We start from the raw sequence: 63,819 nt of genomic DNA on the forward strand, positions 1-63,819 counted from the left end.
GACATGTATGACGTAAATATTTATCATTGTTTTTTTTAGCAACATTGATGTTTTTGTTATTTAAAGTATTTCAGATGAAAGTACTTTAGTCTGTTTTTGTGTTTCTCTCTCTCTCCTCTCTGTTGCACACTGAGCAGGAAGCAGACTGCGGCTAATACCCACTTGGCAGGCTCCTTGGTCTTGAGGTTGAAGGTCCAGATGGTGGGGCCCCTCATACAGGTCTTGTTGATGGGACACTTGTTGTACACGTTCTTGGTCTCCTGATGGTCCACCGGTACTGCCTTGATGAAGATCACAGGCATGTTGGGGGTCAGCTCCTTCAGACGAGCGTCCGCTATCATCCCCGTCTGGGTGTCCCAGCATGCCCCTGCACACACACACACCATATAAAGGGTTGAACTCTAAACATAGAAACATTTGTCATCACTCCAACCCCTGTGACTGACTCTTCATCGCCACATTGTGTGTTTATGTATCTACAGTGCTGTACAAACGGACCCCTTAGTTACCAATGCTTGAGATATTGTACTGTTTTTACTGCTTTGTGTTTTCATTGAAATACAAACATTTACCACATATAGACTAGCAGGAGGAACTGTAGCACAGGATGTTTTGTACATTCAATAAACTCTCATTAGTTCTGTATTGACATATTGGAAACTGGTACATGATGAGTGAAGAGTCTGTGTGCAGGTAAATAGCCAGGTGTGTGTCTGAGGGGGAATACGCTTGTGTGTGTGTGTGTGTGTGTGTGTGTGTGTGTGTGTGTGTGTGTGTGTGTGTGTGTGTGTGTGTGTGTGTGTGTGTGTGTGTGTGTGTGTGTGTGTGAAGGTGACTAGACAAACAGGTGTGTATGGAGTATTTGCATCATCATGATGATTTGGCCGGTGAAACTTTGCTTATTGAAAGTCCAATATCTTGAAAACTTGACTGCTGACATGCAAAACATTTTGGGACTGTATCAACAGTGGACTAATAATTTTTTTTTTTAAAGATGGAGTTTGTGATGCATTGTCACACACATACACACTCTGTCTCATACCTTGAGTCCGAGGCTGAGCTCTTTCAGAGAGTGCGTGATCTCCTTGGTGAGGAAGTTCTTCTCACACTCCTGGAAGGCCACAATGATGTAGGGAGTTCTCTCCTCTACCTTACCCATGACCTCTATCATGTTGAAACCATCTGGTAGTTTCTCCAAGATCTCATCCAAGATGCCCTTCACCTGTTGGGGAAAACACACACACAATGTCAGGAATTTAGTGGGGGGGGGGGGTCAATAAAGGCTTTGAGGTGGAGTGACAGTGTCTGTCTCTCATACCTTCTCTCTGGACACCCTTCCTCCCCCCAGCAGCGTCTGACTCTTTGGGCTGCACAGTGCAGAACAGCTTCTCTGAGATGATGGTGAGGAAGCCTATCTCAGCATTTGGGTGGAGGTACGGTAGGGGATCTCTGGAGGCAGCACCTCATCTATATACATATAGTAGCCCTCGACACACACATTGGGGGTTCCTGAGTGTGTGTTCTTAACCTTAGTCAGAGTGGTACAGGGAATCTGAGAGCGAGGTACATCTCTCCCTCCAGCATCAGGTCTGACGTACTCCTCCAGGTATGTATGACACAACTTGACGTTCTACCTGCTACACAGAAAACAACCAAAATCAACTTATTTCTCATTATTTCAATTCGCAAGATAAAATGAACTTCATCAGGAATTGAACCTTGGTGATTCTTGGCTTGGATGCTGCCATTGGACACGACGCAACTCAATCAGTATAGCAGCTTTCATTGATTTCATGAATGCGATTGAGATTGCGTCATCTGTGGATCTGTTGGGGCAGTAGGCGAATTGGAGTGGGTCTAGGGTGTCCGGTATGATGCTGTTGATGTGAGCCATGAACAGCCTTTCAAAGCACTTCATGGCTACCGACGTGAGTGCTACGGGTACTAATAATTTAGGCAAGTTACCTTCGCTTCCTTGGGCACAGGGGCTATGGTGGTCTGCTTGAAACATTTAGGTATTACAGACTCGGTCATGGAGAAGTTGAAAATATCAGTGAAGACACTTGCCAGTTGGTCCACTTTGAGTACACGTCCTGGTAATCCGTCTGGCCCTGCAGCTTTGTGAATGTTGACCTGTTTAAAGGTCTTGCTCACATCGGCTACCGAGAGCGTTATCACACAGTCGTCCGGAACAGCTGGTGCTCTCATGCATGCTTCAGTGTTGCTTGCCTCGAAGCGAGCATAAAAGGCATTTAGCTCATCTGATAGGCTCGCGTCACTGGGCAGCTCGTGGCTGGGTTTCCCTTTGCAATCCGTAATAGTTTTCAAGCCGTGCCACATCTGATGAGCATCAGAGCCGGTGTAGTAGGATTCAATCTTAATCCTGTATTGACACTTTGCCTGTTTGATGGTTCATCTGAGGGCGTAGCGGGATTTCTTATAAGTGTCTGGATTGGTGTCCCGCTCCTTGAAAGTGTCAGCTCTAGCCTTTAGCTCGATGCAGATGTTTTCCTGTAATCCATGGCTTCTGGTTGGGATATGTACGTACGGTCACTGTTGGGACGAAGTCGTCGATGCACTTATTGATGAAGCCGATGACTGATGTGGTATACAACATATTCCAGTCTGTGCTAGCAAAACAGTCCTGTAGCGTAGCATCCGCGTCATCTGACCACTTCCGTATTGAGTGAGTCACTGGTAGTTCCTGCTTTAATTTTTGCTTGTAAGCAGGAATCAGGAGGATAGAATTATGGTCAGATTTGCCAAATGGAGGGTAAGGGAGAGCTTTGTATGTATCTCTGTGTGTGGAGTAAAGGTGGTCTAGTTGTTTTTACTTTGGTTGCACATGTGACATGCTGGTAGAAATGAGGTAAAACGTATTTAAGTTTGCCTGCATTAAAGTCCCCGGCCACTAGGAGCGCCGCGTCTGGATGAGCATTTTCTTGTTTGCTTCTGGCCTTATACAACTGGTTGAGTGCGGTCTTAGCATCAGTTTGTGGTGGTAAATAGAGGACTACTAATAATATAGATGAGAACTCTTGGTAGATAGTGTGGTCTACAGCTTATCATAATCTTTAATATTAGACATCACGCACCAGCTGTTCTTGACAATTAGACACACACCCCCGCCCCTCGTCTTACCAGACATAGCTTCTCTGTCCTGCCGATGCATGGAAAATCCCGCCAGCTCTATATTATCCGTGTCGTTGTTCAGCCATGACTCAGTGAAACATAAGATATTACAGTATTCAATGTCCCATTGGTAAGATAGTCTTGATTGTACATTTGTTTTCCGATGATTGCACGTTGGCCAATAGAACAGATGGTAGTGGAGGTTTACTCACTCGCCAACAAATTCTCAGAAGGCAGCCCGACCTCCACCCCCTTTTTCTCCGTATTTTCTTCACGCCCGTTCCCGACAAAGCAGTATATCCTTCGCATCGGACTCGTTAAAGAAAAAAATCTTTGTCCAGTTCGAGGTGAGTAATCTCTGTTCTGATGTCCTGAAGTTATTTTTGGTGATAAGAGACAGTAGCAGCAACATTATGTTCAAAATATGTAAAAAAATAAGTTACAAACCGCGAAAAAACTAACTAAATAGCATAGTTGGTTAGGAGCCTGTAAAACGGCAGCCATCCCCTCTGGCGCCATTCAACCCTGGCGTAGGTGAAGGCTCAGTTGACATATGTACACGGTAGTTGTCATGGCTACCCATGCTGTAGCGCTCCATTAGTTTATCCAGGCTGCCCAGCAACTTGGCCACCAGGTGGATGTTCTACAAAATAGAGGGTTTATTATTTAATACCTGGCAAATTGTCTATACTGTATAGTTAGTATATAATTACTCTATATGAGGTTGCAATTGTAGTTTAATAACAACCAAAGCCATATAAAGCATTAGGCAAAAAATATCCTTCATGTTGGCACAAAATATTCCATGACAATGGTTGCCTCCCAAATGGCACCCCTATTCCCTGTTAAGTGGAATAGGGTGTAATTTGATACGCAGAACGTAACTTGCTGGCTGTTCAAACTCCAGAATATCAGTAGAAAGTAAATGGTTCCCATACAGACAGTGTACCTGCAGTATAACCCGGTGTCCCTCTCTAAACTCTTAGAAAGAAAGGTCCCAGGGCCTATTTGTACTCTAGGAATATCCTGGTTTACAGGCCACATCAGGCCTGCAATTCACATTATGTTGGTTTGCAAAGTGATGTGTAATTCCAGCCGGAGTTAGAACAGCCAACAGGTGTAATTGTTAATCACCTACATTCAGAATGATTGGCAGGGTAGAAAACATTGAATAATGAGACTACCTCAATCATCTAAACTGGAACAACCATCTCAGCTGATGTGTAGCATCAAATGTATTAACCAATACATGTAAATGCAAAAACACAGATATTACAGTAAAACAAACAATTCTGAAAATCTCCCTGCAGTAAAGCATGCTGGGAAATATTATATACCCTTCTTGCCTCCCAAAGAATCATCAAAGAACCGTTTCTTTATATTACAAAGAACCGTTGTCTTCCAAAAACGGTTCTTCTGATCAAAAACGGTTCTTGGTAGAATTCTATCCTGCTGCAAAGTACACTTTTTTCTAAGAGTGTAGCCTCCATGTCTAGAGCAGCCTCAGCCACGACAGACAGGGTTCAAAGTGCTATAGCAAGTAACCGTGTGTGTGTGTGTGTGTGTGTGTGTGTGTGTGTGTGTGTGTGTGTGTGTGTGTGTGTGTGTATGCGTGCAGGTGTACTGGCCTTCCACGTCTTTGAGGGGGGTCGACTCCAGGGGAGAGGATGAAGAACATGGGAGTAGACAAGCTGCTCTCCTCAAACGACTTTGTCAAACAACATGTGCGTTGCTTTCAGAATCATATCTCTACCAGCCATGTGCTTCCATGATCCAATCTTGACTTGTTTCCTAATTTAGTTCTCGTGCAAACGTAGAAAGGCTGTTTGGAGAAATGTCATGACAGCTGCTGTCCATAGAAATGTATTGAGGGCTCACCTCTGATCTTTGCCGTTGATCGCTTCTGTGATAGCAAAGCCCATAGAAGGCTTTCCCATCTAGTGGCAAGTGGGCTCTCTATACATCTCTATGGGTCCGTGTCAGTGGCGACCCGTCATTTTTCTTGTGCCTGTTTTGCATGTTATTTTGGTATTATTAACGTGTCACATATCATTTTGCAAACAATGTAAAAAAAGATATAATTGAGTTAATAAAGCCGCATACAAACATGGTCTCTTTTTTGCTTTCTTGAGTAAGGCTGCTCCAAAATGCAGGTGTTTCATTCTAGCTCAGTGCTTTCTGTGGTGGTGGGGCAGCCAGCGGGAAATACGGAGCGTAGGGGTTGGTAATGTTCTCTAGTTGCACCGTGATTGGCTCAGTGTTCTGTCACTCATGGGGACACTACGTCACCGAAAAAATCTACAGGGAGAGCTCGAAAATTCAAGCCCCTTGGGTGCTGCCATAGAGTTACATTAGAAGTGCCCATCCAAGAAGGCTTAAGGTCATTGGCCACAGATAAAATGACGTCAAATCATGTTATATCTACCGTAGCTTTGATTGGATTAATCATGTCAACATCAAACTTTCAAAATCTTGGCTAGCAAGCTAGCAGTCATCATCTTGAATCAAGTTGACAATCTTTTATATATTTTATTTTTTTATTTCACCTTTATTTAGCCAGGTAGGCTAGTTGAGAACAAGTTCTCATTTGCAACTGCGACCTGGCCAAGATAAAGCATAGCAATTCGACACATACAACAACACAGAGTTACACATGGAATAAACAAAACATACAGTCAATAATACAGTAGAACAAAAGAAAACAAAAAGTCTATATACAGTGAGTGCAAATGAGGTAAGATAAGGGAGTTAAGGCAATAAATAGGCCATGGTGGCGAAGTAATTACAATATAGCAATTAAACACTGGAATGGTAGATGTGCAGAAGAAGAATGTGCAAGTAGAGGTACTGGGGTGCAAAGGAGCAAGATCAATAAATGAATACAGTATGGGGATGAGGTAGGTAGATAGATGGGCTATTTACAGATGGGCTATGTACAGGTGCAGTGATCTGTGAGCTGCTCTGACAGCTGGTGCTTAAAGTTAATGAGGGAGATATGAGTCTCCAGCATCAGAGATTTTTGCAGTTCGTTCTAGTCATTGGCAGCAGAGAGCTGGAAGGAAAGACGACCAAAGGAGGAATTGCGGAGGAATCTACTGGCAAATCCTTTTCATCCTCGTCATATGAAGATAAATAAGAGAAATTATAGATAAAACATATCGGTGCTCATCGGCCATTGGACATAAATATTACACAACAAGTAGGGAATCGCAAATTCAACAATAAGTGGTTTGGAAGGAATCAGTGGCTAACTGCAAGTATAGTAATCACTAGCCTGCTATTCAGTGGAGTGGGTGTGTGGTCCAAGTCTGGGTTTAAGGGTCTCTTTTCCAAGCTTAAAAGGATAAACATTCAACATTGGCCATGCTGTCAATCCAGCATGACTTCTGCCGCTTTCAAAACAACTGGAAACTCGGAACTGGGAAATCTCAGACTTCAATGAGATCAAGACAACTGGGAACTCAGGAAAAAAAATACTTTTTAAATGGTCATCCAACTCGGAATTGCAAGTTGGGAACTCTGCCTAGAGCTTCGACCTGAAGATCACTGACCTCATGATTCAACCAGTTTTTATGTTTTTTTTGTGTTCCCAGTTGTCTTGAAAGCACCATAAATCCAGAGAATGCCAGACTTTGATGACAAAGTTTGGTGACAAAAGTTACCCATGAAGGACCGCCGCACCTCCTTCCTGTTCAAGTGAGCACAACACAAGGTGAGTCCCAAAATGTCTTGTATGCTGCTGCATAAATGATGTAATATGCCAGGTAGATATGTATACGGTAGCTAAGAAAGTAATACTAAGTGTATGTTATGTAGTAGGCTGTTAGTAGCCCATGTGCCTCACCCAAATAATTTGGTCCCTTTTCCCCTCATAACTTCCCCAACTGTTCTGACTGGGTGGTGCACATGTAGCGAATATTGTAAGAGCTTTCATTGTCTGTCGGACAAATTAATTTTAATATATTAACTTGTATCTGCTGCCTATTAAAAATAAACATATTAACGTGTATCTGCTGCCTTTTTTAAGTGCTTTTTTTGTGAATTCTCAGTTTTAAGCAATCAATAATGAAGCATCTGAACATTTTTGCGACCTTAACCCAACACCTAGCGACCTCATCAGGAGGTTCAGACCTCTTGGCGTAACGGTTAGTGTTAGTTTGACAATTGCTAGACCAGGGTTTGAGTCCCGGTCAGGGCAACCCCCTGAATTTGCTACACTGGTGTCAGAACTGGGATGGTGGTCATTGGAGGAGTAAGAAGTTAATGTAGCGCCCTTAACCAAACACCTAGCAACCTTGTCAAGAGGTTCAGGCCTCTTGGCGTTAAGCTGTTGGCTTGACAGTCACTGGACCTGGGTTCGACTCCCAGTCGGGGCTACCCCCTGAATTTGCTACATTGGTGTCATAACTGGGATGGTGGTCATCAGAGGAGGAAGGGGCTAATGTAGCGCCCTTAACCCAACACCTAGCAACCTTGTCAAGAGGTTCAGGCCTCTTGGCGTTAAGCTGTTGGCTTGACAGTCACTGGACCTGGGTTCGACTCCCAGTCGGGGCTACCCCCTGAATTTGCTACATTGGTGTCATAACTGGGATGGTGGTCATCAGAGGAGGAAGGGGCTAATGTAGCGCCCTTAACCCAACACCTAGCAACCTTGTCAAGAGGTTCAGGCCTCTTGGCGTTCAGCTGTTGGCTTGACAGTCACTGGACCTGCATTCAACTCCCAATTGGGGCTACCCCCTGAATTCACTACAATAATAAAGTTGTATTGTGTATGTTGTAATATATATTCATTGTCTCAGTAATATTATCTAGTATAATGAGCAAAAATATAAATGGAACATACAACAATTTCAAAGATTTTACTGAGCTACAATTCATAGAAGGAAATCAATCAATTGGAAAAAAAATCATTAGGCCCTAATCTATGGATTTCACATGAATGGGCAGGGGTGCAGCCATAGGTGGGCCATGGAGGGCATAGGCCCACCCACTGGGGAGCCAGGCTCAGCCAATCAGAATTAGTTTTTCCCCACAAAAGGGCTTTATTACAGACAAAAATACCCTTCAGCACCACCTCAGATGATCCTGCAGGTGAAGAAGCCAGATGTGGAGGTCCTGGGCTAGCATGGTTACACGAGGTCTGCGGTTGTAAGGCCGGTTGGATGTACTGCTAAATACTCTAAAACGGCATTGGAGGCAGCTAATGATAGAGAAATGAACATTAAATTATCTGGCAACAGCTCTGTTGGACATTCCTGTAGCCAGCATGCCAATTGCACGCTCCCTCAAAACTTGAGGCATCTGTTGCATTGTGTTGTGTGACAAACTGCACATGTTAAGTGGCCTTTATTGTCCCAAGCACAAGGTGCACCTGTGTAATGATCATGCTGTTTAGTCAGCTTCTTGATATGACACACCTGTCAGGTTGATGGATTATTTTGGTAAAGGAGAAATGCTCACTGACAGGGATGTAAAGAAATTTGAGCACACAATTTGAGAGAAATAAGCTTTTTGTGAATATGAAACATTTCTGGGATTTTCTTTTTCAGCTCATGAAACACTTTACATGTTGCGTTTATATTTTTGTTCAGTTTCAAAACGTTCAATGAATGGTGACAGTTCCAATGATATAAAAACATTCCTATATCAATACATTTTCAAATATATTGTGAATAACACATGTATAATATGGTCACAACACTATATATTACCAAAAATATATCTCAAATATATATTATGCACAATATATTTTAGCATATTGTTACTCTAATATATTGCACAATACATTTAACAAAATGTAAATATATTCAAGATGTACAGTACATTTGGAAAGTATTCAGACCCCTTGACTTTTTCCACATTCTGTTACATTACAGCCTTATTCTAAAATTGATCAAATAAAAAAAATCCTCCTCAATCAACATACAATGACCAATAATGACAAAACAAAAACAGAAATACCTTATTTACATAAGTATTCAGACACTTTGCTATGAGACTCGAAATTGAGCTCAGGTGCATCCGGTTTCCATTGATCATCCTTGAGATGTTTCTACAACTTCATTGGATTCAATTCAATTGATTGGACATGATTTGGAAAGGCACACACCTGTCTATATAGAGTAAGTTCCCACAGTAAAAACCAAGCCGTGAGGTCGAAGGAATTGTCCGTAGAGCTCCGAGACCGGATTGTGTGGAGGCACAGATCTGGGGAAGGGTACCAAAACATTTCTGCAGCATTGCAGGTCTCCAAGAACATTATTCTTAAATGGAAGAAGTTTGGAGCCAGTAAGGCTCTTCCTAGAGCTGGCCGCCCAAACTGAGCAATCAGGGGAGAATGGTCTTGGTCAGGGGAAGAACCCGATGGTCACTCTGATAGAGCTCCAGTGTTCCTTTGTAGAGATGGGAGAACCTTCCAGAAGGACAACCATCTCTGCAGTACTCCACCAATAAAGCCTTTATGATTGAGAGGCCAGACGGAAGCTACTCCTCAAAAGGCACATGAAATCTCGCTTGGAGTTTGCCTAAAGGACTCTCAGACCATGAGAAACAAGATTGTCTGGTCTGATGAAACCAAGATTGAACTCTTTGGCCTGAATGCCAAGCGTCACGTCTGGAGGAAACTTGGCACCATCACTACTGTGAAGCATGGTAGTGGCAGCATCATACTGTGGGGATGTTTTCCAGCGGCAGGGACTGAGGGACTAGTCAGGATCAAGGGAAAGATTAACGGAGCAAAGTACAGAGAGATCCTTGATGAAAACCTGGTCCAGAGCGCTCAAGACCTCAGACTGGGGCGATGGTTCACCTTCCAACAGGTCAACAACTTAAGCACAAAGCTAAGACAACGCAGGAGTTGCTTCAGGACAAGTCTCAATGTCCCTGAGTGGCCCAGCGAGAGCCCGGACTTGAACATCTCTGGAGAGAACTGAAAATGGCTGTGCAGCAATCCTCCCCATCCAACCTGACAGAGCTTGACAGGATCTGCAGAGAAGAATGGGACAAACTCCCCAAATACATGTGCCAAACTTATAGCGTCATACCCAACAAGACAAGGCTGTACTCACTAACAAAGGTGCTTCAACAAAGTACTGAGTAAAGGGTCTGAATACTTATGTAAATGTGATATTGCCATTTTTTCTTTGAAATACATTTGCAAAAATGTAAATACATTTTTTTGGGGGGGGGTATTATGTGTAGATTGATGAGGGAAAAAACGATTTTATCCATTTTAGAATAAGGCTGTAACGTAACATGTGGAAAAGGTGAAGGGGTCTGAATGCTTTCCGAATGCACTGTAATATTTAACATTTCTGTATGGTCTCCCCCGCAATACATTTCTGCCATTTGTCCGGCTTCAATTTTAGTGCCTTTAATGTGACATTCTGTTAAAACTCAACCCTCTCAACCTTCCATGTCCTCCTAGTTTTCTGACAGCCACTGTCAGCTGTTTGCTAGCTAGCTAGCCCCGCATTTTCAGTAGACATCAATCTTACTAGCTAGTTAGACAAAACTTCTGACAAAACGTTGTCCTAAAAACTCACCCATTCCAAACACTTTTTGTTCTGCCTGTCAATCAGCTCAAAAGGCTTGTGCTATGAAACGTGGCCCATATATCACCGTGTCTCTGTGTCTAGTGTGGTTATGTCCAATGTCAAAATAAAGTTTTTACTGAGTTTAACCTCACTTGCCAAGTCAAATCTTAAACAAAGAAAGGAAAAATTAGACTAGCATTGGAGATTTATTTTTGGTAATCTGAAATCAAATGAACAAAAACATGATGGCATAATAAGGGTATAAACAGCACAAACCTTCATGATACAAAAACAAATTATGTGCATTATAGGTAAATAAACTTATATTATTCAATCTTGACTTGCATTTCATAATCAGTACATTGAGAACAAAACAATTGTCGATTAATTTATTTGCCATTATAAAAACTTCGTCACAGCCCTCCAAAGAGCACTTTGATATCATAAGAGATGCATCTCTATCATAACACATTTGTAACAGACAGCACATAACTGTATAACACTGTAATAAGGTCTTAGACCTTAGGTCTTTTATTTATTCACCAAATCCTTTCTCTGCAAACATATTGCTGCTTCTACAAAAGTACTTTTAAATTGTCACAATATCAGAATAAAAGACTGAATAGTTCAACCCGAAACAAAGTGATGTTATGATCCTTTGTCTACCTCTCACCTTGACTTCTTTCTCCCCCTTCTGCCATTCCTCCTCCTTCCACGTGACTGTGCAGTTGCAGTAAAAGAGGTATCAACACAAAAAAACTAAATGAAGAGCAGAACTAATACAGTGATGGCAAAGAAAGGCTTTGGGTAGACAGTTTTTTGCAACTATTCTGCCGACCCAGCTCCCATATCTCAAACCCTGGCTCACTGACACAGCCCAATTACTAGGGATGCGGGAATAAAATCGGTACGGTTACATATCGGGATATTATTTTTGATGATGCATCATATCGTTTTGACAATATGGCAATATTATTGTTGCGCTAGTTGGCTTTACCTGCACCAAAACTCATTTATAGCTTGTTCTCCATCTTCGTTTGAAATAGGGAGCCATTTTGTTTTCAGCAATTTCATTTCCATGACTGATCAAAACTCGTTATCTCATGGCTCTCTTGTCCCTCTGCAGCAGACATATCCTGAGAAATATGTTTGGAATATCGAATCTCAATACATATCGTATCGGCACCTAAGTAGCGTGATATTGCATCGTGAGGTCAGTCCCTGGCAATTCCTACCAATTACCTGGACACATTTAAACAAACATGGAACCAAAGAAAGAGAGAAGCAGAGACAGAGAGAGACACACACAGAGAGACACAGAGAGACACAGAGAGAGACAGAGAGAGACAGAGAGAGAGGAGAAACAGTGGTGGTTTGTTATGAGAACCATTCAGAAAGAAATGTTCTGTAGTTACACCAGCACTATGACAAGAACCCTCAGAAAAAGAGGTTTGTGTAAAAATAGGTTCATGTTGCCCTCCTCTGTTCATTTTTATCAAAGCATAATATTGCACTATGTAACTTCCTGTAGAGGGCACTGAAAAAGGACATCTAATCCTCCCTGCATTCCTGTCCCAACCCTGTGCCCCTTCATAATCTTTCCCCTCGAGTGTTTGTGAATCTGAAGAACGCAAGATCAATATGATGACAGCGTCCACCTAGACTTTCAACAGGCTTTGGGGATCTTCTGCTTTCTTGTGTATACAGTTCCATGGTTCCTTTAGTTCAGGTCCATGGGCACAAACACGGGGCTGTAGAATAGAGTGAGGCCTGCTCCTCCTGCTGAAGTGCTGGAGCATGGGTCCTTCCTACAGACTTGTCAGGGCAGACACCTTCTTCTTCCGGGCTGCCAGCATTTCGTAGAAGGGGTCCCTGCTGATGCCTTTTCTACATTAAGAGAGGGGAGAGCAATATGAATTTAACTTTTGGGCATGAGACTAGAGCAGGATCATACAGATGAAGGATAGGACATGACTTGAAACAAATAAGACCCAAAACTCTCTCCTTTCTCCCAAAGTGTGCACTTGTTCACTTCCCGGAATGGATTTGAAAGTAAATGACTGGTACAGTTGAAGTCGGAAGTTTACATACACTTAGGTTGGAGTCATTAAAACTAGTTTTTCAACCACTCCACAAATTTCTTGTTAACAAACTATAGTTTTGGCAAGTCGGTTAGGACATCTACTTTGTGCATGACAAGTAATTTTTCCAACAATTGTTTAGAGACAGATTATTTCACTTCTAATTCACTGTATCACAATTCCAGTGGGTCAGAAGTGTGGCTTTAAACAGCTTGGAAAATTTGAGGAAAATTATGTCATGGCTTTAGAAGCTTCTGATAGGCTAATTGACATAATTTGAGTCAATTGGAGGTGTACCTGTGGATGTATTTCAAGGCCTACCTTCAAACTCAGTGCCTCTTTGCTTGACATCATGGGAAAATCAAAAGAAATCTGTCAAGACCTCAGAATAGTTTTTTAGACCTCCAAAAGTCTGGTTCATCCTTGGGAGCAATTTCCAAACACCTGAAGGTACCACGTTCATCTGTACAAACAATAGTACGCAAGTATAAACACCATGGGACCACGCAGCCATCATACCGCTCAGGAAGGAGACACGTTCTGTCTCCTAGAGATGAACGTAATTTGGTGCGAAAAGTGCAAATCAATCCCAGAACAACAGCAAAGGGCCCTGTGAAGATGCTGGAGGAAACCGGTACAAAAATATCTATATCCTCAGTAATACTAGTCCTATAGAGACATAACCTGAAAGGCCGCTCAGCAAGGAAGAAGCCACTGCTCCAAAACCGCCATAAAAAAGCCAGACTACGGTTTGCAACTGCACATGGGGACAAAGATCATACTTTTTGGAGAAATGTCCTCTGGTCTGATGAAACAAAAATAGAACTGTTTGGCCATAATGACCATCGTCATGTTTGGAGGAAAAAGGGGGATGCTAGCAAGCCGAAGAACACCATCCCAACCATGAAGCACGGGGGTGGCAGCATCATGTTGTGGGGGTGCTTTGCTGCAGGAGGGACTGGTGCACTTCACAAAATAGATGGCATCATGAGGGAGGAAAATTATGTGGATATATTGAAGCAACATCTCAAGACATCAGTCAGGAAGTTAAAGCTTGATCGCAAATGGGTCTTCCAAATGGACAATGACCTCAAGCATACTTCCAAAGTTGTGGCAAAATGGCAACAAAGTCAAGGTATTGGAGTGGCCATCACAAAGCCCTGACCTCAATCCTATAGACAATGTGGGCAGAACTGAAAATGCATGTGCGAGCAAGGAGGCCTACAAACCCGACTCAGTTACAACATCTCTGTCAGGAGGAATGGGCCAAAATTCACCAAACGTATTGTGGGAAGCTTGTGGAAGGCTACCCAAAACGTTTGACCCAAGTTAAACAATTTAAATGCAATGCTACCAAATACTAATTGAGTGCATGTAAACTTCTGACCCACTGGGAATGTGATGAAATAAATAAAAGCTGAAATAAATCCTTCTCTACTATTATTCTGACATTTCACATTCTTAAAATAAAGTGGTGATCCTAACTGACCAAAGACAGGGAATTTTTACTTGGATTAAATGTCAGGAATTGTGAAAAACTGAGTTTAAATGTATTTGGCTAAGGTGTACGTAAACTTCCGACTTCAACTGTATATGGAAAGTCCCTCTAGCGCATGCCTACACAAATCCAATGGTGCTTTTTTTGAATGCATATACACTTCAGGAAGAATGAGAGGTTATTGGGACACCACCAAGAATTCACTTTATGCTGGTGATCCACTCCTCCTTTTCCTCGGCTGTGGGGGCGGAGATTCGATAGAAAGTGTGGTTGCCCTCGACAACACGTCCGTCCGCCTCGGTCTTACATGCCTTGATCACCTGATCCCTGTGGTCCGGGATGAACAGCTCAAAACAGTTCTGAGAGAGAGAGAGAGAAAGCGAGGGAGAGAGATCGATGTGACTCAGAGGCTTTTAAAAGGAAACAGGGAGAAAGAGCACAGGAAAAGAGGGAGAGAGAAAGGAAGTAACTTACTGGTTTCTTGGAGTCGTCCACCTCTCTAATACTCAGATTCTCCAGAGGGATGATACCCCTAGGCTCCTTATCCTGGAGGGAGGGAGGAGTGAGAAACGAGAAGAGAGAAAGCACAGCGAGAGCATTAAAGCTCACAACTGGTACATTGCATGTAATGGCAAAAAAAGCATAACAGAAAAAGAGAGAGGAATAGAAAGAGAGCAACTCACAGTAGTGAACTCAAAGTAGTACAGGCAGTTGTCTGTGAGGATGAACCATCTTCTCTTCCACGTCTTCACACGCCCTCCTGAGGGGGTTAAAGGTCAGAGTTCAATCAGGATCCATAAGATGAATGGGTTAGAACAAGCAAAATCCACAGATTAAAAAAGGTGCCCCTAGACAGTCCAGACAGACAGATGGCAGCACAGACATCAGCCAGGATCAGGCAGGAGGCTATAGACGCATTCCAGGTAGTCTTTAATGAAGTCATGCTTCTCAGAAGACACAGCATGATGGCAACAAAGTCAACCATGAATGCAATGCATTAGTTGAGATCATACAGAATGATAGAGGACTCTTCTTTGTATCTGTCCCATTATGGCATCTATAAGTGCACAGGCAGTGCCATTGAGGCCATCTCCATTTTGAAGTAGTACATTTTCTTCTTCTACTACTACTACATCTGTGAGTTGCTAAAACTGAAAAGGTGCATAATGCCACCTGGAGTGTGTTGTTTGAACAGGTATAAAGGTTGCCGATTTACTGCCACCTGCAGTTATGGAATATTTGCTCACAAGTATAATTCATTAGCTGATCCCTCCTGATGACCCGGATGGAATTGTGATCATTTTTTTAACCCATAGGAAGTCCAACCCAGTTGACTACTTCAAAATGGTAAAAGTCCTCAATTGCCCTGCCCATGCTGCAACGGGCTTTTGAGCACTAGAGTCCTCTATATATCTCTATTGTTGACATACTGATTGGATGGTAGGGTTAGGTTTAAATGTTGTTTGCGTTGAATTCAATGACATCGTGCACAGATTAAAAAGCAGATAAATCACATATTACCAACAATTAAACACCATTTCATTCTTTATAATGAAATCATAGTTAACAGTAGATTTTCATTGGACAAAACCATGGGTTGCATGGCAGAGTATGGGAAGCAGCACCAAGAAGCAAAGCACATACAGGCTGAGGAGGTTAACGCCTTGATCACACCGATAGCGTTATTACGCAAAATAGTAAGCAGCATCATCTGGATATGTATGCAACAATAGTTCAACATTCACCTTCTGCTACCATTTCTGTCAAGCCGTCTACACATACAGTTTGACGCATATGTTCCATTGGAAATGAATGTACTTCTAGTGTACCAAAATGACGCTGTTGGTGTGATCAAGGCGTCAGGCTTCCAATCCATAAATACATATTTACATACCTCCTGGAGACCAAAATCCCCCAAAACAAATGAGGAAGAAAAAAAACAAAGACAAACTACATTGAGCCATAAATACTTATACACATTATATATGTTTATACTCATTATATACGCTATATTCTTGGCATGAATGAGAAGACCAAACAGGAGAGTGTAGTTCTGCATCTGTCCATCTGAGGGAGTGGAAGCATCAATAAAGCTTGCTGTCCTGTGCTCTATAAGACTTTTACAGCAAAGTTGACTCTCTCACCTCGTTTGAGTAGCCAGCCCTCCCGGTCAGGGTTGAAGAAAGTGTGTGTGAGGTCATTCCCATCATCCTCTGGAATTTTAAAGGGTTCGTTCTTTATACCCTCATACAGGTTCTACAGAGAGCGCGAGAGAGAGATGGAGATATATATACACACACAGAGATGATAGATAGATAGATAGATAGATAGATAGAGAGAAATATATAGAGAGCGAGCGAGCGATATATAGAGCGAGCGAGCGATAGAGAGAGCGAGCGATAGAGAGAGCGATATATAGAGAGAGCGATATATAGAGAGAGAGCGATATAGAGAGAGAGCGAGAGAGCGAGAGAGAGAGCGAGAGAGCGAGAGAGAGAGCGAGAGAGCGAGAGAGAGAGCGATATATCGAGAGAGAGCGATATATCGAGAGAGAGCGATATATCGAGAGAGAGCGATATATCGAGAGAGAGCGATATATCGAGAGAGAGCGATATATAGAGAGAGAGCGATATATAGAGAGAGAGCGATATATAGAGAGAGCGATATATAGAGAGAGAGCGAGATATAGAGAGAGAGCGAGAGAGCGAGAGAGCGATATATAGAGAGAGAGCGAGAGAGCGATATATATAGAGAGAGCGAGAGAGCGATATAGAGAGAGAGCGATATATAGAGAGAGAGCGAGAGAGCGATATATAGAGAGAGAGCGAGCGATATATCGAGAGAGAGCGAGAGAGCGATATATCGAGAGAGAGCGATATATCGAGAGAGAGCGATATATATAGAGAGAGCGAGAGAGCGATATATATAGAGAGAGCGAGAGAGCGAGCGAGCGATATATAGAGAGAGAGCGAGAGAGCGATATATAGAGAGAGAGCGAGAGAGCGATATATAGAGAGAGAGCGAGAGAGCGATATATAGAGAGAGCGCGATATATAGAGAGAGAGCGATATATAGAGAGAGAGCGATATAGAGAGAGAGCGATATATAGAGAGAGCGATATATAGAGAGAGAGCGATATATAGAGAGAGAGCGATATATAGAGAGAGAGCGATATATAGAAAGAGAGCGATATATAGAGAGAGAGCGATATATAGAGAGAGAGCGAGAGAGCGATATATAGAGAGAGAGCGAGAGAGAGAGAGCGAGAGAGCGATATATAGAGAGAGAGCGATATATAGAGAGAGAGCGAGAGAGCGAGCGATATATATAGAGAGAGAGCGAGAGAGCGAGCGATATATAGAGAGAGAGCGAGAGAGCGAGCGATATATAGAGAGAGAGCGAGAGAGCGATATATAGAGAGAGCGCGAGAGAGCGATATATAGAGAGAGCGCGAGAGAGCGATATATAGAGAGAGCGCGAGAGAGCGATATATAGAGAGAGAGCGAGAGAGCGATATATAGAGAGAGAGCGAGAGAGCGATATATAGAGAGAGAGCGAGAGAGCGATATATAGAGAGAGAGCGAGAGAGCGATATATAGAGAGCGAGAGAGCGATATATAGAGAGAGAGCGAGCGATATATAGAGAGCGAGAGAGCGATATATAGAGAGAGAGAGAGCGATATATAGAGAGAGAGAGAGCGATATATATAGAGAGAGCGATATATAGAGAGAGCGATATATAGAGAGAGAGCGCGAGAGAGGGATATATAGAGAGAGAGCGAGAGAGCGATATAGAGAGAGCAATATAGAGAGAGCGATATAGAGCGAGAGAGCGATATAGAGTGATATAGAGCGAGAGAGCGATAGAGTGATATAGAGCGAGAGAGCGATATAGAGTGATATAGAGAGAGCGATATATAGCGAGAGAGCGATATAGAGAGCGAGCGATATATAGAGAGAGAGAAAGAGCGAGAGAGCGAGAGATATGGAGAGCGAGAGATATGGAGAGCGAGAGATATGGAGAGAGAGAGATATGGAGGGAGAGAGATATGGAGGGAGAGAGATATGGAGGGAGAGAGATATGGAGGGAGAGAGATATGGAGGGAGAGAGATATGGAGGGAGAGAGATATGGAGGGAGAGAGATATGGAGGGAGAGAGATATGGAGGGAGAGAGATATGGAGAGGGATATATGGAGGGAGAGAGATATGGAGGGAGAGAGATATGGAGGGAGAGAGATTTGGAAAGAGAGATGGAAAGAGATAGAAAGGTATGGAGAGAGAGAGATGGAGAAAGATAAATCTAAACACTTTTAGATAACTTTCTGGAAACCACATCCACTCACAGTAAAGAAGGCATCAATCTGTCAGTAAAAAAAACATCAACAATATAGTCAGGCAAACGGCAAAAGAAGCACAACTGGATTTATAAAAAAACAAACCAAAAAAGACCACAGATGACAACACTATCAAACCAAAAGCACAGAGACCCAAATAATGGTGAATTACTCCTTACGCCTTATTACTGTGAGACTAAAACTCTATAAACATACGCTCAGAACCAAAAAAGCCCAGTACAACAGCAAGCAGCTGACACTAATTGAGTAGTGCATGAACAAACATTTTTGGGCAAAATTGGAAAACGCCCCAAAAAAAAATGAAACTAGAGGAATTAGCAATACAAAAATGGTGACATATGGACAACCCATTTTAAAACACTACAACACCATTCAAACTGATGCAAACACAGAGCAATGCCAAATTCATGAGAAATTGAATGGATTAGAAAAAGCTATAAAGAACAATAAAAATCCATTGGAATCCCCAGTGTCTGACCAGGAGCTCTAAGAAACTTCAGGCCCTTAAATTTAAAAAAAGCATGCAGACCTGATGGCATCCTAAATGAGATGCTCAAATTCACTAGTGCAAAATTTCAATTGGTTATATTAAAACTGTTTAATTTGATCCTGACTGTAGGTTATTTTCCTGACATCTGGAATAAAGGACACATAACCCCAATCTTTAAGAACAGAGACATATTTGACCCTAACAATTACAGACGCATTTGTGTGAACAATAATTTGAGGGAGGTTTTCTGTAGTATTATAAATGCAAGAGTTCTAAACTTCCTTAATAAGCACAATGTCTTGAGTAAAAGCCAAATTCAATTCATACCAAAACATTACATGACCAATCCTATTTACACCCTACACACCCTGATAGATAAACATGTCCACCAAAATAACACCAAAATGTACGCTTGCTTTATCGACTTCCAAAATGCATATGATTCTATTTTGCCTACAGGTCTGTTCTACAAAGTTATTGAAGGTGGTGTAGGGGGTAAAACATATGACATTATTAAAACTGGCAATACGCGCAGCATCAAAATAGGTAAGAAAATAACAATTCTTTAGCCTTTGCCAGGTTTGCAATCTGAGCCCCACGCTCTTCAATATTTACATCAATAGTGGTATTCTAGAAAAATCCTCAGCCCCTGGTGTTAGTCTCCACAATTGAAAGGTTAAACGCCTGCACTTTGCAGATGACCTGTGCCTGCTGTCACCCACAGCACATGGCCTACAGCAGAGTCTGGACCTGCTACAGCAGTACTGCCAGACCTGGGCCCTGGCAGTACACCCAAAAAAGACAAAAATAATTCATTTTCCAGAGAAGATCCAGATCTCAGGGAATTAGACCAAAAACACAAGCACAAATCAGTGCTATCTGGCACCATGGCAAACTATTTGACCATGGTGACTGATTAAAATCTTTACAAAGTACATGCTCGATGAGCACAGCCTTGTCATTGGGAAGGGTGGACACAGGAAACCTGGCTCCGTGTAGAGAAAAGGCTGTGCAACCACTACACCACAGCAGAACCTGAGACAGAGCTGTATTTCCTGACAAAATGTCCAAAATATAAAACAAAGTGTAATTTCCTTATTCAAGGTTTCAAAGACCTCTCTGATGAGAATAGGCTACCCATCCTGTTGGGGGAGGACGCAGAGCGCTGTGGGTTGGCAGCGCACTACATAGCTGCCATAAAATGAGGGACAGTGTCTGACAGACCAACCAACCTGCACATGTCCTCTATGTTATTGTCAATTGTATGGTTATTTTTACGCTTCATTATTGTTGTTACTCATTGTACCGTTGACAATCTTGATTATTATTATCTTAATATTGTAAATGTATCACTTAATCTCCAAAGTACGCTTTGGCAATATGTAAATTGTTACGTCATGCCAATAAAGCAAATTGAATTGAGAGAGACGAGAGAAGAGAGAGAGACATGGAGAGATATTGAGAAAGAGAGACTTCCCACAAAACGAGGTGGAAACTGAGCTGCACTTCCTAACCTCCTGCCAAATGTATGACCTTAGAGACACATACTTCCCTCAGATTACACAGATCCACAAAGAATTCAAAAACAAATCCAATTTTGATAAACTCCCACTCCGCCAGGAAAATAACCTCTCCCTCAACGTCAACAAAACGAAGGAGCTGATCGTGGACTTCAGGAGACAGCAGAGGGAGCACATCGATGGGATGTGCTAAAGAGGAGATTCCTTGCCATGTGTTCTCCAACCTCATTACACATTATAGGAGAAGACTCAGAGCTGTTATCTTGGCAAAGGGAGCTTGCACAAAGTATTGAATGAAGGGTGCCAATAACTGTGGCACACACATTTGAGAAAAATGTGTGTTTTATGATTACATTTTTTGTTTACTTTAATTACATTTTGGATTTATGTGAATATTTTTGAATGAAAGACCAAGAGGATAAACAAGACATTTTTTTTCTCATATTTTGCTCATATTTACCAAGGGTGCCATTATTAGTGGAGGGCGCTGTACTACTGCGATGTTGGAGCTAGGAACAGAAGCATTTCGCTACACCCACAATAACGTCTGCTAAATATGTGTATGTGACCAATAACATTTTATTTTATTTGATGTATGTGTATGTGACCAATAACATTTTATTTTAATTGATGTATGTGTATGTGACCAATAACATTTTATTTTAATTGATGTATTGGGTGAAATACCAGTGTGACATCACAGCAGCAAGATTTGTGACATGTTGCCACAAGAAAAGGACAACCAGTGAAGAACAAACACCATTGTAAACACAACCCATATTTATGTTGGTTCATTTTCTTTTTTCTACTTTCACTATTTGCACATCGTTACGACACTGTATATAGACAGACGTTTGCTGCAAACACAGGATGGTTTCTCATGTGTGACCAGGTCCTCAACCTCTAGTATTGTATGGATAGAGGGTGGAAGAGACAAGAGGTATAGATAAAGGGAGGGGAAGAGAGAGAGCTTTATAAAAGGACAGAGGGATGGAGAAAGTGATAGTTACCCTGAGTAGGTCTTCGGGCAGGTCACCTCCATCGTTGATTCCTCTGTTCATGGCGCTGAATCTCTGGTGGGAGGGTTTGTCCTTCACATTGGGGTTATGGAGACTGGTGTTCAGCATGATCACAGCAAATGACAACACATAACACGTATCTGGAGCACAGAGAGGGACGGGAAGGTTAGTGTGTGTGTGTGTGTGTGTGTGTGTGTGTGTGTGTGTGTGTGTGTGTGTGTGTGTGTGTGTGAGAGAGAGAGAAAATGGTGGCCTTTCTATACCGCTGTGCTGGAAGACCCCAGGGTTACAGTGACAGTATCTCTGGGCAAACGCCTCCATCATCCTGTCGATCTTCTGAGCTTCGCCTGGCAACCGGAAACTCCAAAGGAACTGCCTGGGTGAGAGGACATGCAATCATAAGGGAGTGTGTGTGTGCGTGTGTGCATGCGTGCAAGAGAGATGTGTGTGTGTGTGTGTGTGTTACCTGAGGGCCTGGACCAGGTTGAGGTCTGTGAATTCATGCAGCTCCACAAAGGCATGTAGAACCTCAAGATTGAAGTCATTTCTACAGAAAACGCATACCAACAGACAGTATTCAAGTTTATGGCCATAAAACTGAATAGATCAGGGTCATGTTCAGTAGGGAATACTGTAATTAAACGTTTTAAAAACAAAAATTTGCGTTTCCTGTTCATTCCGTTTCTCCTTTTTTCAAAACGTTTCTGTGAGATTTCTCAGAGAACAGCTCTGCAAACAGAAACCCAAATATAATCTATAATCTCCTAATACTGACCTCCTTTCTGTGGCCAATGTGTGTGTGCGTGTCTGTCTAGGGAGGATGGGCCAAATCAATATCACTGAGTTGAGAATGCATTAACACACTTAAGAGGTCATCCATCAATCTCTCTCTCCCTTTCTCACTCAATATTGCTCACCCCCCCCGCCCACCCACCCGTTTCTCACCTCTCCCCCAGATAGTCTCCGATGGCGGTCTTGTTAAGCCCCTCCCCTTTATAGAGGAACTGGGCAATGTCATCGCTGGTGTTCTTCAGCAGACCGCTGTCAATCAAAAACCGGATCCCCTGATTGATGGTACACACAGCCAATCAAAACACAGAACCCCAACCACAGCACAGAGTGGGGGTTAGGGGCTAGTTTGCCATTGGGTTTCTCCCTCACCTTCTTGGGGTCCATGTTGAACTTCTTACGGCCCATGGACACCTGCTTGTTTCTCTGCATGCTTTTTCTACAGACAAAACCCAGTTAAGAAGTCTGTAGAACACATTCATAGAGCCTACCTAAACACTACATAGGACCTTCAAAACACAATTCCAATTACCTTCACAACAGACAGAAATCTTTGTAAACCATTTATACACACACTTCATACATGTTATTAACACCATCCCTCAATTAACAGCCCCATTAACTCATTTAGGTGTCTATAGCATCGGGGCAACCACTGGCCCAGACCAATCACTCTTCAAGGAGACACACACAGACACCCGATCACTGACATCATTACCAATACCATGGGTTAGTGGGTGGGGAGTCTGGGGACACTTCACTAAGGATGATTCTTCTCCCCCTCCCAATTTTTTTTTTTTTTACATTTGAGTAATTTAGCGGACGCTCTTGTCCAGAGCGACTTACAGTTAGTGCATTCATCTGATGATAGCTAGGTAAGACAGCCACACATATCACAGCCACACATATCTTTTTCCTCAATAAAAAGTTATCAGCAAAGTGCTAGTAGGAAAAGACAAGTGCAACTATTATTTATTTTTCAGGGGGTGGGCTTGGGGTGGGATGGCCCTTGAGACCACAGGTGGCAGAACAGAGTGCTAGGTTGGGGTGTAGAGTTTGAGCATAGCCTGAAGGCAGGGAGGGGCAGTTTTGCTACACCCAAAGCCATCACCACACAAAGGGTAGAACGCACACAGTGTACACACACACAATCCTCAGTTGAGTGATACACAATCACAGACATGGAAACACATACAGATCATACCTCTCTTTGGTAATGCCCAGGTTGTCAATTTCATTCGTCACCTCTTCTATCTCATCCTTCAGCCTCTAGAGAGAGAGAGATGAGTGTATGGTACAGTGAGATCACATTACTCCGTCTGTCTCGTGATGTCTGACCATCCCTCAACCCCACAGAGCAGCTTTGATGCAGCCTCAGCTAATACTCATACCCATGGCACTAAAAGAGAGGGAGGGAGGAAGAGAGAGGAATGAAGGCGGGAGAAAAAAGAGGGAAGTTTGTTGTGTATATGTAATTGGTGTATCGATGGAGTGTGTTTACAAGACGTAAACCAACTGAAATATCTGCCTTTGGACAAGGATTTTGAAGGATTCTGACAGGAGACATACTTTCTGTATTGTTTGGGAGGAGTTAAGTGGAGACAGTCCTATGGGTTGTGTAGGAGGTGGTAAGTGGAGACAGTCCTATGGGTTGTGTAGGAGGTGGTAAGTGGAGACAGTCCTATGGGTTGTGTAGGAGGAGGTAAGTGGAGACAGTCCTATGGTTGTGTAGGAGGAGGTAAGTGGAGACAGTCCTATGGTTGTGTAGGAGGAGGTAAGTGGAGACAGTCCTATGGTTGTGTAGAAGGTGGTAAGTGGAGACAGTCCTATGGGTTGTGTAGGAGGTGGTAAGTGGAGACAGTCCTATGGGTTGTGTAGGAGGAGCTAAGTGGAGACAGTCCTATGGGTTGTGTAGGAGGTGGTAAGTGGAGACAGTCCTATGGGTTGTGTAGGAGGAGGTAAGTGGAGACAGTCCTATGGGTTGTGTAGGAGGTGGTAAGTGGAGACAGTCCTATGGGTTGTGTAGGAGGTGGTAAGTGGAGACAGTCCTATGGGTTGTGTAGGAGGAGCTAAGTGGAGACAGTCCTATGGGTTGTGTAGGAGGAGCTAAGTGGAGACAGTCCTATGGGTTGTGTAGGAGGTGGTAAGTGGAGACAGTCCTATCGGTTGTGTAGGAGGTGGTAAGTGGAGACAGTCCTATGGGTTGTGTAGGAGGTGGTAAATGGAGACAGTCCTATGGGTTGTGTAGGAGGTGGTAAGTGGAGACAGTCCTATGGGTTGTGTAGGAGGAGGTAAGTGGAGACAGTCCTATGGGTTGTGTAGGAGGTGGTAAGTGGGTGAATCTTCTACAGATGGTCTCACTGGGAACTGATGCACCTGCTGCTAGCTAGGGTCAAACCAGACAACCCTCCCCCTCCATACCTCCCCCCACCTGTCACTCATTTTGTGGCATGGAGTCAGTGTGGATTACTCTACACACATCCAGAGACATGCAGCTCCAAACATTGTTTGGCTTATGAAGCCCCCTCCATCTGTGCAGAGAAGACAACCTCTGCAGAATCCCCAAAATACAACAGCCACAGGAGAACTTTGTTTGGATGTCGTAAAGGACCATTCACCAACACTGAAAAGATATGGCTAGCTAACGACGTCCTTTTCTACATGGAAAAGACGGACAGAGACTTACCAGCTATGTTAGCCTCCCGAAAAAAACTTCTCCCAAGTGGGTGTGACACCTACTCCTGTTGCTTGGATTCCAATTGGCGATCTGTTCACCGTCTGGTATAGGTCATTACAGAGACGTGGTTAAGGAAGAGTGTTTTGAACACTGATGTTAACCTTTCTGGTTATAACCTTTTTCGGCAGGACAGATCTTCCAAAGGTGATGGAGTGGCAATCTTTTATGCTTGACTGTCTCCAAGTCTGTCCCAAAACAATTTGATTTGCTGGTTTTACACATTAAACTTTGTTGACTGATGCTGGGTGTTATCGGCCACCATCAGCACTGGCCTGTACCCTAAATACCCTAAGCTCTCTCCTGGCCCTTTACACCAAGTCTGAATTTGTCCTGTTAGGTGACCTAAACAGGGACATGCTTAAACCACCGGACCAAGACCTAACGCAATGGGACTCAAATCAAATCGTTATTAGTCACATGCGAAGAATACAACAGGTGTAGACCTTACAATGAAATGCTTACTTACGAGCCCCTAACCAACAATGCAGTTTAAAAAAAATACAGATAAGAATAAGAAACAAAAGCAACAAGTCATTAAAGAGCAGCAGTAAAATAAGAATAGCGAGACTAAATACAGGGGGGGTACCGGTACGGGGTAATATGTACATGTAGGTAGAGCTATTAAAGTGACTATGCATAGATGATAACAGATAGTAGCAGCGGTGTAAAATAATGGGGGGGGGAGCAATGCAAATAGTCTGGGTAGCCATTTGATTAGATGTTCAGGAGTCTTATGGCTTGGGGGTAGAAGCTGTTTAAAAACCTCTTGGACCTAGACTTGGCGCTCCGGTACCGCTTGCCGTGCGAAAGCAGAGAAAACAGTCTATGAGGGTGGCTGGAGTCATTGACAATATTTGGGGCCTTCCTCTGACACCGCCTGGTATAGAGGTCCTGGATGGCCGGAAGCTTGGCCCCAGTGATGTACTGGGCCGTTCGCACTACCCTCTGTAGTGCCTTGCGGTCAGAGGCCGAGCAGTTACCATACCAGGCAGTGATGCAACCGGTCAGGATGCTGTCGATGATGCAGCTATAAAACCTTTTGAGGATCTGAGGACCCATGCCAAATCTTTTCAGTCTCCGGAGGGGGAATAGGTGTTGTCGTGCCCTCTACACGACTGTCTTGGTGTGCTTGGACCATGTTAGTTTGTTGGTGATGTGGACACCAAGGAACTTGAAGCTCTCAACCTGCTCCACCACAGCCTCGTAAAATGAAAATAGGGGCGTGCTCGGTCCCCTTTTTCATGTAGTCCACAATCATCTCCTTTGTCTTGATCACGTTGAGGGAGAGGTTGTTGTCCTGGCGCCACCCGTCCAGGTCTCTGACCTCCTCCCTATAGGATATCTCATCGTTGTCGGTGATCAGGCCTATCACTGTGGTGTCATCGGCAAACTTAATGATTGTGTTGGAGTGACTGCTGGCCGTGCAGTCATGGGTGAACAGAGGGGACTGAGCACGCACCCCTAAGGCACCCCTGTGTTGAGGATCAACCTGCCTTCTGCTGATTTCATGCTCTTATGACTGCTACAAGGTTCCTATTTTATACCATGTTGTGCTGCAGCCATGTTGCTAGCATGTTGTCATGTGTTGCTACCATGCTGTGTTTTCATGTGTAGCTGCCATGCTAATGTTGTTGTCTTAGGTCTCTCTTTATGTAGTGTTGTGGTGTCTCTCGTCGTGATGTGTTTTGTCCTATATTTGTATTTATTTTTAATCCCTTTTGCCTTCTGGTAGGCCATCATTGTAAATAAGAATTTGTTCTTAACTGACTTGCCTAGTTAAATAAAATCAAGAATATTAACTGTTTTATTTGCTGGCTCACCAGCAACAATTACCAACATAGGCCTACTGATCTTTTGGTATGTAAAAATTGCTTGAAATGTATCATTTAGTTATTTAGTTATGAAGCTTGTACTTGGAATTTGCAGTTAAAATAAATTATTACTGTGGCGAAGACACACCATATGCGAAGCTCTTCACTTGCGCTCGCCACACTCCTGCCAATGGGGGGGCTTTTTTTTCTTGTTGAAATGTTTGCTGTTGCTTTCACACATGTAAATATATAGGCCCTATGTGGTAAATCTATATGACATCCATTACAACAATAATAAGCGTATATAGCTAGTGTTTCATCATTCCTTCCTTGTACATTCGTGGCCAAAAGTTGAGAATGACACAAATATTAATTTCCACAAAGTTTGCTGCTTCAGTGTCTTTAGATATTTTTGTCAGATGTTACTATGGAATACTGAAGTATAATTACAAGCATTTCATAAGTGTCAAAGGCTTTTATTGACAATTACATGAAGTTGATGCAAAGAGTCAATATTTGCAGTGTTGACCCTTCTTTTTCAAGACCTCTGCAATCCACCCTGGCATGCTATCAATTAACTTCTAGGCCACATCCTGACTGATGGCAGCCCATTCTTGCATAATCAATGCTTGGAGTTTGTCAGAATTTGTGGGGTTTTGTTTGTCCACCCGCCTCTTGAGGATTGACCACAAGTTCTCAATGGGATTCAGGTCTGGGGAGCTTCCTGGCCATGGACCCAAAATATCGATGTTTTGTTCCCCGAGCCACTTAGTTACCATTCTTTATTCATGGCTGTATTCTTAGGGAAAATTGTGAGTGAGCCCACTCCCTTGGCTGAGAAGCAACCCCAAACATGAATGGTCTCAGGATGCTTTACTGTTGGCATGACACAGGACTGATGGTAGCGCTCACCTTGTCTTCTCCGGACAAGCTTTTTTCTGGATGCCCCAAACAATCGGAAAGGGGATTCATCAGAGAAAATGACTTTACCCCAGTCCTCAGCAGTCCAATCCCTGTACCTTTTGCAGAATATCAGTCTGTCCCTGATGTTGTTCCTGGAGAGAAGTGGCTTCTTTGCTGCCCTTTCCTCCAAAAGTCTTTGCCTCACTGTGCGTGCAGATGCACTCACACCTGCCTGCTGCCATTCCTGAGCAAGCTCTGTACTGGTGGTGCCCCAATCCCAATCCCGCAGCTGAATCAACTTTAGGAGACGGTCCTGGTGCTTGCTGGACTTTCTTGGGTGCCCTGAAGCATTCTTCACAACAATTGAACCGCTCTCCTTGAAGTTCTTGATGGTTCTTAAATGGTTGATTTAGGTGCAATCTTACTGGCAGCAATATCCTTGCCTGTGAAGCCCTTTTTGTGCAAAGCAATGATGACGGCACATGTTTCCTTGCAAGTAACCATGATTGACAGAGGACTAATGATTCCAAGCACCACCCTCCTTTTGAAGCTTCCAGTCTGTTATTCGAACTCAATCAGCATGACAGTGATCTCCAGCCTTGTCCTCGTCAACACTCACACCTGTGTTAATGAGAGAATCACTGACATGATGTCAGCTGGTCCTTTTGTGGCAGGGCTGAAATGCAGTGGAAATGTTTTTGGGGGATTCAGTTCATTTGCATGGCAAAGAGGGACTTTGCAATTAATTGCAATTCATCTGATCACTCTTCATAACATTCTGGAGTATTTGCAAATTGCCATCATACAAACTGAGGCAGCAGACTTTGTGAAAATTAATATTTGTGTCATTCTCAAAACTTTTGGCCACGACTGTACTGTTAATTTCAACAGTCATTTCTGTTTCATAGGCCTATAATACATTTCCATTTAGCCAACCATTTCATACCCTGCTCTAAGTGGGCCCAATGTTTATAGTGCACATGAATGTTCGCAAGACTAATGAAGGAGAAGTTCTGTTTATTTAATTCATATTTCCTGTGTTATGTCGGAGTTCTGTGTGTCTGTGTCCTATTTTTTTTAAATATTATTTAACAAGGCAAATCAGTTAAGAACAATTCTTATTTACAATGACAGCCTACACCGGCCAAACCCAGACGACGCTGGGCCAATTGTGTACTACCCTATGGGACTCCCAATCACGGCCGGTTGTGATACAGCCCTATGTCTCTGACATTATGGTTGTGCGTAATAGGAGCGAGCATGGTGCTCAGTGTAACAGAAATATGCTACGTGGCCTGCGCTCCACGCTTTGGGGTCAGAACGTTCAATAAGAGAAAATATTGGTCCATGTATGCATGGTGCTGAAATATTAACCATCATTAAGTCTGATTAAGATGAATGTACCAATGTAACAATGGATGTGGAAAATGCTTTTTACATTGTATAACCAGTTTATTGCTTGTAATTGCCAATTGGGTAATTGTATGGTCCTGGGGGCAGACAGACGTTACGTCCAAATGGCTTCCTACTCCCTACATAGTCCATTACTTTTGACCACTACCAGTGCACTTCATAAGGAATAGGGTGCCATTTGGACGCACCCAGAGGGGGTTACAGACCGGTTTCTAACAGATTAGAGGGATAATCGTCGGAGGACAATGTGCATGAGGGTGTCTGCTGACTCTGATGTATCCTTCATCTGTGTTTGGGTTACCAATTCGACAGCCCCGCCTTCTGTCCCCTCACCATGGAAACCACCACGTCACCAGTCTCGGTAACAGGGACATTACACACTCCATTACCACTCCATCAGCCCCCCTGGGACCCTACCATCCTTTACCAATAGACTCAACTCTAGCACAATACTAATACTAATGTTTGCACACACCGACAGGATAAGAGCGCATGCTATATTACCTTTTTTGTTTTTAAAAGTAAAAATGAGCCTTGCTCAGTACAGTCAGCAGATTTTTCACCTAGTCGGTTTAGGGATTCAAACCAGTAACCTTTTGATTACTGGCGCAAAGCTCTAACCGCTATGCTACCTGCCGCTTCTGTGCTGCCAGTAATTTACAGTAACCTACTGGCTACCGTTCCATTTATCATTATCGCATCAAATCTACTGAAACACAAATGCACAGCATATTACTGGAACACTTGTCTACAGTAACATGCTGCATTTCTAGAATTTACAATGCATTACTAGAAACAGTGGTAAGTAAACTGTTGCAGATTTACAGTGCAGGTAGCTGGTGTCAATGGCAGGCAGTAATTCTGCCCCATGTATTTGATATACAGTAATAGTAGGTATTTCAATAACCATTTTGTCATTTGTATTTCACTGGCCTGAACTACAATTCATGTGGCCTATTTTGTAAGTTTAATAAGAATGCATACATTTCCTAATACAAAAATGAACTTGCAAATAGCCCGCTTAACTATAACAACATTCTCGGTAACGGTAACATAACCTTTTTACTTGCTATGACTGTGCTATGTTCTTGCACTGACAGTGTCACTGTGGATCAGTGTCTACTAAGTTACCAAAATGTAAAAATGAACACTTGCAAAGAACACTCCTGGGTATCAGCCCCTGAAATAGGCCTAATTTGATCAAAATACAAGTAGTTTAAGGGTGGAACTCAGAATAATACCCAGCGGTGTGCTTTGCAAGTTCATTTTTACATTTAGGTCATTTAGCAAGTGGTCTTGTCCAGAGCAACTTAGTCAGTGCATTATACTAAGGTTGATAAGAAAACACGTCATAGCAAGTACAACCTTTCTGTAACCGTTACTGAGAATTTGGTTGTAATTAAGGATACGTTGGCCTTCAAGGTATTTTGTATTTGTAACGAGATACTTTGAGGGATCTTTGCCCATCTCTGGCTAGCGGAAAGTACGTTACTGTAATATTCACAGGAACTTGCCACCAGCATCCAGTAAGTTAGACCAGTAGACCAGTAGAGAACAAGTTCTCATTTACAACTGCGACTTGGCCAAGATAAAGCAAAGCAGTGCAACACAAACAGAGTTACTCATGGAATAAACAAACGTTCAGTCAATAACACAATAGAAAAAGTCTATATACAGTGTGTGTAAATGGCGTGAGGCGGTAAGGCAATAAATAGGCCATAGTAGCGAAGTAAATTACAATTTAGCAAATTAACACTGGAGTGAAAGATGTGCAGATGATGTGCAAGTAGAAATACTAGTGAGCAAAAGAGCATAAAAGTAAAATAAAAACAATATTGGGATGAGGTAGGTAGATTGGATGGCCTATTTACAGATGGGCTGTGCACAGCTGCAGCGATCGGTAAGCTGCTCAGATAGCTGATGCTTAAGTAAAGTTAGTGAGGGAGATATAAGTCTCCAACTTCAGCGATTTTTGCAATTCGCTCCAGTCATTGGCAGCAGAGAACTGGAAGGAAAGGCGGCCAAAGCAGGTGTTGTCTTTGGGGATGACCAGTGAGATATACCTGCTGGAGCGCGTGCTATGGGTGGGTGTTGATATGGTGACCAGTGAGCTGCGATAAGGCGGAGCTTTACCTAGCAAAGACTTATAGATGACCTGGAGCAAGTGGGTCAGGCAACGACTATGTAGTGAGGGCGAGCCGACGAGAGCATACAGGTCGCAGTGATGGACTGCATCCAGCTTGCTGAGTAGAGTGTTGGAGGCTATTTTGTAAATGACGTCGCCGAAGTCGAGGATCGGTAGGATGGTCGGTTTTACGAGGGTATGTTCGGCAGCGTGAGCGAAGGAGGCTTTTTTGCGAAATAGGAAGCCGATTCTAGATTTAATTTTGGATTGGAGATGTTGAATATGAGTTTGGAAGAAGAGTTTACAGTCCAGCCAGACACCTAGGTATTTGTAGTTGTCCACATATTCTAGGTCAGAACCATCCAGAGTAGTGATGCTAGTCGGGCGGGTGGGTGCAGGCAGCGATCGATTGAAAAGCATGCATTTAGTTTTACTAGCGTTTAAGAGCAGTTGGAGGCCACGGAGGAGTGTTGTATGGCATTGAAGTTTGTTTGGAGGTTTGTTAACACAGTGTCCAAAGAAGGACCAGATGTGGTGTTGTCTGCGTAGAGGTGGATCAGGGAATCACCCACAGCAAGAGCGACATCGTTGATGTATACAGAGAAAAGAGTCGGCCCGAGAATTAAACCCTGTGGTACCCCCATAGAGACTGCCAGAGGTCCGGACAACAGGCCTTCCGATTTGACACATTGAACTCTGTCTGAGAAGTAGTTGGTGAAACAGGCGAGGCGGTCATTTGAGAAACCAAGGCTGTTGAGTCTGCCGATAAGAATACGGTGATTGACAGAGTCGAAAGCCTTGGCCAGGTCGATGAAGACGGCTGCACAGTACTGTCTTTTATCGATGGCGGTTATGATATCATTTAGTACCTTGAGCGTGGCTGAGGTGCACCCGTGACCAGCTCGGAAACCGGATTGCACATCAGAGAAGGTACGATGGGATTTGAAATGGTCACTGATCTGTTTGTTAACTTGGCTATCGAAGACTTTAGAAAGACAGGGCAGGATGGATATAGGTCTATAACAGTTTGGGTCTAGTGTCACCCCCTTTGAAGAGGGGGATGACCGCGGCAGCTTTCCAATCTTTAGGGATCTCGGGCGATACGAAAGAGAGGTTAAACAGACTGGTAATAGGGGTTGCAACAATGGCGATGTATCATTTTAGAAAGAGAGGGTCCAGATTGTCTAGACCAGCTGATTTGTACAGGTCCAGGAATACAGCAAAGCACAGGCAAAGTCCTAGAGGAAAACCTGGTTCAGGTCTGTTTTCCAACAGACAGAGACAAATTCCTCTGTCAGCAGGATAATAACCTAAAATGCAAGGCCAAATATACACGGAGTGTACAAAACATTAGGAACCGCTTACTTATATTGAGTTGCACCCCCTTTTGCCCTCAGAACAGCCTCAATTCGTTGGGGCATGGACTCTACAAGGTGTCGAAAGCGTTCCACAGAGATGCTGGCCCATGTTGACACCAATGCTTCCCACAGTTGTGTCAAGTTGGATGGATGTCCTTTGGGTGGTGGACCATTCTTGATACATACGGGAAACTGTTGAGCGTGAAAAACCCAGCAGCTTTGCAGTTCTTGGCACCCTGAAACCAGTGTGCCTGGCACCCTGAAACCATGGCACCCTGAAACCATGGCACCCTGAAACCATGGCACCTACCACCATTCAAGGGCACTTAAATCTTTTGTCTTGCCCATTCACCCTCTGAATGGCGCACACACAATCCATGTCTCAAGGATAAAAAAATCCTTATTTAAATCTCTCCTCCCCTTCATCTACATTGATTGAAGTGGATTTAACAGATGACATCAATAAGGGATCATAGCTTTCACCTGGATACACCTGTTCAGTCTGTCAGGGTATTCAACTCTCACCCTATGAGGTCTGGTGCCTGCTGGTTTTCTGTTCTAGCTGATATTTAAATTGCACCCACCTGGTGTCCCATGTCTAAATCAGTCTGTGATTAGAGGGGAACAATTTTAAAAAGCAGTGGAACTGGCTTCATGGTCCAGAATTGAATTGGAAGGGTTCATGTCATGCAAAGAGCAGGTGTTCCTAATGTTTTGTACACTTAGTGTACACTGGAGTTGCTTACCAAGATGATATAAATGTTACCGTGTGGCCTAGTCACAGTTTTGACTTAAAATCAGGTAAAAAAAAAAAAAAAAAAAAAAATCTGTAGGTATTCAGATGTATCCCTTGTTTTTTTTTTATTAAATTGAGGGTTCATATAAATGATCATAATTAAATATATTTGGTCATGGAATAACATCTGGGAAATCGATTCTAGACTTTATTTTCCTTATCCATTATTATTAAATAGCCTGCCTAAAATATATCATGAGTCTTGTAAAACCAGGTAGAATTGCAGAAAATTATCTTAAGAAAAACAAAAAATGCATAGGTCCCTCAAATTAAATTAAATAAAGCTGGTGTTGTATTTAATATAGACTCTCTCAAAAAAATACTACAAAAGTGAATAAGGGTGCTCTGGGGAAAATAGTTAGGAACCCTGAGCTAAAATGTAACGCCCTAGTGGACAAATGTGTTCCTTCAGTACCCCCCCTTCCCCTTCTCCCTTCCCCTTCTCTACCACTTTCATGATTGGCCAGTGAAGAGGGCATACTGTGCGAGTAGAAATCAGGCCCAGCATTGAGGAGGAGGTCCTAATTCTTAGGACATGCTCTTTCAGGTTTAACCAATTAAAACCAGAGAGAGAAAATGTACATTCAATAACAGAATCAGCTGCTTTGCATTTGGCAGTAAAGGTTCGAAGGCTCCAGCGGTCCGCTACTGAAGTGTATGTTACCTGTATGTCCTGCAGTAGTTCTTGTTTCCTGCGGCGTATGCTCTCCAACTCCTGTTTCTCGTTGGGACTCAGATCATGAGGCACTGAGAGGGAGAGGAAGAGAGAGGGCGAGAAATGTAGTGAAAATTAAAAGAGAGAGGGAGAGAGAGCGAGCGAGCGTTAAGTAGAAAGTGAGGATAATAGTGCTCTGGGTCACCATGGCAACAGAGCCTACATCCATCAAATTACACCCCAAACTCCAACCCCCTTCTAGCCAACTACTGAGGTGACATACCCCCACATATACCTTACAAACCAGCCCCCCCCCATGCCAACTAAGCACTCAAGCACCACACCAAGTACTCACAAGACCAAACCAACCCTCCCAGACACAAGCCTGGACAATATCTGCAGTATAAAAATAAGTGAAAGGCAAAACACCACGTGTCCAGCAGAGAGAGAGAGAGAGAGAGAGAGAGAGAGAGAGAGAGAGAGAGAGACAGAGAGACAGAGAGACAGAGAGACAGAGAGACAGAGAGACAGAGAGACAGAGAGACAGAGAGACAGAGAGACAGAGAGACAGAGAGACAGAGAGACAGACAGAGAGACAGAGAGACAGAGAGACAGAGAGACAGACAGAGAGAGAGACAGAGAGAGAGACAGAGAGAGAGACAGAGAGAGAGACAGAGAGAGAGACAGAGAGAGAGACAGAGAGAGACAGAGAGAGAGACAGAGAGAGAGACAGAGAGAGAGACAGAGAGAGAGACAGAGAGAGAGACAGAGAGAGAGACAGAGAGAGAGACAGAGAGAGAGACAGAGAGAGAGACAGAGAGAGAGACAGAGAGACAGACAGAGAGACAGACAGAGAGAGAGACAGAGAGAGAGACAGAGAGAGAGAGAGACAGAGAGAGAGAGAGACAGAGAGAGAGAGAGACAGAGAGAGAGAGACAGAGAGAGAGAGAGACAGAGAGAGAGAGACAGAGAGACAGACAGAGAGAGAGACAGAGAGAGAGACAGAGGGACAAAGGACACCCATCACACCGTAGGCCAGCTAAGCAGAGAAGCTGTAGACCAAAATATCAGCTCCCATTTTGAAACATGAGAATAACATCTCCCTGGTGCGTGCGTGCACGCCCACACACACACACACACACACACTACATGAGTCCCAAATTTCATCAGGGGAAGAGAACAGAATGGATTTACATATCAGCTTATGAAGTAATCTCTCTCATGGCAGCTTCTATCAGGCCAGCGGCATAGTTTAGAGGTCAGTGTGTGTGACAGAACACACTGTCATAGCTCTACTGCCACTGGATGTGTGGTGGCTGCACCTTCAACAACAAACACACACACACACACACACTGTTGGCCTATGCCTGTTTACTGACCTTACACTTACACAAACGAGAAAAATCCACGAAATGTACAGAACCACAAGGAAGTCATTTAGGCTACTAACAACAGTTTAGGTCTTCTCACAACAGACTTCAAGGTCTTCTACAAAATAAAATGAAATTACCTGCTAAAGTTCTCAATTTTATCCATTGAAGACTGTTGTGACGTGTCTGTTGTGACGTGTCTTTTGTACACGTAGGCCTAGTACTCAACTAAGAGGTGTGTATACAGTGCATTCAGAAAGTATTCAGACCCCTTCACTTCTTCCACATTTTGTTACATTACAGCCTTATTCTAAAATCAATCTACACACGATACCTCATAATGTATTGTGAACATCACTGGGGCCAAGCTTCCTGCCATCCAGGACCTCTATACCAAATGGTGTCAGAGGAAGGCCCTAAAAATTGTCAAAGACTCCAGCCACCCTAGTCATAGACTGTTCTCTCTGCTACCGCACAGCAAGCGGTACCGGATCACCAAGTCTAGGTCCAAAAGACTTAACAGCTTCCACCCTCAAACTATAAGACTCCAGAACAGCTAATCAAATGGCTACCCAGAGTATTTGCATTGTGACCCCCCCCCCCTTTTTTACACTACTGCTACTCTGCTTATTATCTATGCATAGTCACTAACAACCTGCATGTACATATTACCTCAATTACCTCGACTAACCGGTGTCGCCGTACAGGTACCCCCTGTATATGGCCTCGCTATTGTTATTTTACTGCTGCTCTTTAATTATTTGTTACTTACATTTTTTACTTAACACTTTTCTTAAAACTGCATTGTTGGTTAAGGAGTTGTAAGTAAGCATTTTACTGTAAGGTCTTCACCTGTTGTATTTGGAACATGTGACAAATAGAATTTGATAATGACACAGCGAAAACATTTTTTTTGTGCAAATTTTTAACAAAAAATGTAATACCTTATTTAAGTATTCAGACCCTTTGCTATGAGACTCGAAATTGAGCTCAGGTGCATCCTGTTTCCATTCATCATCTTTGAGATGTTTCTACAACTAGATTAGAGTCCACCTGTGGTAAATTCAATTAATTGGACATGATTTGGAAAGGCACACACCTGTCTATATAAGATCCCACAGTTGACAGTGCATGTCAGAGAAAAAACAAAGCCATGAGGTCGAAGGAATTGACCGTAGAGCACCAAGACAAGATTGTGTCGAGGCACTGATCTAAGGAAGGGTACCAAACAATTTCTGCAGCATTGAAGGTCCACAAGAACACAGTGGCCTACATCATTCTTAAATGGAAGAAGTTTGGAACCACCAAGACTCTTCCTAGAGCTGGCCGCCCGGACAAACTGAGCAATCAGGGGGAGAAGGGCCTTGGGTCAGGGAGGTGACCAAGAATCCGATGGTCACTGACAGAGCTCCAGAGTTCCTCTGGAATGGGAGAACCTTCCAGAATGACGACCATCTCTGCAGCACTCCGCCAATCAGGCTTTTATGGTAGAGTGGCCAGACGGAAGCCAGTCCTCAGTCAAAAGCATGACAGCCCGCTTGGAGTTGCCAAAAGATACCTAAAGGACTCTCAGACCACGAGAAACAAGATTATCTGATGAAACCTAAATTGAACTCATTGGCCTGAATGCCAAGCGTCAAGTCTGGAGGAAACCTGGCACCATCCCTATGTTGATGGCAGCATCATGCTGTGTGGATGTTTTTCAGAAGCAGGGACTGGGAGACTAGTCAGGATCGAGGGAAAGATGAACGGAGCAAAGTACAGAGAGATCCTTGATGAAGTCCTGATCACTCTGGAGCAGGTTCTCAGACTGGGGTGAAGGATCACCTTCCAACAGGACAACGACCCTAAGCACACAGCCAATACAACGCATGAATGGCTTCGGGACAAGTCTCAATGTCCTTGAGTGGCCGAGCCAGAGCCCGGACTTGAAACCGGTTTCAGACTATCTGGTACCCGTATCATTTATTTAGTGTTGTTTACATTGTTCCAAATGGTCAGAAAACATATTGTAATCGAACAGCACCTGTTTGGCACACATAATATGCATGCAGCGCTTGCTCCTTACCTTCTTTTCCTTGATCTCCAGTATTTTTCACAACTAGTCAAATTTATTCCACATCTGACTTCCCCTTTACTGCCTGAGCAACCAGTAAAAACATTCCCGTTTCGAGTTTGTGACGTTCTCTGCATCCATTTTGCTGTCACGTGTTACGGTGTTCAGAGTTTGTTATAACCAATTTATTGGTGCGATTAGGATATGCTATAGGTCTGGGCCTATTGGTCACATGCATGCGATGCATACGTGTCACGTAGAGAGAGCAAGGGTTGAAGGAATGTTTTTCCTAAACAAATGAGGGATTTCGGTAACAGAACTTTTCAGTCAGAAATGGCTGTAATTATGTTGCGGCTTCAGCAACACGGACAGCGCGATACACACTGTTGATGTTCTGTGGTGGTTGCTGCAGCATAGAGAATAGTTTTTTAACACCGTGCAGCAAGTATAAGCCAGGTCCAGCTAGAGACGAAACGGTACGAAAATTTCATATCCCGATTATAGTGACCAAAATTATCACAGTTATCAGTATTATCGCACTATTGTTCAAAATGTGCTGGAAATTTTCAAAAAGTACTGATAAAACATTTGAAATGATTTCAGTGTGTGTATGTTGAAAACCAACAAATAATATTAGCAGCACTATGCACTTTGTGTGCATAAACATTAAAATAATATCATTAAAGATGGCACCATGTGGCCATGAGGTAAAAGTTTCCCTAGTGCAGATTGTAATGAACACTACCTTAAGTAAGAAAATCAAATGTTCATATAAAAGCAACACAAGTAAAGCAATGTGCATGTAAAAACAATACAACCAGACGTAAACACATCCAATGTGCAGGTGTTGACATTAAAATAACAACATATGTAAACAAATCAAATGAACAGCACTGATTGTATGTCAGTTCTCTCCTTCATAAAGACATAAGGTGCTGCTGGCCTAACATCCTGTAAGTATGCATCTTTGTTCACTTGAGATTGAAATGTAAAAATGTCAGCATATTTTCTTTGTCTGGTTTAAGTAGTGATCTGCGAGGAGAGACAATGTGCCCGCTGGCACTGAACACTCTCTCTGATGGCACGCTGGTTGCTGGGATGCACAAAAGCTTCCTGGCAAGGTGAGGCAGCTCTGATGCATGGCCCCTCCACCACACCAGTGGATCCTCTTCTGCTGGAATGGATGGCAGAGACAGGTAGACCTTGATCTCTTCTTTCCCACTGTCTTCTGGGGTGGTCGGAATCTGACCCTCTTCACCTCTCTGCTGCCTTGAGGTAATTTTTCTCAGCAACCCAGCCAGGCCTTTCCCCTCTGATGCCACTGTCGGGGTGTTGGAGGTGCTGCTGGGGATTGTGGTTCTTCCCTGACTTGTGCAGCTGTCAGCTTCAAGACCTCCTGGACACAGCAGTCAGTGTCAACTTTTGCAGCCTCAGGCTCATCTAAAAAGCTCCTTTTGAAGCAGGGGTCAATGAAACAAGCCATGTGCATGACTCTCTTTGCCTTCTCTGTGTATCTGTTGTTAAGGTCTTCTCTCATTACCCTTTTCATCTCCTTGGTCAGGGATGGCTCCGTATCCTTTTCCACCAGAACATCACGGGTGATGTGGTCCAGTCAGGCTTGATGGCTTGATCTGAGGCAAGTGCATCTGTAAACTTGCTCAGAGGTTCAAGGAGCTGGCACAGTTTCTCCATGACACTTTTGTTGGAATCCTTGGGCATCACATGCCATGTTCCTCTTTCTCCAGCCAGTGTCGCACAGATTGGCTGCTGTTGGCTGAGGAAACGCTCAAGCATCTTGTGTAGATCCTCATTGGGTCACCACATCATGGATCAGAGCTTTCTGTGGCATGTTGAGGGCAGCTTGCTTTTCTCTCAGTTCTCTCCTTCTCTTCCAGCTCTGTGAGAAGCCTTGGACCAGATGACGGCAGGCCTTGACTGCTATGTCAACTCTCTGAATTTTCAGAGCCTTTGAGATGGCCAGGTTCAAATGATGGCCAAAGCACCCAAGCCACAAATCTGGGAACTCTTCAAAAGCCTTCATCATGTTGGTTGCGTTGTCTGTGGCTATGCAGACCAGGTCTTTCTTGTTGATCCCCCACTCTTCCAGCATATTCTCAAAAAACTCTGATGTTGTGAGCCGAGTGATCTTCTGAGAAGAACTGTGTTTCCAGGCAGTTTGATTCCAGTTGCCAGTCTGGGGTGAGGTAATGGATAGTAAAGCAGTAGGGTTAACCACCCCTGCTTTTACTGGTCCAGAGGTCAGTAGTTACAGCAAACCATGTGCCTTGAGAAACGTTTTCCAACGTCAGCTTTAGCCTGGTTGAACAGGTTTGGGATTTCAGTCTTGGAAAATAATGTTCGTGATGGCACTTTGTCGTGAGGGACAGTAACCTTCATCAGCCTCAGAAAGCCAGGCCTCTCAACAATTTGAAATGGCATCATGTCCTTTGCAATGTAACATGAAAGGGCTGCAGTGAGGTCGAGCATTTTTTGATGTGGGTGCATAAGCAGCCTGCCTGTTAAATGCTTGCTCGAGTGTCTGTCACAACTGTAGATGAGGGACCAGTAGCATCACTGGGTTTGCCTGCTGCACGCCCACTCTGTAAACAAAGGAATAGCAAATGTATTATTATTATTGGTGGTGTTACATTATTAACACACACAGTCTATATTCTGTGTTGCATTTGAGTATATGCAATGACCCCATGCACAATTTACATAAATACAAATGAGTCTTTAGAAGACAGTGATAGTAATTGCAATGAGCCCAACAATTGACATAAATACAGAAGTCTTGCATAGGAGTCTATCGCGTTTCTCCTGTTGGAACACTAACAACCAAGTCGATGACTGACGAATTTTAAATGAACAAAATATGTTGGTTGGTTGACTAAACTACATCACGTGTTATTGTGTGCAATGGGAGAATAGAGTCTGCAGACACACGACCGATACAGCAGCAGAACAACGTGTAGTGTTTTTACAGGAGTAGGTAACACTCAAAGCTTCAGTTTACATTATTGACAAGCTATTAGCAAGTTAGACAGACAAACCATGACATCTTCCCCCATTCCGAAGTCCCCACATCATGCATTGAGCTAAAAGTTAACTGACCTTGCATTCGCTATAAAGTAGTGGGTGGTGGTCACGAAGATGACTCAAGAGATTTGAAGTGTTGCGCCCTTTCGCAGCAATTTTTTGTTGTTGCATGTTCTGCAGACAGGGTGACCATCTTCGATTAAGTTTCCCTCAGTACTCTTGTAAAACCCAAAATACAACCACACTTCAGATTTGGTCCTCTTAGAAGGCTGAAAAATCTCCCGAGCGCTGTCACTGCCTTCCGCCATGTTCTCACACAAAACAAACCCCACGTTGCATGCTGCGCCTGCGTCAGACTGTTGCTAACTTTGGTTGATGCTGGAGAGTATTTACTGTGAGTTTTTCAAACCGCGGTAATCAAACACAGTTTTAATGATAACTAAAACTTGAAACTGTAATACTCACCGTCAGGAATTTTACCATGGTTTATCTTGAAACCGATAACCGTTTCATCCCTAGGTCCAGCACAATCAAATCAATTGCGGTCAGACTCCCCTCTAGTCAATTGTGTGTCTTAATTATTTCAGCAAAAAGTTTGCTTAAAGCGTCAGACAAGCTCAGTGGATATAATTGATTTGATTAAAGCACATAGGATGTGTCTATATGGAAAAATACACATTTAAATAATGTTGACCAATCGATTGGTCGAAAGAACAGACAACTCTTGGTTGACCAATACTGTTTTGTTGTTGTCGGGGACAGACCTAGTACACACATTTGAAATTTAGCAGACGCTCTTATCCAGAGTGAGTTACAGTAGTGAGTGCATACATTTCATACTTTTTTCCCCCCCTCTCCATACCGTCCCCTAATGGGAATTGAAACCCACAACCCTGACGTTGCAAGCGCCATTCTCTACCAACTGAGCCACACACACACACACACACACACACACAATTTCTCCTCAGCTTATACTATAGTTTTCCTACCTGAGTGAGTTTGTCTCGCCCAGTCCTCCCACTGTTCCCAGTATAACACCGGTCCAGAAGCAGCTGTCCCCTACTAACCCTTTATTCTGTCTACCAGTATCCAGACCCCACTCTCTAGCCTGGTCTACTGTGCCAGTAGACGTGCAGTTCCAGTAGCAGAGTTGTGCCAGTCCAGCCCAGCTCAGCAAAGCTCACCGGTATTAGCGAGTCTCGCAGTTAAGAGTTATGCCTGAGTCCAGTCCAGTCTAATCAAGTCCAGTCCAGTCCAGTTGAAATATAGTCCAGTCCAGTCTTAGTCCTTGTCTAATCCATTCACACAGTAGCAGCACTCTCTCAATAATATAGTCCAGACTTCTCTCCCAGTACAGCAGACCAGTATTATTAGTTCTTTCCCAGTATAACCCAATTGTATCCCAGTGCAGTCCAGTACCAGCTGTATAACCGACTGTCCCAGTCCCTCTGAGCCCTCCTGCACCCGTCCGGCCCTCCAATCCTGTGGTGCGATACTAAAATAACCAACACGGCCCCCCTCTCCTCAGCAGCCGGGCAGACTGTCTTTAACTCTTAACCTGCCAGGCTTACCGTCTGTCTGTCACTCCACCACACTACAGGCTCCTAATCCAACACAGCGAGAGACACAGAGAGAAAGGAGGATGACAAAGAACAAGGCAAGAGGTTAGCTGCTCCACCACACCAGAGAGAGGGAGAGAGAGCAAGTGTGTGAGTGTGAGCCAGAGGAGTGTTCAGCTCAATCGCTTACCTTTTGTTGAAAGATCACTGACAGGACAGGGGGGAAACCCTCCCTCCCCCCCTTCCTCTCAACTCCTCCCTCTTTCCCTCCAAACATTAGGCCTATACATAGTCTCCACCCTGTGGACACACACACACAGGCCTAGAGATATATATATGTGTGTGTGTGTGTGTGTGTGAGAGAGATTCTTCTCTCTGCTCATGACTGTCAGATTGTACACCAATATCCCCCAGCTCTGAATATGATCTCCGACTTATAAACAGAACCATCATGTAACAAGGGGTCCTCTGTTCCACAAAATTGCATGAATGTGAACACCCACAGCTCATATGAACAGTGGGTGAATTATTTCATTATTATTTTTTCATCATCAGGCAACATGAACAACTTGCCCTCCAAGAGATGCAAAAAATAATAACTAATTAGTGGTGGTCGGCACTGTTTAAGATGAGGATTATTTTTATATGAGCATGACTGTCATTCATATTCCATTTACCCAGCTCAATGTAACATCAATAGGTTTAGGCTACTACATGATACTTTCCCTATACCCATCATGAGGTTGCTACAACCTAGCCTATGAATGAAAGTTCACAACGTAGGTGCACACAGGTCGAGAGAAGTTTGAGTCATCAAGGTGGAAAGACAGTGACACATTCAATACCGCCTTGCACACTCCTGCCTGAATCGAGCTGATCTAGGGTGTAATCATTAGTCCAACAGTCGCAAATTAGCTTCTGTTGGAGAAACTCGGGTATGTTAATCCCCGTTTCGTTCCTTTTAAGAAAAAAGTTATTCAACAGAATCGGTGGAATGAATACACCCCTGATCACACGCAAATCACTTCCATAGCAGCCACATAAAAACAGTATGATCACTTTGCTCGTTGTATATATCTACACACTCTCCTCCTCTCACCTTTTCCCTTCACTTGTGGAAATCAGCGCACAACAAATCAGGAGAAAACAAAAACTTTCCAAATCAAACCTTCATATCACGACTGCTGCTAACGCACAGCCGACATCGTTGTCACGTCAAAGTCAACATAGTTCTAGTAGCTATCGCGTTAGTAAACCCGTAACAATCATGCAGTACAGCGTACAGCCAGAAAGCCTTTTAGCAGTTACACAGGCGGGCCCCAGTGGCAAAACATTAATACAACCAAAAGCGTACCTTGACTTGGAAGAGTTCCAGGGTTGGCTAGTCATTGCCAGCTAGCCAACATAGCATTCCTCTCTGTTTGAGCCGGGTGTTTGAGTAGGCTAAACTAGCTATCTGCATTCACTAGCAGTGAAAGTTTAAAAAAAATACAACCAAATCGCTTTCTCTCCCTCTCTGAAGAAATTAATTTGTTCAAAACTGTTCAACTATTGTTTCTCTCTCTTTGAGTCAACTAACATTACTCACCACATTGTATGGACTGCAGTGCTAGCTATCTATAGCTTCTACTTTCAGTACTAGGTTCATTCTCTGATTCTTTGATTGGGTGGACATTTCTTTCAGCATGAACTGACCTCTGATAGGATGGAGGACGTCCTCCGGAAGTTGTCATGATTACTGTGTAAGTCTATGGAATGGGGTGAGAACCATGAGCCTCCTAGATTTTGTATTGAAATCAATGTACCCAGAGGAGAACAGAAGCTAGCTGTCCTCTGGCTACACCATGGTGCTACCCTACAGAGTGCTGCTGAGGCTACTATAGACCTTCATTGCAAAAGTGTGTTTTAATGAATTATTTTGTGATATATTTAGTATAGTTTTATCTTAAAAGAATCACCTAATGTTTCGCTTTTTTATTTTGCTGAAATTCACTGAGGAGGCTGGTCCTCCCCTTCCTCCTCTGAGCAGTCTCCTATTGCTCAATGTGTGCTCTTAGGTTGGACTGCTGTGAGTCCATTAGCTACAGTCTCAGTTTCTGATATAAATCTGCAAAGAACCTATTAAGTCCTGGAAAAACCTGTATACTGTAGGCCTAGAAGCAGTTTCAAAATGTTATGGAATAGTATTAGTATTGATACTGTTATTCAGCCACTGGGGTCCCCCTCTCCTCACTGCACCACTGAGCTCAACTCAAGTTAGGTGAACTAGATATGCATTGGTGACTAACCTTGCCTGAAACCTGAATACTTGTGTTAGTGCTCTGATCTGCTAATTGCTCATTAAGGTGTTGTGTGCCATGACTGAGAGGTTCCCCAATCACTGTCTAAATGGCACACACAAACTCATGTGGCGAGCTTCCTGGTCTCTCACACACACACACACACACACACACACACACACACACACACACACACCACCACCCCCCCCCCCCCCCCCCCCGGGTCTGATACTGAGAAGATGAGACCAAAAGGTAAAAGAAAAAGAGAGGGACGAGAGTAGATAGAGAGAGACTGGGAGAGTCTCAATTGGTTTTATACTCCTATAGCCTCTCTCCTACATCCTCTCCTCACATGCTTTTGAATATGGTCAACGGAAATCGAGGAGTGGGAACGTGGAAACAAGTGCACTTGTATGAAATGAGACTCTCCTCCACTTGCGCATCATCAGCCAAATAATGTTAACAGGGGTGGAATTACAAAATCAATGTGTAAAGTCATAAAAAGACAAGTAGCTAGATGTGCAAGACATTTTATAGATAAAAGTATAAGTATGGTATCATTTTTAAATGTGTGCATGCTTTTCTCCTTCGAGAAAACAGCCGATTCAAAGGGGGTGTGGAGGATTTAAAACACTTCTGCGGTAGTTGCCGGGAGGATACTCTTGTGCACCTCTGCTGAAGTAGGCAGGGATTTGTCTGCCAAAGAAATCTTTGAGCAGTCCGCCTAAGCTTTTAAAAAAATAAAAAAATGAATGAATACATTTTCGGGACGGAAAAAATTACTAAACCAGATATAAAATGTCTGCAGAAAAGATAAATGGACCTATTTTTTAATTTTTTTTATAATATAATCTTTGAGAACTAACAATCACCAAAATAAAAGCTAGACAGTCAGGGAATTTGAAAATTCCCAAAACAATTAATTTAACAGTATTGATTTTGTTATTAAGTTCGAGCAAAAGAACACACCATTAGCAATTGAAGGAAATTGTCTTTAAAACAGCACAATTTTCTCTCAGCTCCATGGCAAAGAAATGCTAAAAAAAGATATACAAAATGGGGGCCTTTAAAATGTTCTCAGCCTCCCGAGTGGCGCAGTGGTCTGCAGCGCAGTGCCACTAGAGATCCTGGCTCGAGTCCAGGCTCTGTCGCAGCTGGCCACGGCCAGGAGACCCATGGGGCGGCGGGTAGCCTTGTGGTTAGAGCATTGGACTAGTAACCGAAAGGTTGCAAGATCAAATCCCCGAGCTGACAAGGTAAAAAACAGTGGCCCAGCGTCATCTGGGTTAGGGGAGAGTTTGGCCAGCAAGGATGTTCTTGTCCCATCCCACTCTAGCGACTCTTGTGGCGGGCTGGGTGCAATGCACGCTGACACGGTGTTTCCTCTGACACATTGGTGCAGCTGGCTTCCAGGTTAAGCGGGCATTGTGTCAAGAAGCAGTGCGGCTAATCTGGGTTGGGTTTCAGAGGACGCAAGGCTCTCGACCTTCGCATCTCCCGAGTCCGTACGGGAGTTGCAGTGATGGGACAAGACTGTAACTACCAATTGGATACTGCGCATTGCCTAACCTAAGCCCCTTTTTGATCAAGGAAAAAAAAAAAAAAAAAAAAAGCGAGAGTAGATAATCGAGGAGGGAAGTGTAACAGTTTAGCCTCCGTCCCAATCCTCACCCCAACCTGGGCTTGAACCAGACATTGCATAGATGATAACAGAGAGTAGCGGCGGGGGGGGCAATGCAAATAGTCTGGGTAGCCATTTGATTAGATGTTCAGGTGTCTTAAGACTTGGGGGTAGAAGCTGTTTAGAAGCCTCTTGGACCGATTGCCGTGTGGTAGCAGAGAGAACAGGCTATGACTAGGGTGACTGGAGTCTCTGACACCAGGCATAGGATGTAGGGCTAATGGGGGCATTTTGGATTGGGACACTCACTGGGCAAAACAAATGTCAAGAGTTCTCACTTTCTGTCTGTCTGTCAATTGGGAAAATACATATTGAACCAGGCACACATATAGGACAAAGCAAACCACTCACCAGTGGCAATGTTGCACACAACTCACACACACGTTGACAACTGTTTACCAATAAAAATAAACATTTGATTAAATTGACTCCTACCACCCCACACAACCTTTAGCAGAAGAGCATATCCACAACGCACGCATACACAGCTTTTAAATGCAGACTCTTTGTATCCTATCATTTTAACTGAATCAATGGACCCTTTCATCATATTTATAGACAGACTCATTATGAATTCAGTGTTACACAATGCACACATAACTGCATGGCCTCAATTCAGTCAGCTAAATGAACCTATTGTTCTAAGGTCGTCTGGAAATTTGCATAAGAAGGAAACTAGATTATAGACCTGTTGCGCTGCAGACTGGGTAAATTAACTTTTTAGCCAGTCAACTTGAAAACGTACAGCTAAAACATTTAACTAACAGCCAACAGAAACAATGTAGCAAGAATTTAGATGAAAAATAAATAGCCTACAAGTATTAACTGTTTATAAAGCTAGGGCCTACATCAAATAGCCTCAGCTAGATAACGTTAGGCTAATTAGGTCGGTCGCTACTTACCCACTCCGTCTTCCGACTTCAGAACCATCGTGTAGCCTTTCTGTAAACTACGAATCCTTTCAAAAAACTTTACAGATTGCTATTTACGTAGCACCACTTTATTTGATAGCTCAGATTCTAAATATTTTGGGGGGGATAACTTTTTGTAGACTTTCTGTCTTCAAACGTAACAGCTGTGAATTGACTCTGAACTGGGGCGTCCCATGCGGTAGAAATGAGGCGTGGTTTAGGAACATTTGCTAACGGGGAGCCAATCAGATGCTTTGCTCTACCGAGAAAGAGGGAGAGAGAAAGAGGGAGAGAGAAAGAGAGAGAGAGAAAGAGAGAGGTGAGAGTATACAAGGACAGAGAAAATGATAGACGAGAGGAAGAAAAAGAGGAGAGAGTAAGAGGGAGAAAAATGGGATAATGGAGGGAGAGGGTTTTAAAGAGCAGCTGTGTGCTTGAATCAGAGCTTCATTCACTAAGTTTGGCCACAGAGAGAGGAAAACAGGATATGCTGAGAGAGAGAGAGAACGGGGGAAGAATATAGTCATACAGAGCATTACATGATATGCCACTGATATCTGCAGAACCAAGGAGAAAAAGTTACTTAAAATAAGGTATACATCGGAATATATGAGTGCCTTGCACTGAATTTCTTCACATTTTATTGTGTTAAAGTGGGATTAAAATTGATTTAATTGTAATTTTTTGGATAAACATAAAATGCATAACTAAAATATAGTCGTTGCATACATTTTCAGCCCCTTTGTTTAGGCAAGCCTAAATTAGTTCAGGAGTAAAATTTTGCTTAACAAATCACATAATAAGTTACATGGACTCACTCTGTGTGAAATAATACGGGTTGACATTATTTTTGTAATGACTAACCCTTCCTCTGTCCCCCATACATCAAACAGTACTGAATTTGAATTCCAAGCACAGATTCAACTACAAAGACCAGGGAGCTTTTTGAATGCCACATAAAGAAGGGCAGTGATTGGTAGATGGGTAACAATAACAAATCAGACATTGAATATCTCTTTAAGCATGGTCAAGTTAATAATTATGTTGTGGATTGTATATTAAACCACCCAGACACATCAAAGATACAGTTGTCCTTTTAATCCCACTTTGTAACACAAAATGTGAAGAAATCCAAGTGGTCTGAATGCTTTTGTAAGGCACTGTATATATTATTAGATATAAGCCTCTGAAAGGAATATATTTCAATAGCAAATCTGACCTTTCTGCTTAAGGAGTTTATCAGTAAAATGATTTCAACCATGGTGAATGGTGATTTTACCACAGTGACAGGAGAGGGCAAGCGCTAAGAAAGAGAGAGGACTAAAAACACCTTCAATGGACGTTTTTATTGAGCACGGTTTTATTAAGTACAGGAATAGGCACTAGATAGGCTTACTGTTCTTCAAGCTCACTGTTAAATTATATTTGTTGAGTTTGTTTTAAAACAGCTACATTTGCGTATGCATAAATGCGGCACACAGTGGAGAATGTCAGGTTCTATGGCTCTGGGTAGAGCAGGCAGAGTGAAGAATAAGCAAATTGGCATATGATGTACACACCAGAAACTGATGGTTCTAAATAGTACCAGATAGGGGTTATTTGGCTTGTAACCAAATCAGAACCCTTTTTGGTGCTACTGAATATAGAACCCGTTTTTAAAAGTTATATAAAGAATCATGCTCATGCGATTCTAAATGGAACCTGTATGGTGCTATAAAGGACCATTTCCCAAGGTTCTATAAATAACCATTAAAAAAGGTTCTATATAGCACCAAAAAAGGGTTCCGTTATGGTCACATCCCAATTTGGGGCTATATAGGGAATAAAATGTATCAGAAGTTCTTTGTAGATCCTTTTGAAGAACCATACAGGGTTTTTTATTCTGGTCAGCCATATTATATTGTTAATATTCCATCCATGTTATTATTATCTTCATTGACAAGTTAAATCAGGTGAGCTACCTCTGGAACAGCTGGGAGTCCCTGAGAAGAGAATTGAAAACGTAAATGTAAATGTAATGTAAATGAAAACCACTGTCTGATTTAGTCAACCATTCTCACTTGACACAAGGCCATACCTGAGTCTTCCAAAATACAGTTTCATTGTCTATAATCATATATAATGTGTAAAAGCATAACACAACACATTAGTTAAGCTGGAATGACACAATCATGCATGGTAGTTCAAAAAGAGCTGTGAACAAACCACGCCCCCAAACAATTGAATGAGCTGCCTCCCCTTACATTTAATTAACATTAAAAGAGCAAAGAACCCTTTTGTGAACTGTTGTATTTGTTACATGCACCAAATACAACAGGTGTAGATCTTACCATGAAATGCTTACTTACAAGCCCTTAACCAACAAAGGGGGCTACTTTGAAGAATCTCAAATATAAAATATATTTTGATTTGTTTAACACTTTTTTGGTTACTACATGATTCCATATGTGTTATTTCAAAGTTTTGATGTCTTCACTATTATTATACAATGTAGGAAATAGTACAAATAAAGAAAAATCCTTGAACAGTAGGTGTGTCCAAACTTTTGACTGGTACTGCATATAATTTAGTATAAAAAACTAATAAAAACAAAAAATATGAACAGAAATGAAGATAAAAAAAATTACAAATTAAATAACACCATAAAAGAATAATAACGAGACTATATACCAGGGTACCGAGTCAATGTGCGGGGGTACAGGTTTGTCGAGGTAATTTGTACATATATGTAGTGGTAAAGTGATTAGGCATAGCTAATAAACAGTGAGTAGCAGCAGTGTAAAAACAAGGGGGGAGGGGTCAATGCAAATAGTCTGGGTGACCATTTAATGAATTGTTCAGCAGTCTTATGGCTTGGGGTTGAAGATGTTAAGAAGCCTTTTGGACCTAGACTTGGCACTCCGGTACCGCTTGCCATTCGGTAGCAGAGAGAAGAGTCGATGACTTGGGTGACTGGAGTCTTTGACAATTTTTGGGGCCTTTTTTTTGGGGACACCGCCTAGTGTATAGGTCCTTGATGGCAGGAAGCTTGGCCCTAGTGATGTACTGCACCGTACGCACTACCCTCTGTTGCGCCTTACAGTTGGTTGCCGAGCAGTTGCCATACCAGGCGGTGATGCAACCAGTCAGGATGCTCTCGATGGTGCAGCTGTAGAACTTTTTGAGGATCTGGGGACCCATGTCAAATCTTTTCAGTCTTCTGAGGGGGAATAGGTATTGTCGTGCCCACTTCACAACTTTCTTGGTGTGTTTGGACCATGATAGTTTGTTAGTGATGTGGACACCAAGGAACTTGAAACTCCCGACCCGCTCCACAACAGTCATGTCAATGTTAATGGGGGCGTGTTTGGCCTTCCTTTTCCTGTAGTCCATGATCATCACCTTTGTCTTTTTCACTTTGAGGGAGAGGTTGTTGTCCTGGCACCACACTGCCAGGTCACTGACCTCCTCCCTATAGGATATCTCATGGTCGTCGGTGATCAGGCCTGCCACCGTTGTGTCAGCAGCAAACTTAATGATGGTGTTGGAGTCGTGTTTGGCCACGCAGTCGTGGGTGAACAGGGAGTACAGGAGGAGACTAAGCACGCCCCCGTGTTGAGGATTAGCGTGGCAGATGTGTTGTTGCCTATCCTTACCACCTGGGGGCAGCCCGTCAGGAAGTCCAGGATCGAGTTACCGAGGGAGGTGTTTAGTTCCAGGGAATTTAGATTAGTGATGAACTTTGTTGAACACTGAGCTGTAGTCAATGAACAGCATTCTCACATACAGTTAAAGTTGGAAGTTTACATACACCTTAGCCAAATACATTTAAACTCAGTTTTTCACAATTTCTGACATTTAATCCAAGTAAATATTCCCTGTCTTAGGTCAGTCAGGATCACCACTTTATTTTAAGAATGTGAAATGTCAGAATAATAGCTGAGAGAATGATTTATTTCAGCTTTTATTTCTTTCATCACATTCCCAGTGGGTCAGAAGTTTACATACACTCAATGTGACGATCATCGTAAAGAGGAGACCAAGGTGCAGCGTGGTGAGTGTTCATGATACATTTAATTTAACTCAGAAAACTAAATCAAACCAAGAAACAGAAAATGAATGTCACATTCTGCAGGCTAAACTGAGCTGTACAAAAACAAGATCCCACAACTGAAGGAGGGAAAAAGGGCTGCCTAAATATGATTCCCAATCAGAGACAACGATAGACAGCTGCCTCTGATTAGGAACCATACGCGGCAAACAACAAAGAAATAGAAAACATAGAATGGAACATAGAACTACAAAATCTAGAATGCCCACCCAAAATAACACCCTGACCTAACCAAAATAGAGAAATAAAAGGGCTCTCTATGGTCAGGGCGTGATACTCAATTAGTATTTGGTAGCATTGCCTTTAAATTGTTTAACTTGGGTCAAACGTTTCGGGTAGCCTTCTACAAGCTTCCCACAAAAAGTTGGGTGAATTTTGGCCCATTCCTCTTGACAGAGTTGGTGTAACTGAATCAGGTTTGTAGGCCTCCTTGTTTGCACACACTTTTTCAGTTCTGCCCACAAATTTCAATAGGATTGAGGTCAGGGCTGTATGATGGCCACTCCAATACCTTGACTTTGTTGTCCTTAAGCCATTTTGCCACAACTTTGGAAGTATGCTTGGGGTCATTGTCCATTTGGAAGACCCATTTGCGACCAAGCTTTAACTTCCTGACTGATGTCTTGAGATGCTGCTTCAACATATCCACATAATTTTCCTCCCTCATGATGCCATCTTTTTTGTGAAGTGCACCAGTCCCTCCTGCAGCAAACCCCTGTGCTTCACGGTTGGGATGGTGTTCTTTGGCTTGCAAGCCTCCCCATTTTTCCTCCAAACATAACGATGGTCATTATGGCCAAACAGTTCTATTTTTATTTAATCAGACCAGAGGACATTTCTTCAAAAAGTACAATCTTTGTCCCCATGTGCAGTTGCAAACCGTAGTCTGGCTTTTTTATGGCGGTTTTGGAGCAGTTTGGAGCTTCCTTGCTGAGCGGCCTTTCAGGTTATGTCGATGTAGGACTCGTTTTACTGTGGATATAGATACTTTTGTACCTGTTTCCTCCAGCATCTTTACAAGGTCCTTTGCTGTTGTTCTGGGATTGATTTGCACTTTTCACACCAAAGTACGTTCATCTCTAGGAGACAGAACGTGTCTCCTTCCTGAGCGGTATGATGGCTGCGTGGTCCCATGGTGTTTATACTTGCGCACTATTGTTTGTACAGATGAATGTGGTACCTTCAGGCATTTGGAAATTGCTCCCAAGGATGAACCAGACTTGTGGAGGTCACAAAAACAATTCTGAGGTCTTGGCTGATTTCTTTTGATTTTCCCATGATATTAAGCAAAGAGGCACTGAGTTTGAAGGTAGACCTTGAAATATATCCACAGGTACACCTCCAATTGACTCAAATGATGTCAATTAGCCTAGAAGCTTCTAAAGCCATGACATAATTTTCTGGAATTTTCCAAGCTGTTTAAAGCACAGTCAACTTAGTTTATGTAAACTTCTGACCCACTGGAATTGTGATACAATGAATTAGAAGTGAAATAATCTGTCTGTAAACAATTGTTGGAAAAATTACTTGTGTCATGCACAAAGTAGATGTCCTAACCTACTTGCCAAAACAATAGTTTGTTAACAAGAAATTTGTGGAGTGGTTGAAAAACTACTTTTATGACTTCAACCTAAATGTATCTAAACTTCCGACTTCAACTGTAGTTCTTCCTTTCGTCCAGGTAGGAAAGGACAGTGTGGAGTATGATTGAGATTTTGTCATCTTGTCACAGGTGTAGCTGTGTTGAAGTGACCAAATCGCAGGCGGGATGTGAATACTCATCTTTTAATGGTAAAGAATCAAGCAAACACGGAAAACAATAAACAAGAATGACCCAAGACAGGCTAACAGGCTATACTTACAAATAATAGCAGTGCTAACGAAACAACCCACAAACCCAGATGACAAACACACTCCTAATATATGACTCCCAATCAGGAACAACGATAACCAGCTGTCCCTGATCGGGAGCCACACAGACCAACATAGAAACAGACATCCCAGAACACCCATACACAGACTTCATCTGCCACGTCCTGTCCAAAATACTACACAACTACTCCCTCTGCTGGTCAGGACGTGACACATCTGTGGATCTGTTGTTGCGGTATGCGAATTTGAGTGGGTCTGGGGTTTCTGGGATGATGGTGTTGATGTGAGCCATGACCAGCATTTCAAAGCTCTTCATCGCTACCGACGTGAGTGCTACACGGCGGTAGTCATTTCGGCAGGTTACCGTTGCTTTCTTGGGCGCAGGGACTATGGTGGTCTGCTCGAAACATGTAGGTATTACAGACTTAGGGAGAGGTTGAAAGTGTCAGTGAAGATACTTGCCAGTTGGTCTGCGCATGCTCTGAGTACCGTCCTGGTAATTTGTCTGGTCCACAGCCTTGTGAATGTTGACCTGTTTGAAGGTCTTGCTCACATCGGCTACGGAAAACGTGATCACACAGTCGTCCAGAACAGCTGGCACTCTTATGCATGCTTCAGTGTTGCTTGCCTCAAAGCGAGCATTTAAGGCATATAGCTCGTCTGGTAGGCTCGCGTCACTGGACAGCTCGCGGCTGGGTTTCCCTTGGTAGTCCGTAATAGTTTGCATGCCCTGCCACATTTGATGAGCGTCAGAGCCGGTGTAGTAGGATTCAATTATAGTCCTGTATTGACTCTTTGCCTGTTTGATGGTTTGTCTGAGGACATAGCGGGATTTCTTATAGGCGTCCGGATTAGTGTCTCGCTCCTTGAAAGCGGAAGCTCTAGCCTTTAGCTCAGTGCGGATGTTGCCTGTAATCCATAGCTTCTGGTTGGGATGTGTACTTACGGTCACTGTGGGGACGATGTTGTCGATGCACTTATTGATGAAGCCGGTGACTGAGGTGTTATACTCCTCAATGCCATTGGATGAATCCAGGGAACATATTCCTGTCAGTGCTAGCAAAACTGTCCTGTAGCTTAGCATCCATGTCATCTGACCACTTAGGTGTTTAGGGGTTTCCGTCGGTGCTACTATGGTGGAAAGTCCAGACCAGCTCTCCACCGTGCGCATCCCCTCTGAATATGCCGATTTGGCTCTCGCCTTCTGTAAAAAGAAGGCAACTCAATTACCACCCCATTGACGGGGGGATTGTGCAATAAATCTCCTGGTAGATGCAGCACTTCCCAGGAGTCACGTGTATCCCCTGTCGCAAGAGGAGACGGCGGCTATGGAAACATATGTCTCCGAATCTCTGGGGCAGGGGTACATTCGGCCCTTGCCCCTCCGGGTCGTCCCCGGGGTCGGTATCGGCACGCTGCTGGAGCCGCACGTCAAGGGGGGGTACTGTCACGACTTCCGCCAAAGTCGGTCCCTCTCCTTGTTCGGGCGGCGTTCGACGGTCGACGTCACCGGCTTTCTAGCCATCGCCAATCCACTTTTTATTTTCCATTTGTTTTGTCTTTGTTTTCTACACACCTGGTTTATATTCCCCAATTACATGTTCATTATTTAATCATCTGTTTCCCCCATGTTTGTGTGCGTGTTTGTATATAATGTTCAGGTCGTTACTTGTTGGCTGGTATTGTTTGCCGGGTTTGTTATTACGCCCATTATTTACGAGTGACCGGTATTTCACGCACCTTTAGTATTTATTTTATACTGGTGCTGTTCGTGGAATAAATTACCTTGTACACTCATCTCTGCTCTCCTGCTCCTGATTCCATGCACCAGTTACCTACAGCCTGACACAGTATCTGGTGTGACCATCATTTGCCTCATGCAACGTGACAGGCTGTTGATTGCATAGAGTTGATCAGGCTGTTGACTGCATGGAGTTGATCAGGCTGTTGGTTGTGGCCAGTGGAACATTGTCCCACTCCTCTTCAATGGCTGTGCGAAGTTGCTGGATATTGTCCGTAATTGGAACACACAGTCGTACATGTTGATCCAGACCATCCCAAACATGCTCAATGGGTGACATGTCTGGTGAGAATGCAGGCCATGGAAGAACTGAGAATTTTTCAGCTTCCAGAAATTGTGTACAGATCCCTACTTACTCCGTGCATTATCATGCTGAGACATGAGGGGATTGCAGAGGATGAATGGCACCACAATGGCCCTCAGGATCTCGTCACGGTATCTCTGTGCATTCAAATTGCATCGATAAAATACAATTGTGTTCGTTGTCCGTAGCTTATGCCTGCCCATACCATAACCCCGCCGCCACTACAGGGCACTCTGTTCACAATGTTGACATCAGCAAACCACTCGCACACATGACGCCATACACGTGGTCTGCGGTTGTGAGGCCAGTTGGATGTACTGCCAAATTCTCTAAAACAACATTGGAGGAGGCTTATGGTAGAGAAATGAACATTACATTCTCTGGTAACAGCTCTGGTGGACATTCCTGCAGTCAGTATGCCAATTGCACACTCTCTCAAAACTTGAGACATCTGTGGCATTGTGTTGTGTGACAAAACTGCACATTTTAGAGTGACCTTTGATTGTCCCAAGCACAATAAAAGGCCAATGATCATGCTGTTTAATCATCTTCTTGATATACCACACCTGTCAGGAGAATGTATTATCTTGGCAATGGAGAAATGCTCCTTAACAGGGATGTAAACAAATTTGTGCACAACATTTTTGAGAAATAAGCTTTTTGTGCTTATTGACATTTTCAGGGATCTTTTATTTCAGCTCATGAAACATGGGACCAACACTTTACATGCTGCGTTTAGATTTTTGTTCAGTGTATATATACACAGTGCATTCTGAAATTATTCAGACCCCTTGACTTTTTCCACATTTTGTTAGATTACAGCCTTACTCTAAAACTGATAAAATTATATTTTTTGTGCAAATGTATTAAAAATTAAAAACAGAAATACCTTATTTACATACGTTTTCAGACCCTTTGCTATGAGACTCGAAATTGAGCTCAGGTGCATCCTGTTTCCATTGATCATCCTTGAGATGTTTCTACAACTTATTGGAGTCCACCTATGGTAAATTCAATTGATTGGACATTATTTGGAAAGGCGCAAACCTGTCCATAAAAGGTGCCACTGTTGACAGTGCCTTCCAACAGTGTCAAGGCACAGATCTGGGGAAGGGTATCAAAACATTTCTGCAGCACTGAACCAACACTTTACATGTTACATTTTTGTTCAGTATATATATATATATATATATATATATATATATATATATATATAAACTGCAAAACCTACCCTAAAATGTATAGTAAAAAAAGCTAAAATACTGTAGTCCAATCTAGTTCTCAATACATCAAGTAGCAGGGACATATGCCATTTACTGTATGTTTCAGCCCAATAGTAGCCCTACAACAAACAAGCTACCGTTGGTTCCTGGAGCTACAACATTCTCATCTGGTTGTACTCTGGAGTCAACAGGATAGAAGCACAGCAGGCATGCACAGGCTTTAAACTGTGGTCCTGTCTCCTCTTCAGTCATTCTCATCTCATATCGACATAATCTGTAGAAAGAAAAATACAGGATGTAAAATTCAAATAGCAGTGATAAAAGTGTTATACTAGTTTAGAATTACACATTGGTTTTTGGGTGTGGCCTCAAAGTAGTGAATCAATTATGGCGTGCTAGCCCCCTGTATATACTGTCCGCTACTGCTAGCCGATGGCCTAGCTTAGCATGCTAGCCCATTGTATATACAGGTCTATTGTGTGCTACTACCCACAGCCTGCGGCTTACTAGCCTATCGTGCTAGCTCACCACTGTTGCCTATGCTAGCCACCCAGTACCCTAGCCATGGCTCTAAAGTGTGACCAATTTTTTCACCCGTGACCAGTACTTTTGTTTTGGGAGCACCGTACCTAAAAAAATGGTCCAATAAAAAACATAGCCTAAGCCAAAAGCACATAAAGTACGGGGACATGTGCATTGGGGCAGGGGCTGGAGTAGCTTTCCAAAACTCTTGGTGGCATTATGCCTTTCCCTACAGTTTTCAGTGGTTAGTTTCGCCAACGACTGGCTTATGTGAACTACAATCCCGACGCTGTGGTTTAACATTTAGAAAGGTCATCGCTTGCAATACGGCTTTCGAAACATATGGCCCTTATCTTTCATCAGCGATAAATAATTATTCAAATAAAAAAGACACACTTGCTGTAGCAGTTGTGCATAGATCCATACAGCTATGGGTGCCTCCAACCAATGAAAATACACTTCCAATACACTTATGCTTACACACAGGTGTTCGGAGCACGCTAGATAGCTAATTAGAACAGAAGGTTGCCTCTGTCTTCCGTCTGTTTCCCGTAAACAAGTGCTGTAACATGGAGATATGGCCGTGGGGAACACTAACCTTAACCCTATAAAAGGTGTGTATTAATTTAACCTTTTAACGTGTTAATATTCAACAACGAAACTCCCGCATACAGAAGACGCCTTCTTCCAATGACTCTTATGTGTAATATAATGGCAATGAGAGTCATGATCAGTAGCCAAGGCTGGAGCAACATCAATATGTCTACTACCAGGTAGCCGTATTTGACAGGCAACAGGTGGCAGCCCAAGCCGGTCAACAGGTGGGCTAGAGGTGGGCTAGCTGAGCTAGAGATTACATTTAACACTGCTTATTGCATTGCCAAAGAGGCTGTAACCAAATTCAGACCCAAGTTACTCACCCAGAAAAATGATGGATTACAAATCAACCTGACATATGGAAATGAGGTGTCCTTCGCAAACATTATTGGCACCATTGAGGACACTATCTGGGAAGAGGATTAGTGCCATCCGGGATCCTTGGGACGTTCCTACCCTAAACTCTAACCCTAAAAGCAAGTTGATTTATTAGCTAAATTCTAGATCAAAGAAATTGATGAGTTATTGTGAGAGGAGACTAAACATGTATTACATTATCCAAGTGTCAGTTAATAGTCAGCATGATGCCTTGTTACAACATTAACATTATTAGTTACATAGTTTTCTATTATCATCATTATCTATAAATATATTTGCTGTTGCGCTTTTGAATACAATCAATGTTCAGTTTTGTATGTTACATTCTACATTAAGAAAGAATGATAGGACAGTCATTTGCAGTAAAAAAATATATATATATTATTGTGCTCCTAAATTTTGTCTGATGCTCCTTACTTTTCAACGTTAGGAGCACCAGTGCTACCAAATAAAGTTTTTTTAGAGCCTTGACTCTAGCCCACTGTTAATTGATATACTGTATACTGTATTAACTAGCCAACACTGTTAGCCCAGCCCTGATAATGCTACTTGTTGCCTATATTGTTTATATTGAGTGCTACCTGTGATGCCATTAGCCACAATGTAGGCCCTATGCCATAGCTGTCTTTGTACTGCTTCCATTGCACTGCTAGCCTACATAGCATCTTGTTAGCATACATTGCTGCTAACCTGATATTACACATTTAATACATGCTGTCTGGTGCTGTCGGGCACCAGATTTCTATATCATATGGTTAGCTAATAGATGATATTTGAAATACCTATGCAGGCGTTGTAAGGCTTGGCATGCATCTGCAATGTTATCGGGCAGGAACGCGACCATTATGTAGAACAAACATGTTAAATACATATTTGTATTACTTTAATCTCTTTACTAGTACTTTAAAACAATGCTAGCCTTTTTCACTTTTGATGTGATCATTATTTTGGTTCCAGGCACCTTTTCATTTGCAAGAGGGTAAGAGTCGAGTGTGTTCTCTCCCTTTATTACCGTGCTATGATACAGTACATACAAAAGAAAGAGATAAAATAGTTCCCAGTTGTTTTCAGCAACATATTTCATTAAGTATATGTATATAGAGTAATGCTTACCTGCCATACTCGGTTGAAAATCTGAAAATATCTTGTGTAAGCTCCTAGTCAGCGAAAGATTCACTGTAAAAAAAATCCTTTCATTTTTAGAGTAAATTACTGGCAGCACAGTAGGCAGTAGGTTACTGTACATTTAAAGTAAATTACTGGCAGCACAGAAGCCAGTAAATTACTGTACATTTACAGGACCTTTACTGTAACACAAATTGCCAGCATATTCCTGGAACACCTGATTACAGTAACATGCTGTATTTCTAGTATTTACAGTGCATTACTGGAAGCACAGTGGTAAGTAAACTGTTGCAGATTTACAGTGCAGGTAGCTAGAGTCAATGACAGGCAATACAGTACAGTACATTAGGTATTTCAATACTTTCAATACCTATTTTGTCATTTGTATTTCACTGGCCTGAACTTCAATTCATGTAGCCTATTTTCTAACAGTAGAATACATGTTTTTGGTATTTTCTAATACAAATATATACCTGCAAGTAGCCTGCTTAAGTACAACATACACGGTAACAGTAACACAATCTTTTTACATGCTATATTCTTGTTTACCTTAGTTTAATACACTGACTGTAATTCGCTCTGGATAACAGCGTCTGCTAAATGACCAAAATGTAAATGTAATAAAAATGTAATTACATATTCACTGTTAGCGATTGCTCACAGTAAATATGTAATTATATATTTGGGGTTTTATATCACTTGCATTTGAGAAGAGAAACCGATAAACAGGATGGAAGTCGAGAGGGACTTGGCAGCTTTGTGCTTGAATTGGAACTTTATTTACAGAGTTTGGCTTTGAAGAAAGAAATGACAGAGCGGGAAAGAGAGAGGTAGTGGCGGAGAGAGGGGGGAAAAGCGAGACAAAGATAAAGACTCATCTCACACTCAGACACACTTTCTCTCTCTCTCTCTTGAAATGTGTTGATTTATTTGACAATTTAAAAACACAATTCAACTACACATCTGAAAACAATGTATTTAAAATCATTGAGGATAACAGACAAAAATGTATCAACTTATTTCCATTGTGGTCCTCTTGTTTTGGCCAGCAGGAAATAAGTTGTTCAGCTTTTTAGTGTTATCCTTGATGATCAGAGGTGAGGGGTGACTTACCTTGAGTTGCTGCAGGTCTTGCCGTTGGACAAAGAAAAGTCTGGAAACTGGAGGCACACAGCTCACTAACCGTCCCCATCATTGCACTGTATGTGTGTTTGTGTGGTCTGTGTGAGTTGAACTAGGTGTTGAAGCTAAGAGCCCCAATGTTCTTAGCGTCTCTCCTCTTTTCGCTGTCCTCTCTCTTCTTGTGTCTCTGTCTGTCCCTCCAGGCAGCCCCCCCTCCACGCACAAGTTTATGAATCCCAAAAGTGAGGCATCCTCTCTAGGTTCAGCTTTCCAGACTCCAGTGCTCTCTTCCCTCCTCTGCCACACACTAACTGACGTACAATTAGTACGTTCTCTTTTTCTCTCACTCCCCTCTCTCTCTCTCGCTCTCTCTCCTCTTCAATCTCATTCATTCACTTGACCTCTATATTTTTCAAGGTGCTGCTTACACACACTCTCTCCAGCACCCTCTCTCTCTAGCAGTTGCTGAGATATTCTTAGAGCTGATGACATATTAGACACACACACACACACACACACGCAGACGCGCATGCGCACACACCTGCTGCTCCACTCATACAGACTCATAAACACACCTCCTGTTTCACACCCACCCACACACACATCAGAATTCCCCACTCAGACCTGCTAGGCATCCAAGTCATGCAGTCACACTATAGGTACTGCACACACACAATGACTATATACAGCACTTACAATCATACATGTACCAGTGCCGGTCAGTGCCGTTTAAGATGAGGGAGGACCATTTTTTTTCTCATGAGCATGGCCTTATTTCTATTACAGCATATTGGATGACTCATTCATATTCCATGCACCCAGTTCAATGTAACAGCAATAGGTTTAGGCTACTACATGATACTCAATTTTTCCCTATACCCATCATGAGGTTGCTACAACCTAGCCTATGAATGAAAGTTTACAATGTAGGTGCACACAGGTCGAGAGACAAATTTGAGGTGACAGACAGTGAAACATGGACAGACAGTGACATTCAATACCGCCTTGCACACTCGCCTGCATCTAGCAAGAGTTTCTATTGGACAAATCCAGGTATGTTTATCCCCGTTTGCTTTAGTTTAAGAAACATTTTTCAATAGAATCGGTGGAATGAATACACCCCTGATCACACTTAAACACAGTTCACAGTCATAGCAGCCATGTTGTATTCCTTCTCGCATCTATGCGCTCTCCTCTCACCTTATCCCTTCGCTTGTGGACTTCAATGCACAACACATCAGCAGTATGTGACCAGGCGAAAACACCTTTCCAAGCCAAACCGCTACACACAGGCTACATCGTTGTCATTATATTAGCTAAAGTAACATCATAGTCAGCATAGCTAATAGAACCAATGCGTTAGTAAACCTGCTACAATCATGCAGTAACATTAAAGGACAGTCAGTAAGCAGTTACACCAGCAGGCCCCGGTGGCAATAAATTAAACCCAGCAAAAAAAGAAACGTCCCGTTTTCAGGACCCTGTCTATCAAAGATAATTCGTAAAAATCCAAACAACTTCACAGATCTTCATTGTAAAGGGTTTAAACACTGTTTCCCATGCTTGTTCAATGAACCATAAACAATTAAATGAACATGCACCTGTGGAACAGTCGTTAAGACACTAACAGCTTTCAGACGGTAGGCAATTATGTTATGAAAACCTTGGACACTAAAGAGGCCTTTCTACTGACTGAAAAACACCAAAAGAAAGATGCCCAGGGTCCCTGCTCATTTGTGTGAACGTGCCTTAGGCATGCTGCAAGGAGGCATGAGGACTGCAGATGTGGCCAGGGCAATAAATTGCAATGTCCGTACTGTGAAACACCTAAGACAGCGCTAAAGGGAGACAGGACGGACAGATGATTGTTCTCGCAGTGGCAGACCACATGTAACAACACCTGCATAGGATTGGTACATCCGAACATCACACCTGCGGGACAGGTACAGGGTGGCAACAACAACTGCCCGAGTTACACCAGGAACGCACAATCCCTCCATCGGTGCTGAGACTGTCCACAATAGGCTGAGAGAGGCTAGACTGAGGGCTTGTAGGCCTGTTGTAAGGCAGGTCCTCACCAGACATCATCAGCAACAATGTCGCCTATGGGCACAAGCCCACCGTCACTGGACCAGACAGGACTGGTAAAAAGTGCTCTTCACTGACGAGTCGCGGATTTGTCTCACCAGGGGTGATGTTCGGATATGTGTTTATCATCGAAGGAATGAGCATTAACACCGATGCCTGTACTCTGGAGCAGGATCGATTTGAAGGTGGAGGGTCCGTCATGGTCTGGGGCGGTGTGTCACAGCATCATCGTACTGAGCTTGTAGTCATTGCAGCCAATCTCAACGCTGTGCGTTACAAGGAAGACATCCTCCTCCCTCATGTGGTACCCTTCCTGCAGGCTCATCCTGACATGACCCTCCAGCATGACAATGCCACCAGTCATACTGCTCGTTCTGTGAGTGATTTCCTGCAAGACAGGAATGTCAGTGTTCTGCCATGGCCAGTGAAGAGCCCGGATCTCAATCCCATTGAGCACGTCTGGGACCTGTTGGATCGGAGCGTGAGGGCTAGGGCCATTCCCCCCAGAAATATCTGGGAACTTGCAGGTGCCTTGGTGGAAGAGTGGGGTAACATCTCACAGCAAGAACTGGCAAATCTGGTGCAGTCCATGAGGAGGAGATGCACTGCAGTACTTAATGCAGCTGGTGGCCACACCAGATACTGACTGTTACTTTTGATTTTGACCCCAGCTTTGTTCAGGGACACATTTTTCAATTTCTGTTAGTCACGTGCTTGTGGAACTCGTTCAGTTTATGTCTCAGTTGTTGAATCTTGTTATGTTCATACAAATATTTACACATGTTAAGTTTGCTGAAAATAAACTCAGTTGACAGTGAGAGGACGTTTCTTCTTTTGCTGAGTTTAGTAATACCAAAAGTTTACCTTGACTTGAAAGAGTTCCAGTGTTGTGTTGAAAAGTCATAGCCAGCTAGCTAACTTCGCATCCCTCTGTTTGAGCAGGGTGTTTCTGTCACGGTCGTCGTAGTGAATGGACCAAGGCGCAGCGGGTCGAGTGCGGGTCTATACGGGGTACTGTCGCCGGAAGCTCTGGACGAGGCACTGTTGCTGGAAGTTCTGGACGAGGCACTGTTGCCGGACACTCTGGACGAGGTACTGTCGTCGGAAGCTGGGACTGGGCTGACGCACTGGAAGCCTGGTGCGTGGGGCTGGTACTGGAGGTATCAGACTGGAGACACGCACCTCAAGGCTAGTGCGAGGAACGGGAACAGGACGTACTGGACTGGGCTGACGCACTGGAAGCCTGGTGTGTGGTGCTGGTACTGGAGGTATCAAATTGGAGACACGCACCTCAGGGTTAGTGCGAGGAGCGGGAACAGGATACACTGGGCCGTGAAGCATTACTGGCGGTCTGGAGCATACAACCCCTACGGCCTGAGTGCTCACTCGAGCATGGCACTTGCGAGGGGCTGGAATCAATTTCACCGGACTGTTCGTGCGCATAGGCGAGATCGTGCGCACTTCCACATAGTATGGTGCTCCTCTAATCCTCTGTTCCCCATAATAATCACGGATAGTTGGCTCAGGTCTACTGCCTGCCCCAGCCAAAACTACCTGTGTGCCCCCCCAAAAAAATGTTTGGGG

At 43.2% G+C, this 63,819-nt stretch overlaps 1 protein-coding gene across 4 annotated transcripts; it reads right to left on the reverse strand.

The window, feature by feature from the left end:
- Nucleotides 1-10,854: 10,854 nt before the first annotated feature.
- LOC115153473 (cytohesin-1) lies at nucleotides 10,855-60,443 on the reverse strand. 4 transcript variants are annotated; one of them, XM_029698945.1, is made up of 13 exons: nucleotides 60,139-60,443; nucleotides 34,228-34,310; nucleotides 23,625-23,689; nucleotides 22,793-22,859; nucleotides 22,577-22,695; nucleotides 22,098-22,178; nucleotides 21,895-22,007; nucleotides 21,623-21,771; nucleotides 16,391-16,502; nucleotides 14,930-15,006; nucleotides 14,721-14,792; nucleotides 14,451-14,605; nucleotides 10,855-12,554 (listed from the first exon to the last, which is right to left on the reverse strand). In XM_029698945.1, exons 1-13 carry the CDS (start codon nucleotides 60,218-60,220, stop codon nucleotides 12,476-12,478), a joined length of 1,254 nt encoding a protein of 417 aa, XP_029554805.1. In that variant the 5' UTR covers nucleotides 60,221-60,443; the 3' UTR covers nucleotides 10,855-12,475. The 4 variants fall into 4 exon arrangements, with proteins under 4 accessions (XP_029554805.1, XP_029554806.1, XP_029554808.1 ...); XM_029698946.1 differs by lacking the exon at nucleotides 60,139-60,443 and adding an exon at nucleotides 47,105-47,327 and having other exon boundaries at nucleotides 14,930-15,008; nucleotides 16,390-16,502; XM_029698948.1 differs by lacking the exon at nucleotides 60,139-60,443 and adding an exon at nucleotides 42,255-42,423 and having other exon boundaries at nucleotides 14,930-15,008; nucleotides 16,390-16,502.
- Nucleotides 60,444-63,819: the final 3,376 nt, after the last annotated feature.

Source organism: Salmo trutta, chromosome 18, assembly GCF_901001165.1.
Source record: "Salmo trutta chromosome 18, fSalTru1.1, whole genome shotgun sequence".
Taxonomy (NCBI): domain Eukaryota; kingdom Metazoa; phylum Chordata; class Actinopteri; order Salmoniformes; family Salmonidae; genus Salmo; species Salmo trutta.

Bases quoted from the DNA above. Each gene is read 5' to 3' on its own strand.
- LOC115153473 (XM_029698945.1), bottom strand. From the start codon at position 60,220: ATGATGGGGACGGTTAGTGAGCTGTGTGCCTCCAGTTTCCAGACTTTT. The intron at 14,793-14,929 runs GTGAGTTGCTCT...CCCTCCCTCCAG, and splicing joins ACTACTTTGAGTTCACTACT to GATAAGGAGCCTAGGGGTAT. The intron at 12,555-14,450 runs GTGAATTCTTGG...CTCTTAATGTAG, and splicing joins GAGTGGATCACCAGCATAAA to AAAAGGCATCAGCAGGGACC.